General features: G+C 40.4%; 3 long non-coding RNA genes and 3 other non-coding genes across 11 annotated transcripts; 5 read left to right on the forward strand and 1 right to left on the reverse strand.

The window, feature by feature from the left end:
* Positions 1 to 12,712: 12,712 nt before the first annotated feature.
* Positions 12,713 to 12,785, forward strand: trnav-aac (transfer RNA valine (anticodon AAC)). The gene has a single exon. It is a non-coding gene; the product is annotated as a tRNA-Val (tRNA).
* A 656-nt stretch (positions 12,786 to 13,441) lies between these two features.
* On the forward strand, positions 13,442 to 13,514 carry trnav-uac (transfer RNA valine (anticodon UAC)). Its single transcript has one exon. It is a non-coding gene; the product is annotated as a tRNA-Val (tRNA).
* Positions 13,515 to 14,098: 584 nt separating this feature from the next.
* Positions 14,099 to 14,171, forward strand: trnav-aac (transfer RNA valine (anticodon AAC)). Its single transcript has one exon. It is a non-coding gene; the product is annotated as a tRNA-Val (tRNA).
* Positions 14,172 to 28,748: 14,577 nt separating this feature from the next.
* LOC135758133 (uncharacterized) lies at positions 28,749 to 32,826 on the reverse strand. 3 transcript variants are annotated; one of them, XR_010536437.2, is made up of 7 exons: positions 32,687 to 32,814; positions 32,112 to 32,162; positions 31,868 to 31,922; positions 31,570 to 31,638; positions 29,411 to 29,640; positions 29,207 to 29,260; positions 28,749 to 28,888 (listed from the first exon to the last, which is right to left on the reverse strand). It is a non-coding gene; the product is annotated as an uncharacterized lncRNA (long non-coding RNA). The 3 variants fall into 3 exon arrangements; XR_012334995.1 differs by lacking the exon at positions 32,112 to 32,162 and having other exon boundaries at positions 29,411 to 29,464; positions 32,687 to 32,826; XR_010536438.2 differs by lacking the exon at positions 32,112 to 32,162 and having other exon boundaries at positions 32,687 to 32,826.
* Positions 29,192 to 32,835, forward strand: LOC135758132 (uncharacterized). 2 transcript variants are annotated; one of them, XR_010536430.1, is made up of 7 exons: positions 29,192 to 29,318; positions 29,402 to 29,484; positions 29,584 to 29,658; positions 31,582 to 31,655; positions 31,859 to 31,958; positions 32,519 to 32,581; positions 32,700 to 32,835. It is a non-coding gene; the product is annotated as an uncharacterized lncRNA (long non-coding RNA). The 2 variants fall into 2 exon arrangements; XR_010536429.1 differs by having other exon boundaries at positions 29,402 to 29,658.
* Positions 32,836 to 42,243: 9,408 nt separating this feature from the next.
* Positions 42,244 to 52,249, forward strand: LOC135758135 (uncharacterized). 3 transcript variants are annotated; one of them, XR_010536440.2, is made up of 5 exons: positions 42,244 to 42,278; positions 42,459 to 42,597; positions 43,568 to 43,627; positions 50,553 to 50,696; positions 51,468 to 52,249. It is a non-coding gene; the product is annotated as an uncharacterized lncRNA (long non-coding RNA). The 3 variants fall into 3 exon arrangements; XR_012334996.1 differs by lacking the exon at positions 42,244 to 42,278 and having other exon boundaries at positions 42,285 to 42,597; XR_012334997.1 differs by lacking the exon at positions 42,244 to 42,278 and having other exon boundaries at positions 42,285 to 42,597; positions 51,490 to 52,249.
* Positions 52,250 to 60,948: the final 8,699 nt, after the last annotated feature.

Consider the following 60,948-nt stretch of genomic DNA (forward strand, 5'->3'; position numbering starts at 1 on the left):
ACCCTTCCAAGACTGAACTTCAGGATAGGCTTTTGGAAGCTTTACGAGAACTTGGAGTATTTTTGAAAGTGTCTTCGGATGCAGCTGCATTACCTGATGGTAAGCGTTTTCCTACTGAACCTCCACCTTCCCCTAGCAAAGCAACGCTAGAATTGAAACGTTTACAGTTAAGAGAGAAGGAAATTGAATGGGAACGCGAAAAGACTAGATTAGAGGCTGATAGACAGACAGTACGAGAACGGGAGAAGAGGGAACATGAATTTAGATTGAAAGATCTTGAGTTTGCGCAAGCATTACGCATCAAAGAGCTCGAGCTGAAGGCTCGGGAGGCTGGTGTTTCAGTTAGGCAAGATCAATTTGACATAACTCGTAACATTCGCCTTGTTCCACCTTTTAATGAGAGCGAAGTTGATAAGTTTTTTGCACATTTTGAGCGCGTAGCAACAACCTTTAAGTGGCCCAAAGAAATTTGGACAATGACGTTACAGTGTGTTTTTACTGGGAAAGCGCAGGAAGCCTATTCCTCGTTAACTCTGGAAGATGCAGCAGATTACGAGAAAGTTAAACATGCTGTTTTACGCATTTATGCTCTTGTGCCGGAGGCGTATCGACAGAAATTTCGCAATTATCATAAACCTGAAGCTCTTACACATGTCGAGTATGTTAGAGAAAAAGAAATGCTATTTGATCGCTGGCTTAGTTCGCAAGAAGTGACAACCTTTCAGTCTCTTCGTGATTTGATTATTCTTGAAGATTTTAAAAACGGTCTTCCTCAAATAGTCGCTACCCATGTGAGTGAGCATCAGAATCTGACTCGGCCCGTGCGGCTGTGCTTGCGGATGAGTATGTACTCACACATAAGCGTGTTCCTTCTAATTCAAAAAGTTCACAAAACGTCTCTAGTCATCCAAATGTGCCCAAAGTTTTTAGGGAAACTGTGCCGGTTTCTGGCCGCCCTTCGGACTGGCGTCCGCCGGGGTCTAATGTTATAGCTCCGACCTGCGCATACTGTAAGAAACGTGGTCATGTTCTGGCAGAGTGTTATTCTCTAAAACGTAAAAATAAGGTAGCGAGTCCACCAGCTTCTGGTAGACCAGAGGTGGGGTTGTGCATTTCGAACCTGCCTGTGAGTAGGGACGATACTACTAATGATCACAACAGTTTTGCGCCTTTTATAATGGATGGCTTTGTTTCTTTGCCCGGTGAACGCTCAAAAATTCCTGTAAAAATTCTGCGTGATACTGGCGCTTCACAGAGCTTTATCGTACAAGATGTGTTGCCTTTTTGTGAGGAGACTTTTACTGGGGATAGTATTCTTGTACGTGGATTTGAAATGGGTTATGTTACTGTCCCTCTGCATGAGATTTCTCTTGAGTCTGATTTAGTCACTGGCAAAGTTACTGTGGGAGTACGCCCTTCCCTGCCTGTTGAAAATGTAGCGGTGCTGCTTGGTAACGATGTGTGTGGTGGAAAAGTTTTACCTTGCCCACTAGTGTCTCATGCATTTCCAAAATTATGTATTGATGACCTGTCAATCAAATTCCCTGAGGTTTTTTCGTGTAATGTGGTTACTCGTGCCATAGCGAAAAACGAAAAAAAAGACGAAATTGAGGATCAACTTGATCTTAGTGATACCTTTATTGCTCGACCTTCACTCGCTAGCGATAGTGATTTATCTTTCAATTCTGCTTCACCGTCGTTTTCTTCTGTTCCTAATTTATCTATGAGTCGAGAGCAGCTTATTCAGGAACAGAAAATCGACCCGTCTCTGTCTTCTCTTTTGTCAGAAGCTATGTCTGAAGAAGACATTGAGTATTCGCCGCACGGCTATTTTTTACGAGATGGTGTCTTAATGCGCAAGTGGAGACCTCTTATGGCCTCAGCGCAAGATGAGTGGAGAGTTCTTTTTCAAATTGTTGTCCCAATTTCTTTTCGGGATAAAGTTTTGAGTATAGCTCATGACCATCACTTTGCAGGTCATCTCGGCGTAAATAAGACTACTGACAGAGTTTTACGCCATTTTTTTTGGCCAGGTATTAAAAGGGATGTTGTGAAATACTGCCGAACATGTCATCTATGTCAGGTAACTGGTAAACCGAACCAGGTGATTCCGCCGGCGCCTTTTCAGCCGATTCCGGTTACATCTGAGCCGTTTGAACATGTTATACTAGACTGTGTTGGCCCATTGCCCCGAACAAAGTCTGGGAATCAGTGGTTACTCACCATAATGTGTAGCTTGACTCGATTTCCAGAGGCAATACCGCTCCGTAAAATCACAACTCCTGCCATCATTAAAGCCCTGATGGGTTTTTTTTCTGTTTTTGGCCTTCCGAAAACCATTCAGACTGACCGCGGTACTAATTTTACGTCCCGTGCGTTTGCGCAAGCTATGTGTCAGCTCGCTGTCCATCATGTTACTTCCAGCCCGTACCACCCACAGTCACAAGGTGCCCTTGAAAGGTTCCATCAAACTTTGAAAAGTATACTCAAGTGTTTTTGTCTCGAGTTCCAGCGTGATTGGGATGATGGTGTACCGCTTGCTCTTTTTGCTGTACGCGAGGTGGTGCAGGAGAGTTTGGGGTTTAGCCCCGCAGAGCTGGTTTTCGGGCATACGGTTCGCGGACCTTTAAAGCTGTTGAAAGAGTCGTGGCTCGCCGAGCCTAAAGAATTTTCCAGTTTGACTGATTACGTGTCCAAAATGCGTAACAGGCTCAGCCGTGCATGTCAGTTGGCTAGGGACAATTTGGGTCTTTGTCAGAAGAGAATGAAACAGAGGTTTGATCAGAAGGCTGTTTCCCGAAGTTTCAGTCCTGGTGATAAAGTTCTTGTGCTGATTCCGGGGATGGGTTCCGCTTTACATGCTCGTTATAGTGGACCTTATCGCGTTGCTCGCAAAATGAATGATTTGAATTATGTCATCTTTACTCCGGACCGAAGGAGAAAAACCACACTGTGTCACATTAACCGTTTAAAACTGTACTGTGATCGAGGAGAAGATTTAATCTCGGAACTCACCCCGCCTGGTACTTCCACTGTCCGTGAAGATGCTCGCGCAACTAAACTGGCGCTGTCCAAGTCATGTGGTGCTGAAGTTGTTTCTTCACTGGCGGTTGTGGGGCAAGGGGAAAATGCGTCTCCGTTAGTACAACACAGTACTGTGGCGAGTTCTTTTCTTGAAGATGAGGGTCGTACTCCATCGATGGAGGTTATTGAAGGGAGAATGAAGAATTCTGAAGTTCTTAATGATTTAGATTTATTTTTGTCTAATTTATCAACATCAGAACGCAGTGATTTAATCTCCTTAATTAAACAAAATGAGAGTTTGTTTCCTGATGTGCCTCGTCGAACAACGGCAATTGAACATGACATTGATGTGGGGGTTACATGTCCAATTAAACAGCATCCTTACCGTACAAATCCACACAAAAGGTTGTTGTTGCAAAGTGAGGTAAAATTCATGCTGAAAAATGGCATTGCAGAAGCTAGTCATAGCCCATGGAGTTCGCCTTGTTTGCTTGTTCCAAAGAGTGATGGTTCCATGCGTTTTTGTACGGATTTTAGGAGGGTGAATGCCGTTACAAAACCTGATAATTATCCATTACCGCGTATTGACGACTGCGTTGATCGTTTGGGCTCAGCGGTATTTGTCAGTAAAATCGATTTATTGAAGGGTTACTGGCAAGTTCCGCTGACACTCCGTGCTAAAGAGATCTCGGCTTTTGTGACACCCGATCACTTCCTGCAGTACACCGTCATGGCCTTCGGGCTTCGAAACGCTCCCGCCACCTTTCAAAGGCTTATCAATGGCGTTCTTGAGGGTGTGCCTAATTGCGAGGCCTATTTAGATGACTTAGTCATTTATAGTGCTACTTGGCCTTCGCATATGGCCCATCTTTCTACTGTGTTTCGTAAGCTATCAGAAGCTAATTTAACCATCAATTTAGCTAAATGTGAGTTTGGCCAAGCCACCGTGGTGTATTTGGGTAAAGTGGTTGGCCGTGGGCAGGTGCGTCCTGTCCAGTCAAAAGTTGAGGCGATTTTGAATTATCCTCCTCCAACCACTCGTCGCGAACTTCGCCGTTTTTTGGGCATGGTAGGTTACTACCGGTCATTCTGTAAAAATTTCTCTGCTTTTGCCTCACCCCTCACTGATTTGCTTAGTTCAAAAGTGACCTACGATTGGACTTCACGGAGTCAAGCGGCTTTCGAGTCTGTTAAAGCATTGCTGACTACTGCGCCTGTGCTGGCTGCTCCTGATTTTTCTCTGCCCTTTTCTCTCGCCGTTGATGCGAGCGATCTGGGAGCGGGGGCTGTTCTCTTGCAGAATGACAAGGAGGGTTTGGAACATCCTGTTTGTTTTTTTTCGCGCAAATTTAACCTACATCAGCGTGCTTATTCAACTATAGAAAAAGAAGCCCTTGCTCTTGTGCTTGCTGTTCAGCACTTTGAGGTATATGTCGGAGGTGCCGCATGTCCGGTTGTGGTATATACTGACCACAACCCATTGGTTTTTCTCGATCGCATGCGTAATTCCAATCAGCGCTTAATGCGGTGGAGTTTGATTTTGCAAGGGTACAACTTGCAAATTAGGCACATCCGAGGACGCGACAATGTAGTTGCAGATGCATTGTCCCGTGCTTGATGGAAATATGGTACATAAATTGTGCTTAAGTAAAACGAAAACTATTGGTTGCACTTAAATTTTTTTTAGTCCAGCAGGGTTTTTTTTCCCCCTGTTGAACATAAATGGTTTGTATATTTTATATTGTGATTTAAACCCCAATTTATGTTCTTTAAGGGTGGGGGTGTTACGTTGCTAAATGGTCATGGTTAACTTGGTTAACTGCTGCTGAGTGCGGTTGTTTCCACCTGTTCTTTATTTCCTGTACAGATCACATGGAGCCCCGTCGGCTGTGATTGTGGGCGGAGCAACTGCTTTAAAGACGCCAGTTTGGAGATCGTAGAGCTCTCTCTCACTTCCCATCCGCTCCTGGTGGCAGACGGAGCCCTCTAGCTCTGGTGCGGGCTCGACCTGCTGTTTTCCCTTTTGAATTTGTTTAGACCCTAATTTACTGTTGTTTTTCACAAGCATGTTTCCGATAAGGAATGGATGTTTGTTATTTCTAGTTCATCCTATTTATTTAGAGCTGGTGGTAACTGGTGATGGGTTTTGCATATTTAGTGTAGATTAGTGGAGAGCAGGAGAAAGAGGACCCGGAAGACTCACACAAAACTCTGTCTTTTATTTTAAACGGGAGGCAGGCAAGTTTAATCTGCTTTGAAGAATAGTGTGGCTGAGGGTTTTTCTGTTTTTTTTATGCTCATTCTTGCCACCATGCTCTGCCTAAATCAAGGCATATTATTATTTAATTAAAATTATTCACTTCAACTGCCATCGAATCTCTGTGTCTTTTATATGTTATGTTGATCCATACTTTATTTGATGGGCACGTAACACTGACTCCAAAGGAGGAGATGACGAGCGAGATGCGACAGGTGACGAGAGCGCAAAAACCGCCTTAACGGTAAATAGCACAACAGTCGCAATGTTGTCGGTGTCGGCTAATACATCCTTCCCTCGCATCTCCATAGCGGAGCGTACAAGTCCCAGATATACAGCGCACCGCTCGCGGCAGTTGGGGTGCTATGCACACCCCTGAGACTGCAAGCCCGTCATACGTGGCTGCTCATCCCGTGCTGGGGGCATCGCATGTGCTACAGAATGCCAGGAGACCCAACTCAGAGGCATATCTTGCTATCAGAAATGCTGGGTCTGACCACGGGGTAAAATAGAAATGACACGCAGGTGTAATGGTTACACGGTGTATGCCATTGCGCCACGCTCTCCTCGAGACTTGATCGTAAAACCAATGCTGAGGCGGTCTCATATGAAGCAGCTCGAGCAGTGTCACAGCTGCAGCTGCTGCCATATGTCCAGGAGCTTCTGAAATTGTTTCAGAGGGACCGCGTACTTCCCTCGAATTAAACCGTTTAAACTGGTTGCGCGCTCTTGTAAAACACGCCAATTAGTTGATCGAGTCTATTTCCATACTGAGAAAAGGATCCTCTGCACGGGGCAAAGTTGCTCTTTTCCCAGTTGACCTGATGACTTAACGAGCGAGAGGCTGAAACATTAAATCTCTGTGTTCGCGCACGTCTGCCAAGAACGAGCTATTATAAGTTGACGCAAATATAAGCAGAATGCGAATAACGCTCTCTGTCTCGGAGATTTTAATGCCGTGACTAGCACTTTCATGGAGACACGGGGAGAGAGAGACAGCTTGAATGGTGTACTTAGTATTAATATGTCCACTCCATGAACGCAGAGCGAAAAACGGTCTAAGGCGAGGGGAGATGGACACATGAAGTACACGTCTACAGGTCTATGCTGCAAACCGATCTGAATATTGAAATACGAGCCTCGGCGTATCATCCTAGAGGATCACATTTGTAGAGCCGGTGCGTAAATAAATCGGTCGTAACCCACCGCGTATTTTGGGTACTATGAGATAAAGGCTGGAAAAACCCTATCATCATTCTCGGTAAGAGGGACCGGCTCGAAACGTCCTTCGCCAGCAGGACATCGACTTTTGCACGCAGTACATGTGCATCGGACACTTTCACTATAGTGAAACGAATGTCCGAGAATTTGGGAGAGTGCCGGTAATTGTATTTCGTAACCGAGGCGGATAGTGCGTAAAACCCAACGAGACGGGCTGGGAACTGAAGCGAAGCATCCAGGGCCCGTACGAGGAGAATTAACGACACTACCGAAGTACCCGCGGTGGGGCAGCGAAGCGAGACAGGTAGGACTGCCGGTGCGTCTGCTGTGACAGCATAAACATCTACAGTATGTGTGCGTGTGTGACACTGACCTGAGCCCGCTGAGGATGATGGTCGTCTGGTCTCCTCTGCGGAGAGCGCAGACTCCAATGAGGGTGCTGGTGGTCCGGTCTCCTCAGTGGAGAGCTCGGACTCCTCAGGACACCCGCTGGCGATAGAGGAGAGGTAGGGTGAGCAGGTGTACGCTCACGGCTCTCTCGATCCTCCGGAAACCTGGAGAGGAAAGAGGAATGCACTTTTATGTGTGGTTAAGTGGGTACCGGCTGGACAGCCAGTGGAACATATGCAAACCAAGGATTTTCCACCCGACCCTCTACCGGGGGAAGGAGCGAATCACTGTCTCCTGAAGAGTGATCCTCTGCCACTCCGGGTCGCCCGTCTCTGGCCACTTAAACTCCCGATTTTCACGGGAAGCGGCTAAGCGGGCGGGGCGAGCTGCTGACGACCGGTTCCCCTGGGCTGCCGAGATGGGGTCCGAGGAGGGGAACGGAGGTGGCCGCCGCAGGACGCCGACGGCGAGAGGCAGACTGAGGAGCCGGCGTTGGTGGACCAGGGCAGCTCTCTTCCGCCGGGGCACGACCTAGGAGATCGCCTCAGTCTGTGCAGCGGAGCTGTACGACTCCCCAGGCTCGCCGAAGAGGCCGGTCTGTGAGACAGGAGCATTCGGGAAGTTGTTCTCATCTGCGTCCGTCATGTAAGCCAGACACAGCCAAAAGTGGCGATCTTGAACCACTGTGGTGGACATCGCACGATTGAAGGTCGCGGCCTCCCTTGTAAATCTCTAAAGTCACTGCAGCAACGTTATTGCGTGCAGGGCTGAAGCCGCGTCTCCGCATGCCTGATAGGCAGCGCCCGTAACCGGACTACTGTCTATACAAACACGAGAGGGAAGGGTTGGGTGGTCCCTCCAGGAACGCAGCTGCAACGCAACCCCCCGCTTTACTGAAGGGATCCCCGTCCTTATAGCGGCTCCGTTGGTGAGGGAGGTGAGGGGTGAAAGCTGAACGGCCGAGACGGCCGCAAATCACGTCAGCTCTTCGTGCCGTCGGAAAAGGCAGGCACAGGAGGTGAGGACCGTAGAGGCCCGGGCAGCTCTGAAGTACCAATCATGTGGGCGGGACGGTTTCGGGCGAAGAGGGGTTAACCCCTCCAACTCTACCGTTTCCGCCGCTCGAGCGGGCACGGCCGCCATCTCCGGGACGACTCCCCCTCGGAGGGAAAAAATGGGCACCCCTCTGATGCTGCAGAAGTGACGGGATCAGAAGGAGGTCCAATGGATTCGGCAGAAATCGTAGAACACGACTCTGCAGTCTCCACCGGAGCCTCAACCGGCTGAGGATGAGAAGGCCGGTAGGTGAAGGACGCATCCTCCGTCCTACTCAGCGTAGTTATGCGAGCGTCCTGCGCGGCGCTTGACAGCCGCACCATGGCGGCGTTCAGCACTGCAAAGGCGCGGACGTCGTACCCATAGAAACGACAGTCGTCTCCGCAATCCAAGAGGGTTATGCTCTCACAGAGAGGGCAAAAGTTCTCCACGAACGCAGCCTCGGAGTGCTCGATGCCCAAGCACGAAGACATCGCTCGTGACCGTCACTGGAATCCTTGTACTTCTCGCATCCAAGATCGCACGGAGGAAAAGCTATCCTGAAAAGGACGCTGATCTCCGAATATACGAGAGAGTGGCTGTCTTTAAAAGTATCACTCTTTAGGGAAATCACTCTTAGGTGCTCAGCTGATGATGCGCACAGGGAGAGGCAACGCACACACTAAACTCAAAACAAAAAATATGCAGAGCAGTGGAATACTGCGAGCGTCCGCTGTGTTAGTACTGCTTGTCAATCAACTTCAGCAACCGTTCCCAGAAGAGCAGAGAGTAGCTTCTCAGTAGCAGATAATGCCGGCTTTCGAAGTGAAAAAGCTAATTTCCATATTTGCACCTGTGGCTTATATACGCACCTGGCGGGGCGGCGCCAGCATTATGCAAATATCTCAATGCCAAGTTCATTGGCGTTTTAGTAGAGTATGAAGCAGATTGGTCTCTCTAAGCGAGTTCCCAATTCGTCGGTCACGATGTGACGTCGTAGTGACTGACTGAAAGGGAACCTAAACAATGTCTGTTCTAACACATTGGATGCCGTTGCTCCCATTCGAAAAAAGAGATTCAAAGAAAAACCGCCAGCTCCATGATGTGACCATCACACCGCAGCCCTTAAAAAGGCAGCTAGAAAAATGGAAAGAAATTATAGAAGCACAAAGTTAGAAGTATGGCGTGCAGCATGGAAACAGAGTGTTAAACACTACAGACAGGCTATTAAAACCGCCAGATCTACATATCTTAGCAAGCTTATAAATGAGAATCATAATAACCCTCGCTTCCTCTTTAGCACAGTTGCGAAACTGACTAGAAACAAAGAACAAACAGAAACCAATAGTAAACTTCAACACAATAGTAACGACTTCATGAACTTCTTTTCTAACAAAATTTCGGCTATTAGGGAAAACATTGTAGCTACCCAGGCAGCCACCACTCTACCCATTAGTTCACTTAACACTAGACTACTATACGAACATCTTGATTCATTTAAACCTACTACAATAGATGAGCTCTCTAAACTAGTCACATCATCCAAATCATCGTCCTGTATATTAGACCCCGTTCCCACAAAACTACTTAAAGAGGTATTCCCTGTAGTGTCAACCCCGGTTCTAAATATCTTTAACTCATCGCTAGAAATAGGATACGTTCCAACAGCTTTCAAACTAGCAGTTATTAAACCGCTGAATAAAAAACCACAGCTTGACCAAGGAGAACTTAATAACTTTAGACCAATCTCAAATCTCCCTTTTGTTTCGAAAATATTAGAAAAGGTAGTGGCAAGCCAGTTAGGCACATTCTTGACAAATAATAGTACATATGAAAAGTTCCAATCAGGATTCAGGCCCCACCATAGCACAGAGACAGCGTTGCTTAGAGTTACAAATGACCTCCTATTAACATCCGATCGTGGTGAAATCTCAATTCTTATATTACTAGACCTTAGTGCAGCCTTTGACACAATAGATGACACAATCTTACTCAATAGACTAGAAAACTATGTTGGTATCAGTGGTCAGGCGCTAGCCTGATTTAGGTCATATCTAACCAATCGCTATCACTTTGTTTATGTAAATGAGGAAGAGTCATATCACTCCCTGGTTAAATACGGTGTACCGCAGGGATCAGTTTTAGGTCCTATCCTGTTCTCGTTATACATGTTACCCCTAGGAGACATTATCAGGAAACATAATATAAGTTTTCACTGCTATGCGGATGATACCCAGCTTTACATCTCCTCGCATCCCAGCGAAACACACACGTTTTCTAAGCTAAAAGACTGCATTAGCAATGTTAGTGACTGGATGGCACATAACTTTCTTAAGCTCAACTCCAATAAGACAGAGGTACTTATTATTAAACCAAATCGCTACAAACAAAATATGTCAGACTACAAATTGCACATAGATGGCTGTACTGTGGTGCCATCTTCCACGGTTAGGAACTTAGGTGTGATGTTCGACAGTAACTTATCCTTTGATAGTCATATCGCCAACGTCTGCCGCACAGCATTCTTCCATCTTAGAAATATCTCAAAATACGCCATATACTGTCTACATCTGACGGAGAGAAGCTTATTCATGCTTTTATGACCTCTAGAATAGACTATTGTAACTCGCTACTCGGGGGATGCCATTCAAATCAGGTCAACAAGCTTCAGCTAGTTCAAAACGCTTCTACAAGGGTACTTACTCGATCTAAGAAGTATGACCACATAAGCCCAATTCTGGCATCTTTACACTGGCTACCAGTTAAATATCGCATCCAATTTAAAATATCACTAATCACCTACAAAGCTTTAAATGGCTTAGCACCCTCATATCTTAGAGAATTACTATCAGAATACAATCCATCACGCACACTACGGTCGCAAAATTCTGGCCTATTGATTATCCCTAGACTATCAAAAGTGTCTAAAAGTGGAAGATCCTTTTCCTACTTGGCCCCTAAGCTCTGGAATGATTTACCAACCGATGTCCGAGAATCAGAAACAGTCCATCATTTTAAATCTAGACTTAAAACTTTTCTCTTCAACAAAGCATTCACATAATTTGTCTAGTAAAGGTTCTTAACTCGCAATAGTTATTTTCACGGAACAAAGCACTCACGGTCATAACACAGACCAACCAAATAAATAAATAAAAACCTTTTCTGCATGAACACTTAAAATGAATTGCATTAAATAGTTTGCCAACGTTTGCCACTGAACCTGCATTAACGACGACAGTGGGGCCTCCAGCCTTAGTCAAACGGATTGGCACGTATGGTCGGGTTGCGATTTTGGCGCTATCGTAAGTCTTGTGAATAGTATGCCATACAGACCCGTTTGCCACTGAACCTGCATTAACGACGACAGTGGGGCCTCCAGCCTTAGTCAAACGGGTTGGTATGTATGGTCGGGTTGCGTTTTTCGCGCTTTCGTGTGTCTTGTGAATAGTATGCCATACCGACCCGTTTGCCACTGAACCTGCATTAACGACGACAGTGGGGCCTCCAGCCTTAGTCAAACGGGTTGGTATGTATGGTCGGGTTGCGTTTTTCGCGCTTTCGTGTGTCTTGTGAATAGTATGCCATACATACCCGTTTGCCACTGAACCTGCATTAACGACGACAGTGGGGCCTCCAGCCTTAGTCAAACGGGTTGGCACGTATGGTCGGGTTGCGATTTTGGCGCTATCGTAAGTCTTATGAATAGTATGCCATACAGACCCGTTTGACACTTAACCTGCATTAACGACGACAGTGGGGCCTCCAGCCTTAGTCAAACGGGTTGGTATGTATGGTCGGGTTGCGTTTTTCGCGCTTTCGTGTGTCTTGTGAATAGTATGCCATACAGACCCGTTTGCCACTGAACCTGCATTAACGACGACAGTGGGGCTTCCGGCCTTAGTCAAACGGGTTAGCACGTATGGTCGGGTTGCGATGTTTTTGGCGTTTTCTCCTGGTCCTGTAAATGGTATACAATATAGACCCGTTTGCCACTGAACCTGCATTAACGACGACAGTGGGGCTTTAGGCCTTAATCAAACGGGTCGTCAGGTTTCATTTTCTCTTAAAGATCGGAAGGTGACCCTTATTTACCATATATACCCTCGCATTGGGCCCTCAATTTGCTAAATCCTCAACTGTGGATAATATAATTATGCCGCAATAGTTAGTCTGTCTGGAATTAAGCTGAGTTAAACCACATCACTGTGGGACACTTCAATACATATGAACGGCCGCTACGCTAATACGATTTTGTTTTTCTCTCCCTGTCTCGTCCTCGACCCGAGGACAACGAGACAAACAGACCCAGTCCCGGTAGATGTGAAAGTCGGCACACCTCTGATCTACTGGCTGTCCATCAACGTTATGCCCAGCTGATGCCTGACCAACGATCACCGGCAGAACCGCTTAATCTCCTCTAAATCTCCTTATCCATTCTCCCAAGGGTTTTTCCCTCCTAGGACTTATTTTTCCTCTGATAAAAGCCCGGGGTTTTTTTTCTCCTAGGGGGTTTTTCACCCCGGGGAGGCAGCCTTTTTGGGCTTTACCTAGCTTCCTCTTCTATACGTTGCTTTAGTAATACGTGCACTTATAATATTGAGTCATAGCCGCAGCAAATTTAACTGCTCATGCTATCATGTATTTTGTTGTGCTATCTGTCGTTTTTCTGTGCTTTTCACTGCTTCTATTTATGTAAAGCTGCTTTGAAACAATTGACTTTTTTGAAAAGCGCTATATAAATAAAATTGAATTGAATTAAAAACAGCCAAATTTCGTGAAAGGCATGTTGCTGTAGTGTAGTGGTTATCACGTTCGCCAAACAAGCGAAAGGTCCTCGGTTCGAAACCGAGCAGAAACAATCCAAAGTTTTTACAAAAATGCGAGTCAAATGTCATTCATGGAATGTGCTTGTGTCTTGAAGTGCTTTCAGAGATACACGCAGGTGTAGATTTTAGGCCTTCACATTCACCTTGCACGTGAAAAACGATCGGTTAGAAAGAACATTGGCCATTAGGGAGGTTTTGCAAAGAGAGAAAATGCGCAGAACATCTATGAAACAACCATGCGAAAACGCGAAATCGCCTCACACGCGAAAGGTCCTCGGTTCGAAACCGAGCAGAAACAAAGCTTTTCTTTTAGCCTTAAACGAGTTGAGATCTGTTTAGGTAAAAGGTTACATAATTTCCTTCCAAGATAATTAAAAGAAAGTGTAATCCTCAACTTCAGCCTTGCTTGGCTCCCCTGCTCTAATTTTTGTAGGTATTATCACATTCGCCGGAATAGTGCACACAATTCAAAGCAAGCCAAATGCCACTCATTCGATAAGTCGTGGCTTGAGTCGTACTGCAGTTTCAAAACTACATCCAATAGAAGGATTCATCCTGTCCAATTCACCTCACAAGTGATATATGGGCAGTTTTGACGTGGCCAAAAGGGGTTATCTCTTAAAAGTGTGGCTTAGAGAAAATATATATGGGATGATGTGTCAAAACAGCCGTACTACGTCAATGGCAAGTTTCTGTAGAGTAGTGGTAATCACGTTCGCTTTACACGCGAAAGGTCCTCGGTTCGAAACCGAGCAGAAACAATAGCCTGTTTTTGAAGCAAAGCAAGTCGAATGCCGTTCATTTGAAACGTAGCTGTATTTCAAATATCAGTGTTTATAGAGTAATGGTCAAGTTCCACCAGTAAAAGCTGAGCTTGCATCTTTTCCTGTAGTGTTAATGACATTCAGTGATTTAACCATACATGTGAAAGTTTGAAATTGGGCAGTAGCAGGTTGCCCCTTTAGAAATTAAGTGACATTGAAATGTAAAACATGATAAAATCTGTATGAAATAAGATGACAAAGGTGGATATGTTTCCTTAAATCAGCAACTATTACGTTCAACTAAAAAGCGAGAGGTCCTACTGTTGGAAGCCCATCAGGAACGATGTGTGGTTTCTTACACAAAAGCAAGCCAAATGCCACTCATCTGAAAAGTCGTGGCTTGAGTCGTACAGCACTTTCAAAGTTACATTCGATGGTAGGTTTCAGCCGGTCCCATTCACCTCACAAGTGAAATATGGGCAGTTTTGAAGTGGCCAAAAAGAGTTTTTCCCGCAAAGTGTGGCTCATAGAGAAAATATGTGGCAAAATCTGTCAAAACAGCCGAATTTTGTGAACGGCAGGTTTCTGTAGTGTAGTGGTTATCACGTTCGCCTAACACGCGAAAGGTCCTCGGTTCGAAACCAAGCAGAAACAACCCAAAGTTTTTACAAAAATGCGCGTCAAATGTCATTCATGGGATGTGTTTGTGCTTGTGTCTTGAAGCGCTTTCAGAGATACACGCAGGTGTAGATTTTAGGCCTTCACATTCACCTCATACGTGAAAAACTATCGGTTCGAAAGTGGGTGAAAAAAATTGGCCATTAGGAAGTTTTTGCAAAGAGAGAAAATGCTCAAAACATCTATGAAACAACCATGCGAAGACAATGTGAAGGTTTCTGTAGAGTAGTGGTTATCACGTTCGCCTCACATGCGAAGGCCGCCCATGGATACCTGTAGAACGGTGACTAGCCAATCAGAAGCGAGGAAAAATTTGAGGGCGTGTCTTTGGGTGGCCGCACTTAAACATCGGTTCGAATCCCAGTAAAGGTGAAAATGAAGACGTTATTTATACCTTTTGACACATTTACTCATTCATATATTTAATAATTATAAATCAGTTATCACTTTACTTTGTTTTTTTTGTATGAAACTTGTTTCTGAATACTTTTTACTGATGCAGTGTGTTATAGAACTTTATAGTGTTTATAGTGTATAAATAACTAGTTTTCAGGACATTTTTAGATAAAAATTTTTTTAATAAAATTAACATTTAAAAGAATACAATTAAATGCATGCCTATTTAATTTTATAAGACAATCATTCTACCACAACAATATAAACATGTTAAGTGCACAAAAATGTGAACAAAGGCAATTATATTGAATGAACACATACTGGAAATATCTCAAGATGACCAAAATAAATAATCAATCTATGAAATTAAGTGACAGTTTTAAGAAACAGAAACAGGCTTAATAAGGCTACACAGTACTTTTTCATTTAAACACAGATGAATCCTACTGCCCATGTGCATGTATACAGTACAGTTATAAATAGGATTGTGCCAAAAGTATTAAACTACCACAGTGGTTTCTGCATGTAACAGATATCCATTACAATGAAAATACAGAGTTATATTTTTATGATACAATAATTACAATGCATACATTCAGAAACAGGAGACATGAGGGCAGTCACTTTGAGTTAAGGGGTACCCAGAAGAAGCTGCAGGGAGTCCTGAGAAAGACTGGACAGCAGCTGCAGGGAGGAGTAGAGTCTGTAGACTGTGCAGAGGTCACTGGGAGGAGGGATGCAGGATGACATTAGTCATAGATGAACATTACATTTGTTAAATCTGCTTTGAAATTGATTAAGAAAAATGATGTTAAATTAAGTCCTTACACTGACAGAAAACGGTTTCATTCACTGGTGTCAAAGGCGATGTGGTCTTGCTTGTAGATAATTTAACAACTCTGGAGGTACTGGCAAAGGAACCCTCACTGGATTAAAGGGAATTGGTGAAAAACAATAACACTGATCAGGAACAGGCATATCTTTACAGTTGAGTCGGCACGTGTACATGTCCATATACCAACCTCCCGTGGAGATGAAGTAGCACTGTGTTCATCAGGCCTGTCTGGTTTTGAGAGAGTTGCTGGTGGTTTATGCCTACCTAACACAGAAAAATGTAAATGTGTTAATTAATAGTAATGTAAATGCATGCAAACCCATAGAACACATGTTAAGAATCTTTATAATATTAGGGGTGTGGTATGATGTGGTATGATCTACATTACATAAGTACTCTACAGCTTCATGCATCTGTAAATCATGTGCATATCAAACTTTCAAAGAATAACATGCAAAAAAAAAAACATGCAAATCATGAACTCTGTACTTACCCTCAATGATGATATATAAATATTTTCAATGTTAGAACAATGGACACAAGAATTAGAATAGACCTGAACATGAGCTAACCAACAAACAGCAACAAATCAATGTAGAAAAGATAATCCTGATTCATGTCAGAATCATTCCTAGTGTGCAGAAGGAATAAGACCTTTGACCACTGGGACTCCAACAACTTCTGAACCTGAAAGCATAGTAAAGATAATTTAACTTCCAAGCATTTATAACATAAACAGAGAGAATGACATATAAAAGTCTTTACCGTTACATAGAGGACTGAAGTGTATGTGTGTTTGAGTATGTATGTGGTTCTCACTCATGTGGCCTTTTAGTGGGTAGCATCATCCTCTCCAATTCTTTACCCTCCTCCACTTCTATGAAAAAAGAACAAACCAAAGATTGGTATAAAAAGGATGGAATTCTTCCACTGTTGTTTGTTCAGGGAAAACTGACTGAGCATTAAGGTCTTTTTCAGCAATACCCTTTATATGGGTACACTTTCAGAAAAAATGCATATAGCAACCACAATAAATATTTGTGTGTGTGTGTGTGTGTGTGTGTGTGTGTGTGTGTGTGTGTGTGTGTGTGTGTGTGTGTGTGTGTGTGTGTGTGTACCTGGTAATTATCACGTCGTGGGGACCAATTGTCCCCATGAGGAAACAAGCTTATAAATCAAACAAAATTATGTTTCTTGATAATGTGAAGTAGTAGAATGGTTTCTGCGATGGTTGGGGTTAGGGAATAATACAGTTTGTACAGTATAAAATGCATTATGTCTATGGAATGTCCCCACAAAACATGGAAACCAGAATGTGTGTGTGTGTGTGTGTGTGTGTGTGTGTGTGTGTGCGTGTGTGTGTGTACCTGGTAATTATCACGTTGTGGGGACCAATTGTCCCCACAAAGATAGGAATACCAGTGTTTTTGTGACCTTGTGGGGACATTTTGATGTCCCCATGAGGAAACAAGCTTATAAATCAAACAAGATGATGTTTATTGAAAATCTAAGGTACAAGAAAGGTTTTTGTGATGGTTGGGGTTAGGGAATGGGGCAGGTAAGGGGAATAGAATATACACTTTGTATGGTATAAAACGCATTACGTCTATGGAATGTCCCCACAAAACATGGAAACCAGAATGTGTGTGTGTGTGTGTGTGTGTGTGTGTGTGTGTGTGTGTGTGTGTGTGTGTGTGTGTGTGTGTGTGTGTGTGTGTGTGTGTGTGTGTGTACACATGCACGTATGCCTGTGTAAGGTTGTTGGCCTTAGATTTTGGATGGGGATATAAAAGGCATAATTCTGCATTGTGTCAGTTTGTCTCTGTGATATTAAGTTTGTCTCTGTGTGCATCTATGTGTCAATTTGTTTGTGTGCATCAGTTTGTCCCTGTGTGCTTGTATGTGTCAGTTTGTGTGTATCAGTTTGTCTGTGTGTGTGTATGTGTCAGTTTGTTTGTATGCGTCAGTTTGTCTCTGTATGCGTGTATGTGTCAGTTTGTCTCTGTGTGCGTGTATGTGTCAGTTTGTCTCTGTGTGCGTGTATGTGTCAGTTTGTCTCTGTGTGCGTGTATGTGTCAGTTTGTCTCTGTGTGCGTGTATGTGTCAGTTTGTCTCTGTGTGCGTGTATGTGTCAGTTTGTCTCTGTGTGCGTGTATGTGTCAGTTTGTCTCTGTGTGCGTGTATGTGTCAGTTTGTCTCTGTGTGCGTGTATGTGTCAGTTTGTCTCTGTGTGCGTGTATGTGTCAGTTTGTCTCTGTGTGTCAGTTTGTCTCTGTGTGCGTGTATGTGTCAGTTTGTCTCTGTGTGCGTGTATGTGTCAGTTTGTCTCTGTGTGCGTGTATGTGTCAGTTCGTCTCTGTGTGCGTGTATGTGTCAGTTTGTCTCTGTGTGCGTGTATGTGTCAGTTTGTCTCTGTGTGCTTGTATGTGTCAGTTTGTGTGTATCAGTTTGTCTCTGTGTGCGTGTATGTGTCAGTTTGTTTGTATGCGTCAGTTTGTCTCTGTATGCGTGTATGTGTCAGTTTGTCTCTGTGTGCGTGTATGTGTCAGTTTGTCTCTGTGTGCGTGTATGTGTCAGTTTGTCGCTGTGTGCGTGTATGTGTCAGTTTGTCTCTGTGTGTCAGTTTGTCTCTGTGTGCGTGTATGTGTCAGTTTGTCTCTGTGTGAGTGAATGTGTCAGTTTGTCTCTGTGTGTCAGTTTGTCTCTGTGTGCGTGTATGTGTCAGTTTGTCTCTGTGTGTCAGTTTGTCTCTGTGTGCGTGTATGTGTCAGTTTGTCTCTGTGTGCGTGTATGTGTCAGTTTGTCTCTGTGTGTCAGTTTGTCTCTGTGTGCGTGTATGTGTCAGTTTGTCTCTGTGTGCGTGTATGTGTCAGTTTGTCTCTGTGTGTCAGTTTGTCTCTGTGTGCGTGTATGTGTCAGTTTGTCTCTGTATGCGTGTATGTGTCAGTTTGTCTCTGTGTGCGTGTATGTGTCAGTTTGTCTCTGTGTGCGTGTATGTGTCAGTTTGTCTCTGTGTGCGTGTATGTGTCAGTTTGTCTGTGTGTGTGTGTGCAGGGCCGGATTAACATAAGGGCTAGGTGGGGCTGAAGCCCCAGGGCCCGCGGGATTAGGGGGCCCGTGATTGGCTGGAGGAAATGAGATTGTCAATTCATAGGTGGTTGATTTGTGTATAATAAAATAACAAGAAGTTATTGGAAAATGTGAGTGAATGATATAATTCACTGCCCAATCAAATTAACTCTACAATTTGCGCCTTGACGTTGGGAAACGCATTTTTTCGTTATGCTTTCATGTAGAACATTGTAGGTCTATACAACGCTCGCTGGAGCAATAGTTAAGCCCCTCTCTTGCAGTCCGCAGACAGACCCATCTCCGCTGGAGTTCAAAAATGATGAAAAAAAGTGATAGTGGTTCACAAAAAAAGGAAAAACAAGCTTAAGCCCCTGCGTCTTCCCCGATCCGCGTGTTTTATACGTCGAAGCAGCTGAAGTTAATGAGTTAAGCACTATTTGGATGATAATTGCAGTGTTTCCCATACATTATTTGTGGCGCGCCCCCACAGAATCAACACTGGCCGCCACGAATAGATTTTTCATGATTACCATTTACATTTGAATTTTAATATTTTAAACGGCTTCATTCACTGTTGCTAGGGCTAAGCGGCGCCTCTCTCATGCGCGCACGCTCTCTGCTGTGTGCGGCACCTCGACAGTGCATCTTTCACATGACACTGAGTGAAAGAATTAAAAGTTGGCGGTGTTTTCCATGTGCGTTCCTTCATGTACTTGTATTTTCACGTAAACAGATGTTACTAACAGAGAAGACGGTTGAGTTTATCATTACTTAACGAAAGGTTAGCAGTGTTTTCCCACACACACATCGGCTCTCTGTTTGCAAGCTCTCTCCCTCCCTATGGTGCGGTGCGTTGCGTTTAGGAAGCGCGCGTTCTGTTTTTCTGTGTAACAGTGTCTTCTTTCATATTTTTGAATTTGCGCTAAATTGTCTGCGCTATACGCGATCTACAATCCAACTATCACTTGCATTTAAAATTAAAAGCGCTCATAAACACAACAAGATGAGAAGAGCATCAGTAAAGCACTGCCACTGCATGAGACACACAGGTAATGTAGCCAAAATCACCTCGTATATCAGCTCTTAATAAACTCAATAAACTCTTCTAAAATAACAATTATAGCATTATGTAATTGTAAAATGCAGTGTAAATGAGGGTGATGTTATTGAACTATCACTAAATTATTCATAGTTAAAGGAATAGTCCATTTTCTTAAAAGAAAAATCCAGATAATTTACTCACCATGTCATCCAAAATGTTGATATCTTTCTCTTTTCAGTCGAGAAGAAATTGTGTTTTTTGAGGAAAACATTGCAGGATTTTTCTCATTTTAATGGATTTAAATAGAGACCAACACTTAATACTTAACTCAACATTGGAAAGTTGTATGTCAAATGATACTAATTAATGTCTTTGTGTCAGATTATTATTTAAAAGGGTCCGCAAATGTGCTTTTTATATATGTAACACGTGACCTCCCTACGTCACTACGCATTTACTTTAGGTCGCGCTGGACCGGACCTAGACGAAAAGTTGTGGTTTAAAAGTGCATATTTTTTATTTTTCTTGTCAAAAATGACAATCGTTTCACTAGATAAGACCCTTATGCCTCGTTTGGGATCGTTTATAGTACTTTGAAACTCATTTGAAAAAAATTGTTAAGTGTTGAATAAGTATTAAGTGTTGGGCTCTATTAAAGTCCATTAAAATGAGAAAAATCCTGCATGTTTTCCTCAAAAAACATAATTTCTTCTCGACTGAACAAAGAAAGACATCAACATTTTGGATGACATGGTGATGAGTAAATTATCTGGATTTTTCTTTTAAGAAAATGGACTAATTCTTTAAGTACTTATTGAGGAAGTATGACTGAAGTATGAGTAATGTTTTTGCTGATTTTGGCAACCTTTATGTTTTTGAGTTCATATCTGGAGTAAATGTATGGGGTACAAATTTTTTACCAATAAAATGTTCCCAAAATCTGTGCAGAGGGTTACTGTATTAAATAGCCTGGAATATTTAGTGTGCAAAAATAATAATAATAACTAATGATAAAGAAAACATTAATTAAATTCATTGATTAATAACAATAAAAAATATGTATTGCGGTAGAAGACTGGCTTGGCAATCAGATGAAAGGGGGCCATTGGTGTTGCTATAGCCCCAGGGCCCAAAGTCCTCTTAAGGTCTTTACACACCGGGACGTTTTTCGTGCGCGTTTATCGTCGACGTTTAACGCCTCGTGACTCAAGAACGAGCGCCAATGTGAGTGCGCACACCCACGCGAAAAGCGCGAGGCGCAAATGCGTCATTTTCAGAAAAACGCGTGGGACACGTTTTTTTGGTTTGATGCGGCGCGTTAAAAGTTGGCCGACCAATGAGATTGGCGCTTTTGTTCACGTGCCTGGCGCTGCTGAAGTTCCAGTAAAACACGACTTGGTGGCGCTCAAGCACAAAATGGTCTTGCGGAGCACGTGGAAAAGGTAAACACACAAGGAAGCATCGAGGCTGTGGAGGTTTATGAAGGTGTCGGAGTTCCTCACAACATCGACTGAATTTCGAAGGTAACGTGATATATATAAGAACATAACAATACATAGCTGTGTGGGCTATATGATTAGATTAGATTCAACTTTATTGTCATTACACAAGTACAAGGCAACAAAATGCAGTTTAACGTTAGGTCTAACCAGAAGTGCAAAAGCAGTATAAAAAGTGCAGGATATCAGTATTTGCATAGGTGCAGGATTATGTAATACGATGGAACAATTTACTGTGGTTGGTACTATGAACATAATATACAGAAATTTACAAATGGATATGTACATAATAAATTAAACTATACAGAACAGGAGTGAAATTAATATTTAGGTAGTGCATGAATGAATTTGGATTGTAACTAGTCAGTTAAGAGTGCAATGGCATAAGTTATTGTGCAGTGAATAGTTTTTCTATTATTCATTACATAGTACAGGGGTGTAAACGATGCATTTCAAGTAGTCCAGCAGTGCAAATGAACAGGGAGTATGAAATAGACAGTCCAGTAGTGTATTGAACAGACCAGTAGTGCAAATTTACATTATAACTGTGCAAGTAATAAAAATGAATATTGGTGCATTACATTATGATATGTAATGCACTGACATTGAACAGTGATTAACTTCATACCATGCATGTTCCCTGTACACCGTGTGATATCACGTTTTGTTGTTTGCACCATAATACTTTGTGTGTAACTGGAACCTGTTGTACACAAACGTGGACAATTACACTGCTTCATGTTCAAAGAAAAATATTTGGTTATTATATTCATTGCTTCTTCCTAACCCCAAAATAACTGTAAGAAATCTAAAATGCAAGCCAAACCAAAGGTCGGGTTTTAAGAGGTTAATTTGTGTTCTGTGTATAGGTAACCCAGTTTGTTTAGTCAGATGAAATACCATGAATCTAAATTACATTTGTAATCAAATATTGACCTCATGGATATCGTGGCATGCCCCTCAGTGTGAAAGATTGATTCTGATGAAAACTACATTTATCTTTACAGTGTTCACAGCAATATTTCTGCTAAAAATGATGTGAGGAAAAGTGAGGAGGCCCCAGCAAGCACGTCTTCAGGATCATCCAGCACCAGCCGTGACAAGGTCCAATCTAAACAAAAGAAAACAGTCCGAGACAAACCTCTGGAGAAGTACCTCTTATTAAAAGATGCTAAAGGGAAAAAATTAAAAGCAGTGCACAGAAGAAAGAGGAGCACAGGAGGAGCGCTCTGCCAGTTTTTGGTCACACCTATAGATGTTTATTATATATCATTTTATTTAGTTTTTTTTTATGTTTATACATTCAAGAAATACAGTTGAACATGTACATTTCATACATATGTTTATTTGCACTACAGTTCACTTAGACTTGTGACTTTTTTGCTCTACAGCTCTGCCAGTTCTTGTTCACACAAATTAAAGTTTATTATATACCAATTTACTTATGTATTTTAAGTGATTATACATTTAAGAAATTCATTTGAAAATGTCTAATTTCTAAATGTTGATTTGCACTACCGTTCAGTTGCACTAAAGTCATTGTGACTTTTCTGGACCAACATTTCTGACTCCTGTTTTATTTGATTTTACTGTCATGTCTCTGATTGTTATTGCAAACTGCAGTTCATTCACAAAAATAAATGTTTGATTAAAAAACGAATTGAAAATAACGTGCCATTTTGACACTATGCATATATTTGTACATCAGTATTGTTGACCTCTTATTGTTATAACTACATACCTACTTCTTTAGCCAAATCACAAAATACAATACATTTGGGAGGAAATGTGAGAAAATTGTTAACAAGAGAAAGTGCTTGTAAAAGAGTAGTCAAAAATACACACATCGGATCACCCATTACCTTATATTTTGTGAAAGAGCTTTAATTTTGATATAACGTGTTCTATCAAAATAGTTAATTTTATGTGGAGAGTGCTGATAATAGAATCGAATTATTTGATCAAATAGATTTGATTTAACAAATGTATTTAAGTTCACGGAGATATTTAAACACACCGTTTTCAAAATGGCAATTATAATGACTATAACACGAATGCACAGTTTGCTTTTATCTGAGAAGATCATGTTTCACATGATCATACGGTCAAGTAGCTGGTGGTGAGTCCTGATGGTGAATCCTGATGGTGAGTTGAAGTAGTCTTTGTATAGTTGCTGCTGTTAGAAATCGAGCTGCTACTAGTAATATCCATGTTTTGTTAAAAGCAAGCATATGACTTAGCGTGTGGCTTTCTTCTTCTGTGTGACAAGTGAGTGTCAGAACAGAAGCATAAAGTTTCGCTGCGCCCCCTTGTGTACCGGCATAAATCTGTTTTGTATTAAGCGCCATCTAACGTCCAGGGGTGAATTTGCACCTCACTCGGCTCAGCGCCAGTAAAAATCGTCTGGGTGTGAAAGCAAAAAAACGTCACGTTAAACGCCGACGATAAACGCGCACGAAAATCGTCCCGGTGTGTCAAGACCTTTAATCCGGGCCTGTGTGTGTGTGTGTGTGTGTGTGTGTGTATCAGTTTCTCTCTCGGTGTGTGTGTGTGTGTGTGTGTGTGTGTGTGTGTACCTGGTAATTATCACGTTGTGGGGACCAATTGTCCCCACAAAGATAGGAATACCAGTGTTTTGTGACCTTGTGGGGACATTTTGATGTCCCCATGAGGAAACAAGCTTATAAATCAAACAGAATGATGTTTCTTGAAAATGTGAAGTAGCAGAAGGGTTTTTGTGATGGTTGGGGTTAGGGAATGGGGTAGGTAAGGGGAATAGAATATACAGTTTGTATGGTATAAAATGCATTACGTCTATGGAATGTCCCCACAAAACATGGAAACCAGAATGTGTGTGTGTGTGTGTGTGTGTGCACTTACTTGGGGACATTCACCAGAGTACACACCAGTAAACTGAGGACCACCTTGACAATTTAGGACTTTTTTGATGTCCTCATTTGTTTGACTATATAATGGCATTCAGCATGTCCTAAAATGGTGTCCTAACTTAAAATCTCACTTGTCCCAAAAATGCACTTTTACATGATTTGTGTACTCAAAGTGTGTATGCCCCCCCACTAATTTGTGTATAATGCAGCGCCCTCTAGGAGAACTGCACTTCCTGAATGATACACACTCGGGAGATTCTGACCAATCACAGGTCAGGAAGATTAGGACCCCATATCGCCCCAATCGGCCATTAAATGAACTGCACATTTTAAATATAATGATAATCTGACCAATCAGAGGCCAAATACGCGATCAGTAGAGATTGCGGAAGATATTATATGAAAGAATGGACACATTATTTACAGTTGTTTAAAATAAACCCTATCAATTCAAAACAGACTAACCTGTATTAAGAATCAGGATGTGTTTCTCAACTTTGCATCGTATACTCGGTTTCTCTGTCGCGTCTGTGTAAAGATGACCCGTGCAGCCTCTCCCTCGACTCACTCATCCAGTGACTGACAGGACCCGCGGTACAGTAATGCAGGCAGCACGTGTGTTTGTGCTGCGCAGATCGATCGGTTTGTGACATCACAGTTTTGCGAAAGCAATTCAAAAGCACACTCAACCGTCTGTGCTCGGGGTAGTTTGATTTCATAGCCGGACCAATATGCGCAGCGCTGTATAAAATCGATAACAGTTATTTATTAATGGTGCAGGAACAGTTTAATACAGGGGAGACGGACATTAGGCTTTAAAGGAAACATTTCTTTCTAAAAGTAAAGTGGTATGTTTACATTTAATGCAGTAGGTGTCATTACAATGTTTTTTGTTTATTTAATCAAATATATATGACACAACCCTTACGAAAATTAACCATGGTTTTACTACAGTTAAACAAAAACAAATAGTAAACCATGGTAACTACAAAATATCCATGGTTGTTGATAACTAAAAACTATAATTGGTTAGTGTAGTAAAACCATGCTTTTGCTGATAGTAATCATTACCCCAAAAAACATGGTTTATACACTTTTACCACAATAAAACCATGGTTCATTTTCGTAAGGGAAATATGTTAAAACACGAGGAATTGCGTGCTTTTTGTTGCAGTTTGATTGGTTTGAATGTTTTTTCCTTCTTTATGTTTAGTTTGAATAAAATCGATCTCTGACCATTCTGTTTAAGTTCAGATGGCTAAGCGGACTGTAGCCCAACCCCCACTCCACACAGTAAGCACAGCAAACATCACCTCATGGCATCAGATAGTGATTTATAATATAATCATAGAAACAATCATAATCCTCATGCCATATTTCATCATTAATTATTTTATTCAGTTTCTAGAATCTAAGAATATTAAATGTGTATTTTCAGTTTATTAACTAAAAGCTCTAAAAACAATCACAAATCAAGATGAAGTTTATATGATTTTTATAATTATATAGCTGGAATTCAAAGAAGTAAAGTTAGCAGTTCAGTCAGTGATTTCATGCTTTCCACCACATGTCTAAGCACCCTTCCCCCGACATCACAGTAGCACATCAGACTTTACAGCACATATAAAATTCTCATTCAGAAATAAAGTCATATAAGCTGTTTGTTTAGAGAACTTTATCATTTAATTTAAAAGGTGCAGTCCACTGAAGTAAAGTTAGCAGTTTGTCAGTCAGTGATTTCAGGCCTCACATGTCTAAGCACCCTTCCCCCGACATTACATCAGACTTTACAACAGAGGCGATTCTAGGGTTAGAGCTTTAGGGGTGCTGAGCACCCAATGAGCTCCGCTGCCACCACCCGCTCTTTTTTCCTACAGAAACCAATAATATGTCTATTGTAAAATAGCTATCATTTTAACATTGGTTCAACTAACTCCAAAATAAAGATTTTTTTGGAGACCTTCCAGGCATGAAAATGGGTCAGGGGTGAAAAAGATGAGAAGAGAGCATGCTCCCCCTTAGATTTTTTTTAAAAATAACATATTTTAAAGCATCAATCTGATGAGTTTTCAGATGCATTTTTTTTGCCAACCTTTTAATTTCTAATTAATGGTGAGCTAGCACTTTTTTGCCATTACCGCCATATTAAAGTCTCAGGACAAAAGGTGGGCTACAGCAGCAGTGTGGGTATGGTTTTATGTGAATATACAGTGTATCGTTTTAAGCCTTTGTCAAAATGACAAATCTCCTAATTTATAACTTTTATGCCTAAAACATATGGTAGGTTTATTAATAGTTTGTTAATTTGCAGCTTTTCTTTTAACAGTCCTTTAATTGAACCATTACCTTTACTATTATGTCTAAAACAAAACACTTGTGACCTCTGCACTAAGGGTTAAAAACGTTATCCCCTTCATATTAATATACATGTGACAATCAAAAAAAATATTTATTGTCTAGTTTGATAGTCAGACAGTTAGTGATTTCACACATAACTTACCGGTAGCCTACTGGTGGTATACAGTGATATGTAGTTTGTTTTCACTCTGTTCCAAACGCCATGTTTTCATGACGACTGACCAGAAAAGACGCACGTGATGTCATGTTTACATGACTCCCGATTGTTAAAATAAGTCTCAAATTAACGATAAATCATACAATAAACTTTAACAACGGAGACACATGCATGCAACTACCCACTGAGACGCACAAAACTGCATTCGTCTTGCGGAAGAACATTGTAACCGGCGCTACTTCTCTCCGTTTATGTCTATGGGCGAGTCACCCAGATACTGTACTACTCTGCAGCGCGCGGGTACCCGCCGGACTAAAATAATCCGAAAATAAACACTTATTATACGTGTACCATGGTGATTCATTATAAGACAAAAACACGGCTTGAAAGATTGATTCGTGATGTACTCGCTCATTATAAACATAACGTAAACATTTTGTAAGATTTGAACAAAAAAGTTGCATCACAACACTTTTAACTGATTCTCTCTCTGCGTGTGTTTCGCGCTCGGGCTAAGCGATGCAGGTACAGAGAAGTAGAAGAAGAGGATGACACCATTTGCTAAGCGGGGAGGTTTTCATTTTCTACCTTATTATTCATTTTAAACCACAAACTACGGAGTATGTTTTGGACATTATTTAACCTGGTCAAAGATGAACGAAAATTGTAGAATAATTAAATTTCTTGCCCCAAGTTTTAGGGGTGCTGAGCTCCTTTTTAGGGGTGCTGAAGCACCCCTAAAAAGGGGCTAGCCTCGCCCATGCTTTACAACACATATACAATTCTCATTCAGAAATAAAGTCATACCCAGATAGCACACCTACGTCGCGGAGATGTCTGCGCGATGTCTTCTTTTTCGTCTGGAAGACGTATTATATAGGGCGTTTGCTCATCTGGAAGGCGTCGCCGAGACGTCCGACCCAGCTGTTTGCAAGACACCCAGCAGATCTTTACAAGATGTATGTTATTTAGAACGATGGCGAGCCGCCGTTTCCCAGATCTTTACAAGATGTTAGAACAGCAAGCCGCTCTTTCACAGATCTTTAGAAGAGCTTTAAAAGATGCCGAGCCGCTCTTTTCCAGATGTTTAGAAGAGCTTTAAAAGATGCAGAGCCGCTCTTTCCCAGATCTTTAGAAGAGCTTAAAAAGACGGTAAGCCGCTCTTTCCCAGATGTTTGTAAGATTAAAAGATCCCTCATTAACAAATTGGATTGCCCTAAACTACAGCAAATTATTTCTACACACATCTACACATGCATGCTGTGTCGTCGATATTAAGTAATTAAAACACAATTTTCAATTGATCTTAAAACAGGCAGTTGTTGATTTTATAAAACACATTTATTCAAATTAAACAATGAAAACTTTCATTCATTTATCTTTAAAGATGCATTTTACACGACAGTATGCGAAAACAACAACATATAAACATAACATATTTAAAATAATAAAAACCTTTCCGCGTCTGCTTTATTAATCTCCATTCTGAAATAAAACATTACAAAAAATTACCAGGAAATAATCGTGAAAGGCTGTTCTTTCTTCATAGCGTTAATTAGGATCTAGAAGATAAAATTACCCGAAAGTGTTGTCATTGTTAAATAAATTACGAATGTGCGTCTTTGCGTCAAGGTCATGATTCTACATAACAACATCCGCTTGACCTCGCAATGCCAAGAAGAAGAAAGGCGTGGAACATTTGCTTAAGGTATGTAGTAATAATGCATTTAAATAATAAACTGTTTGCTGTCGGATCATTTAAATAATACCTCGAAATTGGGTTGATAACAGTTATTCATGCTTTAATATTGATCTTTCGCCCACCTGTCTGACGTTAATTTATTTTGATCGTTCATGTAACACGAGTACACGAGTTACACGAGTCTTGTGTAAGATTCTAGAAAGATATAGTGGCTTACTTTTTTAAAACGATCAGTATTATGGTTGATATTTGTATTACACTTGTTAATATTTGTTTTTGCCCCCATTTTTCATTTCATGAATATTTTCTATGTCCCCAAAAGGCCTATTTCTCTCAAATGTTATTCACAAATCTGTCTAAATCTGTGTTAGGGTTGCGTTTATAATTGTGGTTAGTGTGTGTGTAAGGCTCTGCCTGTGAAAACACATCTAAAGTCTTTTTTGTGATGTACTGTTTTCTACATAAAATCATCCTAAACAATGAAAAGAACATTTTGTAAAAATATCTTATCTTTAATATTGGCTGAGTAAGATTCTTTGTATAAACCCTCAGTCTGTTAATTTTGTCTCCAGCCTGTCAAGATCTTCAGCAGATGTTTGAGCAAAAAGTCATCATCCTCTTCGTCACTCTTCATCCGTATTTGGGGTAACAAGCACCTGCTTCCCACAAGAGACTGGACAGCTGATGTCAGGTGGTTAGTCTTTATTTGCATTCATCCTAGTACCGTCAAGACTGCTATTGCAGCTGCAAAAAGGCAAAGATAAATGAATTACGAGTGTAGCTTTTAAATTGCTTTTACTATTAAATGCATTATTTTGATTTATTTAAACTTAAGAATCAAATAGGTGTGTAGTTTAGGTAAAATTCTTATAACTGCATTTGTCTGTTTTACAACAGATAAACAGTAACCAAGTATAAATTTACTGTTTTTTTTTATGTTGGATGGATCATCAGACCTGCACATATTGGTAAGGTAACACTTCATGCAAGTTAATGATGATGCTTTTTTATAAGAACTTTTTATAAATAAATATTATTATTGTTTTTATTTAGGTATCTTACTCTGTATTTGTTCACGGTGGTCACCCCAGGGTCTCAGGACTCAAATTGAGTGCTCTATGGATTAAACAGAAAATGCAGTATAAACAAGTGTTATGTTGTCTTCAACATGTTGGTAAGGTAACACTTCATGCGAGTTAATGATGATGCTTTTTCATGAGAACTATTTATAAATAAATATTTTTATTGTTTTTTTAGGTAACTTACTCTGTATTTGTTCACGGTGGTCACCCCAGGGTCTCAGGACTCAAAACGAGTGCTCTATGGATTGAACATAAAATGTAGTATAAACAAGTGTTATGTTTTTAAATGCCACTAATAATGTGTTTCTGTTTTCTTTCTCATTATGCTAACAAACACTCTTTTACCCCTCATGTTAGGTAGATCAACACTCCAACCATCTGCATTAGGGACTGAATAAAGGATGCCCTCTGTAGCTGGGAATGTTAGATCAGGTAATTTGCATTTGATATATTTTTAAAGACACACACACTAATGCTGCTTTTACACCGCCAGCGACTAGCAACACAATCTCGTTCATTCCAATGAAAGCTTTGCCCCATTAAGCAACATGAGCAACTGTGACCATTGACAATAGGAAGTGAGCATGTCCAGCTATGCCACAACTTTGAGTAAAGTTCAACTTGATGAAGGACTTTTGGGAGCAACTACCAATGAGAGTGAAGCAGTGAAGTTCATGTCATCCGTCTTTTGTCATTTACTGAGAGGATTGTTACTCATTTGTTTATAGTATTTACTAGGACAACCAGAATTGGGAACGCCTTCTAATAAATGCAGCATAAGGCCTTAACTGTCTGTGGCAAATATTTTTAGCACCCAAAATAAATAGGGGTGCTGCTTTTAAAGAAAAACACCACAGTTTTTCAATATTTTACTATGTTCTTACCTCAACTTAGATCAATTAATACATCCTTATCTTTCATCAATGCATGCACTTAATATTTATACAGCACGTCGTGAATGTGTTAGCATTTAGCCTAGCCCCATTCATTCCTCGGCGCGCAGTAACATCATCACTCCTGACTACTCCCCCCCTTTTGAGTTTGAGCGAGAGGTGGAGTAATCAGGAGTGATGATGTTACTGCACGCCGAGGTCGAAGTGCTGCAAACTTAGTGCTCTTTTGCCATACAATATAGTTCTCATTTTTATCCGCTTAAAAAAATCGCCACGTTTTATTTTGTGCCACCATACTTACTCGTATAACTACTCATGTAACAGTCTTTAAATAAGGAAAACATGAAAGGGTTGGGTGGCTTCTAAATTCATCCCTGTTTGGATTCTAAGGAATGAATGGGGCTAGGCTAAATGCTAACACATTCAAGAAGCGTTGTACAAAGATTAAGTGCACGTATTGAAAAAAGATAGGGATGTATTAATTCGTCTAAGGTAAAAACATAGTAACATTTTGGAAAGCGGTGGTGTTTTCCATTTAAAGGGATAGTTCACCCAAAAATGAAAATAATGTAATTAATGACACACCCTCATGTTGTTCCAAACTTGTAAGACCTCCATTCATCTTCGGAACACAGTTTAAGATGTTTTAGATTTAGTCCGAGAGCTTTCTGACTCTCCAAAAAATGTATGTGCTGTATACTGTCTCATTTCCAGAAAGTTAATTAAAACATCATCAAAGTAGTCCATGTGACATCAGTGGGTCAGTTAGAATTAGTTGAAGCATCATTAATACATTTTGGTCCAAAAATAACGATTTATTCAGCATTGTCTTCTCTTCCGGGCCTGTTGCGAAGGCGCGTGCACAGTGGCGCTGCTGACGTACGACGCTGCTGACGTGTTATCCTTAGACATGTTTGCGAAGATTGTTTTGTTTACAGCGTCTCTCTCAGACTGTAAACGGAAAAAAAAGCTTGGGTGCACCAGATAACAAGCCAACAGCATCGTACGGAAGCAGTGTCATGCACACGGTTCACAACAGACCCAGAAGAGAAGACAATGCCGAATAAAGTCGTAATTTTTGGACCTAAATGTATTTTTGCCGCTTCAACAAATTCTAACTGACCCACTGATGTCACAAGAACTATTTTGATGATGTTTTTATTACCTTTCTGGACATGAACAGTATACCGTACATACATTTTTAATGGAGGGTCAGCAAGCTCTCGGACTACATCTAAAATATCTAAATGGTTACTAAAATTGAGGTCAGATTTTTGAAAACGTGGTCATCCAAAGTTCTCGGTACAGAAAATCTGTTTTGTATGGATCAGAGTTAGACATGGTCATGTAATATATAACAATGTAATAGCAAGTGTTATGTTGTTTTTGAAAATGCTCTGAAAATGAAAAAAGCTTTGTTTATCCACTATGCTATCAAATGCTCTTTTACCTTGCATGTTAGGCGGATCAACATTCCATCCATCTGCATTAGGATCTACCTTAGAGACACTCACTGGAGCTGTAAATGGGAAGCAGGTAAGTTGCACAACAGGTTTCTTGTAGCATTCTTAGACTAGCAATTTTTATGTGAGAACTTTAACATGATAGAAATTGTTAAACTACAAATATGGTCTATATTGTCTGAGAGAAATTCTTACTCAAGAATCTGCATATTGCTGTAGATATGCAGAGTACTTATCTCGAAACAGTCGTAAAAGATTAATGTTTTTGTTTTGTAGGTCACTTACTTTGCATTCGTCCTTGGTGGTCACCCAAGGGTCTCTAGAGTGAAAATTACTCAATCTATGGATTAAACAGAAAATTTAGTTGTATGAAGTGGTATGTTGTCTTTAAATGCCATTAAAAATGTGTTTCTGTTTTCTGTCTCATATTAAGAAATACTCTTTAACCTGCCCACTGGAGCTGGGAATGGTTAGCTGCATTTTTTACATTTACAAATAAACAAACAGAGTTAGATAAGTCCATACATACCATTCTCATCTCCGTGTGTGCTGTAACTCTGTCTGACGCAGCCCCTGCTAGCTAAGCTTAGAACAAAAGACTGGTAGTGAATTTATACAAATCACAACACATAAATTGGAAAATGTCCACGTTACTTTGTCACTTATTGGAAGCAGTATGCTAGCTGGAGCCATTCACTTCCAGTCTTTGTGCTAAGCTAAGCTAGCGGGGGCTGCATCAGACAGAGTTACAGCACGCACAGGGATGAGAAAGGTATGTATGGACTTATCTAACTCTGGGGGATACGGTGAATAAGCTAAATTCCCAAAATGTGGGCGTGTTCCTTTAAGGATTTAGGGGTATTTTGAAGTTAAATGAAGCCGTTTTACTTTTTAAACTGTCTCTTTTATAAGGACTTACTGAATTTATTTTTGCAGCAATTTGGGACATTCTTCCAGTTGTCGGCAACTTTGTGAAAAAGGCTGGAAACTTAAATGCAGGTACTGTTTCATTCTTTTGTTTTTTTTTTACAGCTATGAAAAATAATGTGTTTTTAATTGTACTGTCTATTAATTCTTTTATACAGTTTAACTGATTCTGCTTACCTGACTCATGCAGAATTCTGGCCTGGTGTTTGGTCTGTGCTGTCTTTGGCTCTTGCATCTCCATCATCCTGACCCTCTTTAGCAGCCTGTCCATGTATTTATTTGGAGGCCACCATGAGCACCCATCTGCATAATATGACTTTGTTACTCAGATGTCCATGCGCTCCTACAAATTCTACATTTTTTGTAAAGCTGCAACAAGTTGAAACCCTATAATTATTAACGTTTGATTTTGAACTATGTAATTCAAATACATGAATAAGTAACAAAAGCAGAAATTTATTAAGATATTACCTTTTTGTTGCTTGTTTACTGATCTATCAATCCTTTTGCATTTTCATAATTGTTCATCATAACTTGGTATACAGTGGATGTGTGGCTGCAGATAACTTTCTGAAGTCAATTTAAAAAGACAAAAGTTAATAAATGCTGAATTGGTCAAATATACATTGTTGTATTTTCACCATTTTGATGTTTAGGCATTTCATAACTTGAGGGTTAATTCACGTATAGTGATGTTTCAAATCAAAGATTAATTTATTAATGACAGCTAATCATTTTATAAAGATTTTTATTACAATATTTATTTAATATCAATTTAATACATTTAATTCGTTACACCTACATTACTGAGCGCAAGGGAGTGCAGCCAACAAATACATTCAGGTGTGTTCGACTTAACACCGAGATGCGCAGACAGCACGTGGTATGACATCAAAGTACCGCGAGAGTTTGGGAAAGCCCCTCGCGGTACTTGATGTCACGATCGGTTTGCGTGTAGATCAGCATGAAGTAGAACACATCTGAAAGATGTGTGGGCTGCCTGCACTCAACGTTGCGATAATTCAGTAGAGTGTAACCTCAATCGGTTTTTGCAGCTTCTGGGTGTCGTGTCGAACGATCGCAGAACGATTTTTTGTTCTTTTCCAACTCGATTTTTAACTCCCTAGACTAGTAGGATGTTCCAACGGGTGAAGCAACAGTGCTGACGGCAGAGTTTCAGTGTCAATGTAAGTTAACCATTTTAACAGAATATATGTTGTTATGCAGGCATGTAAGTTAGTCGATCTACAGAATGATCGTCGTATATTAATGTTCTAGACGCGATTAAAAGCTTATTAACATTTATCAATGCACTGCTATTCAGGCCGCTGCAAAGTCCCGAAGCCACGTTGTAACGTTAACTTCACATGTTACGCACTGGTGGGGATAAACCAGCCATTTTAATAGAGTTATTAAATGTCTCAAACCTTTCCCGCCCTTTAACGTTACGTTAAAATGGCCCTTATACGGATAACGTTACTGTCATTCAGACCTTTTCCTAGAAACCACTCAAAACCGTTAACGTTGTTCTATTGGAGTGGTTTGATAATTGTATTTATTAATTGTTTCAGTTATATTAGTTATATCTGTTCTTTAATTCGTATTTCTAACAATTAAAACCCAGGAATGACAAGCTATACTTACCAAGATTTTGACGATCAAACTGACAGGAAAACTAACTTAAAGCCGACTATTAAACCAAAAAACATACTATTACAAAGTGAAGAGGAACGTAATGTGTACAAAATTTATTATTTACAGGTTATTAATAATGTTATTTGCGACAAAAAAGTTGAGGGTACTCGAGCAAATAACGGTCTTCTGGTAAATATTGTGGTCACGTGATGGCCTCGCGACATATAAGTCGTTTCCGGTCGTTTCTCAAACGCACAGCTGCGTCCTTTTAGAATTATTTTTAATATTTTTTTTAAATAATAAGAAATACAAAGGGGGACATTATACATATATAAAATAAAAATAAATAAGGCTCCGTCCTTATTATTATTATTTTTTTTAAATAAGGCTCCGTCCTAGAAGGCTGCATGTCTCGGCTGCCACGTCATCAAGCATCGTCGAAGGACATCTCAATCTGCTTGTTTTCTATTTTGTTGTTTTAATTTAATTACAAAATGTTTAACTGTCCATGTTGTAAAGACAGTTGATACATGACTTTTATTCACTGTACTACATTATTGGATTTTTTTGGTGATGCATTGCTAATTTTCAACTTCTCTCTTTAAAGTTTTCATGCCATGATCACTGGGGCGGAAACCATTATGACGTTGCCTTGGACATCAAACTAAACCATCTCATTCTGGCTTTTTTCTAACATCGAAATCTCAGAAGGCCAGGACTAAGATGGACGCAGCCTCCACATGCAACCTTGCATTTGAGGAACACCCATAGAACGGTCAACTTACCCCATACTCTAACCTGAATGCAGGGATCATAAAACTTTATCTTTTACCTTAATTGTTAGATGGGTGTTGATACCAAACTTTTTTGTCTCGTCTACTGTGGGATTTTTATGTTGTTTTATTAATCAGTATGTTATGTTATAATTCATATGTGCCATTAGGTTTTCTGTGCTGAGATATGTGAGTAAATGTCTGTGTGTAAAGTTGAGAGGCTGTGGTTTCGGTTGGGGGAGAGACCAGCAAACGCTGATAACAAAGCCCTGAAGAGAAAACACGCAGAACAGATGGTTTCAATAAACAAGTTGTTTGCTTTATAACTATGTTATATTTAGAGAAAGTGAAAATTAGTATGTTTAACTAATGAATGCATTTAACCAATTCATGAACAATGGAGTACTGTTGTGTTGTTGAATAATTATGTTTTACATATTTACTGCCTACATTTCATGCTGATTGCTAAAAGTGTTAAAGTTACAAAGATGTCCAAATAAGGACTGTGGAAATTGATTTTGTTCCATGTTATATTTCTTTAATTAATAATTTTATTCTATAAACATTGTGTGTTTTATATATGCACTGAGCTATTATGTAGAAATGAGGTGTTTGTGTTTGAGAGTGGAAGGTTACCAGCTTTTGTGTGTGTGCTGCAAGGAGGATTAACTAGGAATTTACATCTGGCATGGATCAAGATAAGAGAGAGGTCTGAGGGGGAAAAGTATTTAATGATGTTATTAACTAATGCTTTAATATTCACAGGATGAAATATGCAATGTATTTCTTACTTAATCAGTATTAATCATTGAATAATTGATGTAGTAAATATAAGATGTTGTCTTTGATAAATGTGTATTAACCAATGAAATGAAGGTTGCATACAGAATAACTTAATGGGGGCAGGGCAGCTCAACCTTGAAGAACAGAATCTCCTGTGTGTGTGTGTGTGTGTGTGTGTGTGTGTGTGTGTGTGTGTGTGTGTGTGTGTGTGTGTGTGTGTGTGTGTGTGTGTGTGTGTGTGTGTGTGTGTGTGTGTGTGTGTGTGTGTGTGTGTGTGTGTGTGTGTGTGTGTGTGTGTGTGTGTTTCTTTCCTAACAGATGGTTTTTAATAATGATTAAAGTGTTTGCTTAGAAGTAGTATTGCAGTAAAAGATTTAATATGTGTTTATCTATCTAAAGAAGTTAATGTGTGCCATATTCATATAACCAATTTTACAAATAATGAAATGATGTCATGATATTGAAATATGTTTTACATAATAATCACTTTCATCTTACAGCTTATGTTTTTTATAAATGAATGTTTTATTAATGATTTGTTTCTAAGAAAGCATTATAACATGCTATTCAAAGTGGAGGAGTACTGGAGAAGAACTGCAGGGCTCCCAGGGATGAGAGGAGAACAGATTGTTTTTTCTTTGTCTATGTGTGTCCATCTTTGCCTACAGGCTAAAATTGGGTGTGGTGATGGAGTCAGATGGACGAGGGGAACGGCCTTTGTGGGTGGAGATTTTCTGAAGAAAGATCGACGTCACATATTTTATAAATAAGCATGTTACTTCCTGAGCTGGTTGTTCGCTACTTGAGAGGACCCAGCGCTGTTAAACTTTTTCAATCTGATCAATAAATATTTGAACATAGATATTCGTATCTTGTGCCTTTCCTCTAAATTACACGCAATGGACGCCTTAAAGTCCAACAATTGGTGACCACCGACGTTTTGTGGAGGGAAAGGAGAGAGTGAGAGGAAGGAGGGTTTCACATTGAAGAAACCAGAGTAAGGGAGGGCTCCATTTCAACACAAAATGAGCGCTCTACTAAAATAAGGTAAGCAGAAGCCTGTTTTATCGAATTCTGCTATTTGGATATACCAAATTACTTGTGTTGATAAGGAGATCCGAACTGAATTACAAATTTACATTTATTGCAAAATTGATCAGAGTGAAAAACTTTTTGAAATTTTTGAATTTTGATATTAAATAAAAGGTTGAGGATTCCTTTAACGCATTAGGCGTTATAAAATACCGACTCGGTTGTAGCCGTAAGGAGTGAAAGGCTCTTGGATGAAAGTTCCATAAATACTGTTAATGGCGGTGTAAGTTAACAGAATTAAATATAAGGTTGAGGATTCCTTTAATACATTAGGTGTTATAAAATACCGACTCGGTTGTAGCCGTAGGGGGTGTACAGCAGCCCGTGAGGTGTAAGGCCTACGAATACTGGAAAAGAAAATTGACGTCTTACTGTTATTGTTGTGGTTTTGTCTGAGAAATTGTATTGTAATAGTATTTGTACCGTGTATTGAACGTTGATATATATTATGGCTGAATTTCAGAAAGAGTGTGATGAATATGTGTGTTCACCGGTGTATGTGCCATGGCAAAAAATAATTCAATTAATGATGGCCCAAACTGATCCTAAAGATGTTAAGAAAAGACAGAAAGAGGTTGCATTAGTTAGGGGAAGTTGACAGTGGTGCAGCTGCAAAGCCAAAGGAAGTTAAACAAGGAAACAGTCAGCCAGACTCAAGTATGACACCTACGGCTCCTCCTGCAGCTCCACCCCCAGTGAAATCGATCTACTCCTTCTTGCACACACCTACTCCTTATGAGAAAGCCAAAGCCCAAATGAAACAGCCTGTTTTTCAAATCAATAGTGGTGAATTAAATGTAGATGCAGATTTTATTTGTGTGAAAATGTAGTGTGTCTGTGATATAATGAGTCTGTTAAAACCATAAATGGGATTAAGCAAAATCTAGCAGAAAGACTGAGGCGAAGCTTTGAAAGAAAAACAACAAATTAGAGAAAAGAGTAGAGACCAAGTTTTTAAATGTGGAAATACAGATGAACAATTGAAAAAGGACAGAAAATTGTTAAAAGGTGAATGACACAGATTAATTGTATATAGGACAAAATATTTAACAAAATGAAGAGGAGTCTTCATCTGATGATGGAAGGTGGTCACAAGATAAATTTTATTTTAAATTGAAAGGCAATATTTTGCATGGGTCAAGCTGAAACCTTGTGGGCTGATTATTTCCATCCTTTGACATTCAAGAAAGTGAATAAAAGCTGGCAATGAAAAGACAGTGGCAAAAACTGTGTGTGACATCAAAGTGTTGGAGTTGCAAAGAGAGAAGTAACTCATAAACTGGACTGAGAACACATTCTATTTGAATGGGACTATACTTGAACTCAAGCGGTGAAGGGGGCACTGCATATGGTCAGAGACATTTACAAGGATGAAACACCAAAAAGACTGAGTGGAATCCAGAAAGAGACTAACAAAGACAATAATGTTCTTGGAGGCAAGAGAAACTGGACAATACTTCACTGGACACTGAACTTTTTCATCTTCATACGAGCCTTTGAGTGAAAAAGGGGAAAGAGTAAACAGCCGTTCAATGTTTAGTAAAGACCTTGTTACTATAGGGACACAGACAATCTTTATGAGAAAATCAGCTAGACAAATTTAAAGGCTGATCAAGAACTTTGTTGTTAGGTGTGACTACCTGTTCTGAAATCAAATCAGACTCCTATTAATCTGACAGGAAGAAATGCATAGTTGAATTTGGTATCTACAGAGGACGTCAGAACTCCACTGATGGTACTGAGCTAAAAAGTAAATATATATGGCATAGAACAGCTATGGCAGAAAGGATATTAAAATAGATAAAAGAAATAAATTGAAAAAGAAAAAAGAACACCATAGAACACTATAAAAGGTAAACAAGAAAAGCTGTGACAATAGAAAAATAACTGATTATTGTAACAACCTTTGTATTTAAGGAAATTGCCAGCCCAGACATCATATATGTGCATGAAGGTGTTCACATGGCAGATCTAATCACTGAGGGTGAGCCAAATGATTGGATACCATTGACTGATATACAAATTATTATTATTGTAATTAATTATAATTGTTATACCATTGACTGAAAAAGCAAATAAATTGAGAGATGGTTTGTTCGCGGTACCACTGACAACTCCCCCACCGTTAATCACACTGTTTACAGATGGTTGTTGTTTCAGAGCAGCAGATGACACATTGAAGGCAGGCTTTGCTGTGGTTGAGCAAGTTGTGGGTGATTTTGTAACACGACTGAGTGGTAGATTGAAAGGTAAACGGTCAGCACAGAGAGCTGAAATGACAGCTGTTATCAAAGCCTTGCACTACACTGGTGAAGAGAGGGTGATTGTTTATAGTGAATCTGCATATGTGATTGGTGCAGTATATATGGAACTGCCATATGGCAGATAGGTGGGTTTGAAACCAGGAAAGGCCGGCCTATAGTAAATGCTAGCAAAGCCTGACACATACTACAGGCTGTGAAGGTACCTAATGACGTGGCTGTTGTCAACTGCCTAATAAACCACTTATATCCCCAACCATGGTTTCCCAAGACAAAGTTAGATCTGACATACTGACAAACACGCAATGGAATTGACATATAGTTTCGGGGCTGCTTATCACCCCAATGTTAGAGCAAAGATGAAATAATGAACCTGACTTTGACATTAAAACTTGACTTGACAAACTATGTGCACAGACAAAAATAACATGGCTTGAGGCATTACCAATTGCATTAATGTCTATTCGTTATTCTGTTAACAGGATTTCTGGTTTCACAACCTTTGAATTGCTTACAGGTCGACAGTTTCCAGGTCCAAGGCATGACGTGGTGCAGGATCCCATCCTGCCTATAACACATGACGTTTCATCTGACAAACTAACTGCTATGATTGAACATTTTTCTTGCCAGGCTACCAAACAACGAAATTGTGAGAACGACCCAGCTGTTAAAAATGATGATTGGGTTTCTAACAGACACAGGTGTGGACCTGAGGACTCAGGTCCAAGAGAGGGAGAGTGTTAAAAGTGAAAGTGAATCAGCTGGAATACAGAGAAGACAAACAGGAAGTGGTAACACATCAGTGGTAACACTCACACAACACCAACAACAAAGTCAATAAACACACTGTAAAATTGTGCATAAAAAAGGTGAAATTTTTTCCAGCCCAGTAACAGAACCCCTAGCACACTGTGTGAGCACAGATTGTGCCTACGGAGCAGGTATAGCCGTACAATTCAAAGTGAAGTACGGTACACAAAAGGTTGTAAGACAGAACAAACACACAGGTGAATGTGCAGTTACCCACGAGGATGACGGCAGATTGATTTTTCATTTAATAACAAAACAAAATTGTACTGATTTACCAACATATGAGAATTTTACCTACAGCCTCAGATGTATGAGAGAGTGGTGTGAGAAAGAAAACATAACAAGTGTATCCACTCCCCGGCTGGGGTGTGGCCTGGATAAATTGGATTTCCACAAAGTGCTGGAAATCCTGACAGAAGTGTTTAGAGACCTGAATATCACAATTACCATATATTCATTATAACCTGGGTAACTACATACCGTATTGACCTTTGAATTTTGATCTTTGAATTTCTTAAGTTTCTTATACAATTCTACAGTATTAATTTCATATTTCATTTTTTCTTTTCCTTTTTGAATTTACGATTGTTATTTGAGTATTAGCCAATAGGCATAAGTGTATTTTTTCCACAGAGATGAAGCTATATGGAAATTGGAAGGTTCTGTGGGCCCTAGGAGGTATAACTGCAATTATAGTCACCATAATATTTGGCATAAACAATGGAGATCCCTGTGTAACAGACTGATAGTGTCTGCAATAGAGAAAAAAGAAAATCCACCCAAATACAGCATGCCGCTATTAGGCCTACAGAACCTGGAGGATGATGAGGAGAAAATGTGTGACCTCTTTCAGAGGTCAAGAGAGGGAATTGTGGGATTTTTATGTTGTTTTATTAATCAGTATGTTATGTTATAATTCATATGTGCCATTAGGTTTTCTGTGCTGAGATATGTGAGTAAATGTCTGTGTGTAAAGTTGAGAGGCTGTGGTTTCGGTTGGGGGAGAGACCAGCAAACGCTGATAACAAAGCCCTGAAGAGAAAACACGCAGAACAGATGGTTTCAATAAACAAGTTGTTTGCTTTATAACTATGTTATATTTAGAGAAAGTGAAAATTAGTATGTTTAACTAATGAATGCATTTAACCAATTCATGAACAATGGAGTACTGTTGTGTTGTTGAATAATTATGTTTTACATATTTACTGCCTACATTTCATGCTGATTGCTAAAAGTGTTAAAGTTACAAAGATGTCCAAATAAGGACTGTGGAAATTGATTTTGTTCCATGTTATATTTCTTTAATTAATAATTTTATTCTATAAACATTGTGTGTTTTATATATGCACTGAGCTATTATGTAGAAATGAGGTGTTTGTGTTTGAGAGTGGAAGGTTACCAGCTTTTGTGTGTGTGCTGCAAGGAGGATTAACTAGGAATTTACATCTGGCATGGATCAAGATAAGAGAGAGGTCTGAGGGGGAAAAGTATTTAATGATGTTATTAACTAATGCTTTAATATTCACAGGATGAAATATGCTATGTATTTCTTACTTAATCAGTATTAATCATTGAATAATTGATGTAGTAAATATAAGATGTTGTCTTTGATAAATGTGTATTAACCAATGAAATGAAGGTTGCATACAGAATAACTTAATGGGGGCAGGGCAGCTCAACCTTGAAGAACAGAATCTCCTGTGTGTGTGTGTGTGTGTGTGTGTGTGTGTGTGTGTGTGTGTGTGTGTGTGTGTGTGTGTGTGTTCTTTCCTAACAGATGGTTTTTAATAATGATTAAAGTGTTTGCTTAGAAGTAGTATTGCAGTAAAAGATTTAATATGTGTTTATCTATCTAAAGAAGTTAATGTGTGCCATATTCATATAACCAATTTTACAAATAATGAAATGATGTCATGATATTGAAATATGTTTTACATAATAATCACTTTCATCTTACAGCTTATGTTTTTTATAAATGAATGTTTTATTAATGATTTGTTTCTAAGAAAGCATTATAACATGCTATTCAAAGTGGAGGAGTACTGGAGAAGAACTGCAGGGCTCCCAGGGATGAGAGGAGAACAGATTGTTTTTTCTTTGTCTATGTGTGTCCATCTTTGCCTACAGGCTAAAATTGGGTGTGGTGATGGAGTCAGATGGACGAGGGGAACGGCCTTTGTGGGTGGAGATTTTCTGAAGAAAGATCGACGTCACATATTTTATAAATAAGCATGTTACTTCCTGAGCTGGTTGTTCGCTACTTGAGAGGACCCAGCGCTGTTAAACTTTTTCAATCTGATCAATAAATATTTGAACATAGATATTCGTATCTTGTGCCTTTCCTCTAAATTACACGCAATGGACGCCTTAAAGTCCAACACTACCCAGGAGAAAGTCATGGGTTCTGCTGCTGAGGTTGTCATAAAGCATGCTTTTTCCATTTGTTGCATTGGGCAATATTATCAAAAGATTCTGAAAGAAATAAGATAATTTTCAAAGCATTAACATGAATATGAAAGCATTAAGTCATTAATGATCATCTTTTATTATTGTTTATTTATAGTGTCTTTTATTCTGCTTACCTGACTCATGCAGAATTCTGGCTTGATGTTTGGTCCACCTGTTAGCTGGCTCTGGTGCTTGGTAGTCTTCTCAAACCTCTGAATCAAGGCCACCATGAGAGGCCTTCTGAAGACCATCATTACGCTTCAGATCCAGTTGTCTTAACTATGAGGTAAATCTTTTTTAACTGCAGCATTGAGCGTTATGTGCGCTGTTTATGCGCACTGAACGCCTTGCATTTTTGCCCTCTACTGCAACATGCATTTTTGAAGGAGCGCTAAGAGCGGAAAAGCACCCAACGGCATTTGTGTCTTTCCATTGTCCAATTGAATATGGGGAGAGGCGGGCCTTCCGTTGTAGGGACCGATGTTTACAGTTATTTGAAACAATCGTACTTCAGTCACTTACTGTCTCCTGTGTGTTTATGCACCTCTCACCTTCGATCAAAGTCAGTGCAAGCGTCCTCTTTTTAAAGTTTCTGCTTATTTGACAGTTAACAGCAAAAGAGCGCTCACGCTTCAATATTTGATTGACAGGACAGCTGCCTCTGTGGTTGCCTAGCAATATAAAAATCTGCGCTGCACTGCTTTTTATAAAGTGACCAAATCAAGGTGCACCTTGTGTTTCCACGTCTTTAAAACGCATTTGGTGTGATTGGCCCCCAACAAGGGTTTTTTCTGCTGCTTTTTATTTTTTCAGCTTTTGCCTTGATATTGTATTTTACATTGGTAAATGCCTATGGACATTGGCTACTAGCGTTCTGCATGTGTAAATCCACATCGATGCGAACAATGATGCAAACGTGTAAATGAAAAGTGGCGGATAGCCTACTGTGTAGAGGCATTGGGGTAGGTCTGACTAAATCAGCCTTAATGACAACTGCATCAGTCTTCAATGATGGTTTAACTTTTACACAGATAAACACTCACTTTGTCTATCCAGACCTCAAGGTTAGAGTTCGAACAGATTCAGATAGTTGTTTTTGTTCATTTTCTAAGTATTTTGTTGATATTTTAGTCCTAATTGATTATGACAGATTTGTTACAGCCTTATCTGTCAAAATGACAGGCAATAAGAAAGTTTAATTCAACCTCTGGTTGTAAAGCAGATTTTGAACCAGTCTTCTTCAATTGTGTCACTAGCCTACCACAATCCCTGTGCACCAGCTATGGAAAGTGCAGACCAAACTTCTACCTCCACCTGTGAGTCTCTTCCCACATTTAGTAAAGTAATGAATGCAGTTTTACAAATGAAAGGTTTTTTAGGGTACATTATTTTAATTACCAAATGATTTCTCGGATGAATTGGATAAAAAAGACAATATTTTATTTTTCATTTATGAAAACTGGTTGTTGCTGCATGAACTCAAGCACATTTATTTCAAACACATCAACGCAACGTCATTGCTATAAACAGCTATTTTGGATAAAAGATAATGCACATCAGGTCACACAAATCAAACACGAAGAGTTGTCATACACCGTGTGTACAGTCAGTCATTCAAATTGGATATACACAAAAATCAGATTTAAACCGACAGTGTAAACATAGTCTATGAGATCAATGAGGGGTCAATAGATCTAGTTCAATCAACGCCCTCACCATGCTCTCCCAGCTTTAGGTGCTTAGACCTGTTTTTCTAATCAAACAATACAAGGACAGATGTTTCGGCGTTATTGCCTTCATGGCATGAAAGATTAAAATCTGCATTTAAACCCAAAGGGGATATGATCTTTAAATAAAATTGCCTGTCATTTTATTGATTACAACCATAATACTGAACAACTTTAAAGGTCCCGTTTTTCCTGTGTTTTTGAAGCTTTGATTGTGTTTACAGTGCACAATATAACATGTGTTCATGTTTCACATGCGGTATTTTTCACACAATCTACTTATCTATATAGTGCTTTCACTGTCCTAAAAACGGCTGATGTCTTCTTTGTCCTATGAAGTCCCTCCTTCAGAAATACGTAACGAGTTCTGATTGTGTAGTTTGTTTAGTGTGTTGTGATTTGACAGCAGCTTAGCTTAGCCAGGGTGGAGTTTAGTCAAACACACTTGCTTTGACGTCATTCAACCGGGAAGTAGAGGGCTGTAGTCCAAACCGGCCGTTCGCTGTATTGAAAGGGGAATTCTGTTAAAGATAATACATCGCCTGGCTGGCAGTGAACTTTAAGCTTTAACATTTACAGGTATTATTTATGCTATTACTGTCAGGAAACGGACTCAGAGTCAAGTGCAAGTTAAATAGTTTATTGAGAAAAAATAGAAAACAGGAGAGCAAAGTCACTGGTAGATCCGCTGTGTAATCCAGATGTAGAAGGACCACCCGGAAACCACTGGTCACCGCCTAAAAACGAAGCGAACCAGCGGTTCCGAGAAACAACAGTCGTTAGAGTCAATATAATCCACAAGGTGAAAATGGGTGTACTCCACTCACGGGTGGTGATGCAAACCGGAGAGAGAGAGACAGCTGGTATACCGCCTAGAAACGAAGCGAACCAGCTGTGTCGAGAGACAAACAAAGTCAGTATAATCCAGAGCTCCACAAGCGAGCGGTCCGGGTGAAGACGTGTCTCCGAACGCCGAAACCAAACCTGGGGTAACAGAGGAGAAGACAGAGAGCGACTGACAAGACAAGGCAGGGCAGCAGGACTGTGATAAAACAATGAGCGCGCAACGAAGGACAGGACTACGTGCAATATAAAGGGAAAGGTAAACGAGACACCACCGGTGAACAATCACTGAAACAAGGGGGCGGAGTTAGTGAACACGCGAGGAACCGGCACCACAGGTAAACAACACACACACACAGATCACACAGCCATCGATCACCCAGCAGTCATGACAGTAGCCCCCCCTCCACGACCGGCACCAGACGGACCGGGAGACTCACCCTGTCGCCGACGGAGGTCCTCGATCAGCCCAGGATCCAGCAAATCCCGACCCGGAACCCAGCTCCTCTCATCAGGACCGTATCCTTCCCAATCCACTAAATACTGAAATCCTCTGCCCCTGCGGCGGGAGTCTAGTAACCTCTTAACAGTGTAGACAGGGGCACCATCCACTAGACGAGGGGCGGGGGGATTGGGGGCAGAGACAGGGGGGTTATAGCGAGCAAACATCACAGGTTTAACCTTGGATACATGAAAAACAGGGTGAACCCGACCAAGAGAAAGAGGTAACTTAAGCTTAATCGTCACCGGATTAATGACCTTAGAAATACTGTATGGCCCAATGAATCTCGGAGCCAGCTTACGAGAAGGCTCACGGAGAGACAGATCCTTGGTAGAAAGCCATACCTTTTGACCACAAACGTAACGGGGTGGAGGTCGCCGATGACGATCAGCTGCAGCTTTGGTTCGTCTGGAATTGGATAATAACAGTGTCTTAGCTCTCCTCCAGGTGCGTCTGCACCTGCGTACGAAAGCTAACGCAGACGGAACCGCTGCCTCGGGCTCCTGTGATGGAAACAGGGGAGGTTGATAACCGATGGAAAGTTCAAACGGGGACAAATTGGTAGACGTAACGGGAAGAGAATTATGAGAATACTCAACCCACGGGAGCTGATCGCACCAGGAATTCGGATATTGAGACGACAGACAGCGGAGCGTTCTACCGAGATCCTGATTAGCCCGTTCGCATTGCCCATTGGTCTGCGGGTGATAACCAGAAGACAAGCTGGCCGTGGCGCCAATTTGTCTACAAAACTCCTGCCAAAAACGAGAGATGAACTGAGGACCCCTATCTGATACTACGTCAGTCGGAATACCATGTAACCGAAAAACGTGATTAATCAAAACCTGAGCCATCTCTTTTGCAGAAGGTAGCTTGGGCAGGGGAATGAAATGAACCGCCTTCGAAAAACGATCCACCACAGTTAGAACAACAGTGTTACCATTAGATGCCGGTAAGCCGGTGACAAAATCAAGGGCTATATGAGACCAGGGGCGGGAGGGCACGGGCAAAGATTTAAGCAGACCAGCGGGTGGTAAATTAGATGCTTTATTACGAGCACAAACCGAACAGGCTAATACAAACTGTCTGACGTCAGTGGACATAGAGGGCCACCAAAAACGCTGACGGACGGCAGCCAACGTTCTCCGAATACCTGGATGGCCGACAAATTTGGACTCGTGACCCCACCGGATGACATCGGAACGTAACCGCTCAGGAACCCATAGGCGACCCGCTGGACACCCCTCCGGAACTTCCCCCTCCCGACCGGCCTCTCTCACCCGCTGTTCGATTCCCCACACGAGGGCGCCGACCACCCTCCCCTCCGGGAGAATGGTCTCCGTCCTCTCCGAATCGGACTTTTCGAACAGACGGGAGAGAGCATCAGGTTTGGTATTTTTCGAGCCAGGCCGGTACGAGAGGGTGAAGTTGAAACGATCAAAGAAGAGTGCCCAACGAGCCTGCCTAGATGTTAGTCTTCTGGCCGAACGGATATATTCAAGATTCTTATGATCCGTCCAGACCAGAAAGGGCTCCGAGGTTCCCTCCAACCAGTGACGCCATTCACCCAAAGCGAGTCTAACCGCCAACAGCTCCCGATTCCCTATGTCGTAATTACGTTCTGCTGGGTTTAACCGGTGAGAGAAAAAAGCACACGGATGTACTTTCCCATCAATAGACGATCGCTGTGATAAAACGGCGCCTACCCCGACATCAGATGCATCCACTTCCACTATAAATTGTTTAGCCGGATCGGGAATAGAGAGGACAGGCGCAGAGATGAACCGGGATTTTAACACATCAAAGGCCTCCTGAGCCTCTCTACTCCAACGGAAACATACATTAGGTGAAGTGAGAGCGGTGAGAGGCTTAGCGATCTGACCAAAATTTCTGATGAAACGCCGATAAAAATTGGCGAACCCCAGAAATCGCTGAAGCTCCTTCCGAGTGTCGGGTACTGGCCAATCGGCAACCGTCTTAACCTTAGCGGGATCGGGACGAATTTCTCCCTCGGCAATGACAAAACCCAGAAACGAAACCGACTTCTTGTGGAACTCGCACTTCTCCGCCTTAACGAATAGCTGATTCTCTAATAGCCGTTGTAAAACCATGCGAACGTGCTGAGTGAGTATCTGCATGGAGGGAGAAAAGATGAGAATGTCATCGAGATACACAAAGACAAATCTGTTAATCATGTCACCCAGCACTTCATTGACCATGGTCTGGAAGACAGCTGGAGCGTTACAAAGACCGAACGGCAGAACGGAATATTCCCAGTGTCCAGAAGGTGTATTAAAGGCTGTCTTCCACTCATCGCCCTCTCTAATACGTACCAAGTGATAAGCGTTGCGCAGATCTAACTTGGTAAATACGCGCGCTCCCTGTAATAACTCGAATGCTGATGACATTAAAGGCAAGGGGTACTTATTCTTAACAGTAATGTCATTCAGCCCTCGATAATCAATGCACGGACGAAGAGACCCGTCTTTCTTTTTTACAAAGAAAAATCCAGCACCAGCTGGAGACGAGGAGCGGCGAATGAGACCGGCTTTAAGAGCGTCATTAATGTATTTATCCATAGCCTCTCTTTCTGGTTTAGCTAGGGAAAATATACGACCCTTAGGCGGAGAAGTGTTGGGAAGGAGTTTGATCTCGCAATCATACGACCGATGAGGAGGCAGAGAAGTAGCCCGGGACTTACTGAAAACCTGATACAGATCCGAGTACTCCGCCGGGACCCCTGAGAGATCGATAGCCGGGACCTGCGAGACAGAACAAGAGACAAGAGAGGGAGCAGGACCAAGACAAGAAACATAACACGAAGACTTCCACGATAACACAACATTGTTCTGCCAATCAACGTGAGGATTATGTTTGGATAGCCAGTCATGACCTAAAATGACTGGCGATTGTGAATCCTCTAAGATGTAAAATTCAATCTCCTCACGATGATTGCCAGAAACAAACAAACTCACAGGGGGTGTGCGGTGCGTGATCACAGCCATATGCTGGCCCTTCAATGTCCAGGCAGACAAAGGAGAGGAGAGAGGGATGAATGGAATACCCCAGGACTTGGCCAACCCAGCATCCAAAAGACACGCCTCCGCACCGGAATCCAGCAACGCCTGTGACGAGAAAGAGTTAATCAAGACAGGTAGTGTGGTGCTGCTTACGGGAGATTTAAATGACGATGCGCCCACCGAGACTCCCAGGTTCATCGGCGGGCGTGATCTTTTACCGGACAGGTGGCCGCCAGATGCCCCGGCTCGCCACAATACAAACAGAGGCCATTAGATAGCCGACGACTTCTCTCTCCAGCAGAAATTCGGAACTTGCCCAGCTGCATAGGTTCCTCGGAGGGCGTCTCTGAAGGGATCTCCCCTGGTTCTGACATCAGCTGGCGAAATGAGCGACGCAGATCTCTCTGCCGATGGCGAGACTCGACCCTCAGAGCCAGATCGATGGCAGCTTCCAGGGACGTGGGTGGCTCCCTCAGTGCAATCTCGTCTTGAATACCTGGCGTGAGACCCTCGAGGAACTGTGCTCTTAATGCCGCGTCATTCCAGTTGCAGCAAATAGCGAGCGTTTTGAATCGTATGGCAAAATCTGTCACAGAGTCATTACGTTGCCGTAATCTCACCAACTCAGCCGCTGCCATGTCTCCCTTGAGTGAGCGGTCAAACAGTTTTAACATCTCCTCCTCGAGAGCCTCCAATGAAAAAGTAAAAGGAGCTTTAGCCCCCCAGGCGGCCATACCCCAGTCTCTCGCCCTTCCAGTGAGTAATGTCAGGACATAGGCCACCTTGGAAGTGGATGAAGAAAATCGACGGGGCTGGAGTGCGAAGACGAGAGAGCACTGCTGTAAAAAGGATCTGCAGGTGTTGGGATCGCCATTGTAGGTGGGGGGTGTAGCCGTGTGTGGCTCCCGTTCAAATGAAGCGGCTCCTCCGAATGAGGTTGAGGCTTCATGGCGAGGAGTCACTTGGTCCAAGCGATTGCTGAGCTCTTTCAGTTGCTCAGACAGGATGCTGAAATCTCTGGCAGCAGCAGACAATAACGACGAATGTTGGTCGATGGCCGCCCCCTGCTGGTGAAGGGCGGTCTGCACCTCCAGACTCTCTAAACTTGCTGACTCCATTTTTGGCGCGCTCATCTGTCAGGAAACGGACTCAGAGTCAAGTGCAAGTTAAATAGTTTATTGAGAAAAAATAGAAAACAGGAGAGCAAAGTCACTGGTAGATCCGCTGTGTAATCCAGATGTAGAAGGACCACCCGGAAACCACTGGTCACCGCCTAAAAACGAAGCGAACCAGCGGTTCCGAGAAACAACAGTCGTTAGAGTCAATATAATCCACAGGGTGAAAATGGGTGTACTCCACTCACGGGTGGTGATGCAAACCGGAGAGAGAGAGACAGCTGGTATACCGCCTAGAAACGAAGCGAACCAGCTGTGTCGAGAGACAAACAAAGTCAGTATAATCCAGAGCTCCACAAGCGAGCGGTCCGGGTGAAGACGTGTCTCCGAACGCCGAAACCAAACCTGGGGTAACAGAGGAGAAGACAGAGAGCGACTGACAAGACAAGGCAGGGCAGCAGGACTGTGATAAAACAATGAGCGCGCAACGAAGGACAGGACTACGTGCAATATAAAGGGAAAGGTAAACGAGACACCACCGGTGAACAATCACTGAAACAAGGGGGCGGAGTTAGTGAACACGCGAGGAACCGGCACCACAGGTAAACAACACACACACACAGATCACACAGCCATCGATCACCCAGCAGTCATGACAATTACATACAGCAACATTACACACTAACTAAAGTTTGAAATAGGGGATCAGAAAAAACGTGACCTTTAATGTTTAAGTATTGAGAAAAGAATTAATTCTTACTGTGGTGGAGATATTGAAAACTCTTACAAAGAGAGTCATTTTGGGTGTTTTATTTAAAGACCATGTCCCCTTTTAGCCTGACTACGTCAGACTTTGTACTTCCGCTCAAGCAAAGTAGCAGAGAATGGTATTACTATGCTAGTCCCCTTTGGGTTTAAATGAAGATTTTGATCTTTTATGTTTTTAATATTTTGGTTTTTCTTTGGCTGCAATTTATATAAATGAAATACTTTGTCTGATGTGATGATGTTCTCATTGTGTTCTGTTGTTACAGATAGAACTGAACTGGAGTCTGTGAACTAATGCTGTGTTCGAGACAACTGGAACAGCAAACAAAGTTGAGTATCCGACCTCTCAACTTGTGACTGATCGATCAGCACCAACCTCAACGAGATGCATCATTTGACATTGCAGACAAGTTGGTGGCTAGCCTTTCACAGCCTTACATGAACCGCAAACAAACTTTAAACTATTTTTACAGCACATAATATTTATGAACATGAATGTTAAATTATCCAGTAACCATTTTCTGCCATAATTGGCACAAGAGCACAAACTTCTCCTGGCGTCTCATTATGTGGTAAACACGCAAATGTGATATGTGATTGACTGGAATGCATTGAGGTCGGTGGTAGGATATTTAATGACATAACATCAGAAATCCGAATTGTAACACTGCGCAATATTTCACATAATTGTCATGACCTGATTATCCTCCCATGTTTTTAACACAACCATTGATTGGTCACACGGAAGCAGAGACTTTGTCCTTTGTATCTCTCAAAAAAAAGAATTCTATATTTAATGTTAAAAAACACTTACAGTAGACTGTGTTAGATAACTGTGCTTTTGGAAGTCATTTCTGATAACCGCACACCTAACTTGTCTAATGTCTTAAAAATAGGCACCAGAGCAATGTTTGTGGTAACCGTGGTATAAGAGGAATAATTGACTCCGGTCCTTTGAATTATTTGAAAATAAAGCACACCCGCGGTGTAACGGCACTCTGCTTCGCGTCGTGCCGCATTGCACCTTGGGTGTGCATTATTTTCTTATAATTCAATGGCCCGTCGTCAATTATTCCTTACATATTGAAGGTTGACAGGTTTGTTTGCATGTAATTGCAGTATTATTAATTTGGGGTTGATAGTCCAATGTTGATTTGAGAGAATTTTTTTTTTCTTTTAAGATCCTTTCTCTTTTTAATGCAGCACTTAAGGATGAACCACCCTGATCTACTAAGATGCACAGATTCAACTCTGGCCCAGCATCATCCCCACACCTCATCTGCCATCAGTTTAATTTAATGTCTGTCAATTGCAAATGCTATTTATTTCAGTTATATTACAACTTAATGTTAACTTTAATTGAGACTAGTATTGTGTAAAGCTGGGGTTTCCAAACTTTTCATTTCAAAACCTATTAGACAAGTGTAATCTATTCTAGACCCACTAAAATATTTTTACATATACATTTTTTTAATGGGGTAAAACACATTTGTTCTCTTTCAGTGGAGTCATTTTATTTTCATAATATTTCATAATGTAAAGCAGTGGTTCTTAACGTTATTCCTCGAGGCCCACTGCTCTGCACATTTTGTATGTCTCTTTTATCTGACAGACTCAGTTCAGTTCATTGAGATCTCTTCTAATGAGCTGATGATTTGAATCAGGTGTGTTAAATAAGGGAGACATACAAAATGTGCAGGGCAGTGGGCCTCGAGGAATAACATTAAGAACCACTGATGTAAAGTAAATACAAGTTTATTTGCAATACCAAATATTTTATGGTATATTCTTTCAAAACCATTGTCATTGTTAATTATTAATTTGGCCAAACTGTTGTTGCATCATTAAGGTGTGCAACACACCTTAACCTACTGTGTGACCGACAAGTGGGTCCTCCTGACCCACAGTTTAAAATCCCCTGGTGTACTGAATGTATTGTAATTAAAGTCGCATCTAAGTCTTGTGTAACAGTCTCCATTATTTAAATTGTGATTATATTCACAGTTTCACATGATACTTTCAGCACTTACTACATCACAGTGTTTTTAATGCTTTAATTTTTAGGTTTATTATAAATTCATTCATTTTTAAAGAATTCTTTCTTTATGTAGAACATGCAAAGTCTAAAATGGAAAGTGTCATGATCAGCTCTGGGTCTTGTGCAGTGATTAAAAGAGCAGGTAGTAAATGTCATAGCTTTGCAGTATATTGGTAGGCTCTGGATGTAATGAACATTCAGAACATATGTTTCATAAATTAAATTTGGTAAACAAACTTGTCAGAACAATTCATGCTGTGATGCTGGATAATACCTGGTCAAATTAATACATGTATAGTGTGTTTCGACATTGTATAAGGTTTCTTCATCTATACAGACATCTGTTAGAGAACGGTGCAGAGACTGCTGTCCATTATTGGTTACAGTATATTTGTTAAAATGTTGCCAGTAAGATTATTTCCGTGTACAAGGTACTTTCTTTGAGAACCTTTAAGTGTTTTATTCTGCACTTAAAGCATAAACGCAATTTAAATGCAGGAGTCCCCTCGTCCTTACTGCCAAATATGCAAGTGAAACTGGACTAAACGCATACAGTATACATACGGGTATGATTTCATGTTTCTATATTACACGTAATACGAGGTAGGGTATATAAAAATAATATTTTATGAATGCTACATAAATCCAAACTCTTAAAAAACTGGCAAATTATATGCAGCTGGGTTTTTTTTATCTTTTGTTTGTGTTTAATTACAATTAAACAAGAAATAAGTGTAAACGGTGAAATGAGTTGAGCATTGAGGTCAGCTGATTCGTCTGCGTTTGCTCGGATTCAAGATCTCCAGAAGATGCATGCAGCTCGTAAAAATTTCGAATGTTTCAAGACATCGCCAAGACGTCTTGCAGAGATATTGCAGACGTCTTACTTTTCAATGTTCGCAGCCGATCTACAGAAGATGAAGCGATATTTAGCAGACGTCTCCGCGACGTACGTGTGCTATCTGGGATATAAGCTGTTTGTTTAGAGAACTTTATCATTTAATTTAAAAGGTGCAGTCCACTGAAGTAAAGTTAAGAGTTTGTCAGTCAGTGATTTCAGGCCTCACATGTCTAAGCACCCTTCCCCCGACATTACATCAGACTTTACAACACATATACAATTCTCATTCAGAAATAAAGTCATATAAGCTGTTTGTTTAGAGAACTTTATCATTTAATTTAAAAGGTGCAGTCCACTGAAGTAAAGTTAGCAGTTTGTCAGTCAGTGATTTCAGGCCTCACATGTCTAAGCACCCTTCCCCCGACATCACAGTAGCACATCAGAATTTACAACACATATTCAATTCTCATTCAGAAATAAAGTCATATAAGCTGTTTGTTTAGAGAACTTTATCATTTAATTTAAAAGGTGCAGTCCACTGAAGTAAAGTTAAGAGTTTGTTAGTCAGTGATTTCAGGCCTCACATGTCTAAGCACCCTTCCCCCGACATTACATCAGACTTTACAACACATATACAATTCTTATTCAGAAATAAAGTCATATAAGCTGTTTGTTTAGAGAACTTTATCATTTAATTTAAAAGGTGCAGTCCACTGAAGTAAAGTTAGCAGTTTGTCAGTCAGTGATTTCAGGCCTCACATGTCTAAGCACCCTTCCCCCGACATCACAGTAGCACATCAGAATTTACAACACATATTCAATTTTAATTCAGAAATAAAGTCATATAAGCTGTTTGTTTAGAGAACTTTATCATTTAATTTAAAAGGTGCAGTCCACTGAAGTAAAGTTAAGAGTTTGTCAGTCAGTGATTTCAGGCCTCACATGTCTAAGCACCCTTCCCCCGACATCACAGTAGCACATCAGAATTTACAACACATATTCAATTCTCATTCAGAAATAAAGTCATATAAGCTGTTTGTTTAGAGAACTTTATCATTTAATTTAAAAGGTGCAGTCCACTGAAGTAAAGTTAGCAGTTCAGTCAGTGATTTCAGGCCTCACATGTCTAAGCACCCTTCCCCCGACATTACATCAGACTTTACAACACATATACAATTCTCATTCAGAAATAAAGTCATATAAGCTGTTTGTTTAGAGAACTTTATCATTTAATTTAAAAGGTGCAGTCCACTGAAGTAAAGTTAGCAGTTTGTCAGTCAGTGATTTCAGGCCTCACATGTCTAAACACCCTTCCCCCGACATCACAGTAGCACATCAGACTTTACAACACATATACAATTCTCATTCAGAAATAAAGTCATATAAGCTGTTTGTTTAGAGAACTTTATCATTTAATTTAAAAGGTTCAGTCCACTGAAGTAAAGTTAGCAGGGTCAGCCAGTGATTATGTTTACATGGACAGTAGCCTATAATCTAATTACTGACCTTATTCTAAATAATACAGTATTCAAATTAAGGTGTTTACATAAGTTGCTTTTAATGCCTTCATGTTCCCATTTTACATGTTATAGAATAAATCCATTAATTGCAGACATCATTAAATCCCCATGTTACTCCTGAACAACATAAAGTTCATCGTTGTTGTGATAGTATATATATATATATATATTTTTAAATATTACGAAAGCTTAAAGTGCAGTTAATTATTTGTTATATGTGTTAGATGTAGGGTTGCTAACTTTGTCACCCTCACCAAATACAGGACAAAAGGTGGTCTGCTGCAGCAGTGCAGGCATGGTTTTGTGTGTATACAGTGTATTTTGTCCAAATGATAGCTAATCTCTTAATTAAAATTGTATAATAACTCTTATGCCTTGGCAACATACAATAGGTTTATTAACAGTTTGTTGGTACAGCAGGTACGTTTAACACAGTATTTAAATTGAACCATTACCTTATAAGACAATACACTTGTGACTCCTGCACTAAGGAAGTTAAACGTTATCCCCTTCATGTTCATCTTACATGTGACAAACTAAAACTAACATAGATTCAATGATTCTGTGAGCTGTAGTTTTGCAGAGTCAACTTCAAATACTTTAATTAAAACACACAGGATGTGAATTAGAAGTGTGAGAATGTCCAAGCAAAGTTGGAAATGTTTTGTTGGGGCCTTTAAGATCGATTTATTATGCAGGTCTGGATCAGTGATCTCTTTGTAATTGAGACTGAGCATTTTAATTATGAAGATCTTTGCACAAATAATAAAAGGATAACATGAAATCATATTATATGACCCCCTTTAGCGTATACTGATTGTGTTTGAGATTATTCTCAAGTGTTCAGCACTGCTTGCTACTTGTTTGACTTCATGCGGTGCCGCATGAACAGACAGGCGAATGACCGCGAGAGCATTTCGATAGCAGTCCACTTTGTCTGAATTCTCAAATCACTCTTGTTGGATTTTGTTGTCATCTGCTTCACAGTTGTTGTGGAGCCACATGAAGTCGAGCAAGCCTGTTGTATCAGTCACTGTTTAGATCAACGTAGCAGTCAAAAACAAGACATGGGAGGTCACATACAGGACAAAATCAATGAGACCCAAAATACGGACATCCCGACTAATACGGGACAGTTGGAAACCTAGCTAGAGGGCCTTTTCTGCTTGAAGCCATCTGTTTACAGCCAAACGGTTGTGGGTGTATATGTGTCCTGTCACAAAACTCCCACATATTGTATTTGAAATGTGTGTAGGTCATGATGCACTTTGATAATGAAGCTAAAATATGAATATGAATTTGATTTGTGTTTACTTTGATTATGACTTTAGCCAAATAAGAGTAATTAAAAACCACTGTTTACATCATAGTTTCGCATTATTGTTTTATTTGAATATTGTTGTGCATGTAAACATTGAAACCCACTTGTTTTAGCCACTGGTGCTCCACATCACAGCAGCACATCAAACTGCTAACTTCACAACCAGAAGAAATGAACAGGAGATTTAGTGTCATTTGAGGTTATCAACATATAAACATGCTTTTCACACTGGAAAAGTTAACACCAGGTTATTCTAAACCCCGGGTTAACGGAATCCTGGGTTATCTGTTTCACGTGTCACACTGTTCGTGCTTAACCAGGGGTTAAGAGATAACCCTGGGTATTCATAATCTGAAGTTACACATTGTGTATTCCTTAACCCTAGGTCAGGTGTCTAAAACCCTGCTCATACACCTGTCTGTAATTATCAAGCAACCCTGAACACCTTGATTAGCTGTTTCAGCTGTGTTTAATTTGGGTCAAAAGTTATTATATTATATTTTTTACTTTATTTGTTTAAAAAAGCTTTATTGCATGTTTAATTTTTGTTAGGTAATAAAAAAGACAGTCCAATAAGATATTGTAGGTGGAGCAGTAAATGTTCTCAAGAAACAGAGCTTTCATTAAGCTGTTTTGTTGTATGTATTAAATGTTTTTAAAAGCACATTCCATCAATTAATTTCCATGTGGATTTGTCTACATTTAGAGGAATCTCTCTGTAAATAGCAGTTGTTTTGGACAGTAGCACGAGGTGCTGTGCTGATCCCCATGTCTGTGGCGTAACAGCAACAATACTAAGCTGTGTTCATACAGCGCTGCGCAGATCGAACAAGATATGACATCACAGTACCGCGAGATCAAACTTTCTCAATACGTGCTCGAATCGCTCACGCGATACTTCAACGTGACATGCTTTCGGCCTTCCTATCAACGACACTTTTACTACGCAAGTCAGCAGCAGTGGATTCGTTTCCCCGGAAATGCAGACACGTGATAATGACATCACCGCTGTTAGCCCCAATTTCCCGCGAAACAGACTACACGCGCCCATTAAAGGAGGAAAGGTGAGTTCAGTCCTATGTATAATAACATATTTGTGCAAAATATGAAAGATAAGCTGGATTAACATACGATTTGTGAAATATTTTATCTTATTTGACGGTTTGTGGTCAAAAATATTATCTTCCCGAGTAGCCCATAACGATATTGGCATTGGTCAGTAAACAAACATTCGGTTTCAGAGTAACTTAACTCACTTTACTGATCTATTAATGTTGTCCATAAACGACTAAGTGCTTAGTAAAATTATGTGAAATAGCAGTAATAGATTGGGTAATTAGTAATTAATTCTTATTGTTTAATCTGAGTTTCAAACATGCGATTTTCTTATCATGCAAACAGTGGCACGAATAGCCACAGATATCTTTTAAAGATTTTAAATTGTGTATGTATAAGTTATCTACAGTTGTGTATGTGTGTGTATATCTAAGCTATATGTATATTTACAAAAGTATACATGCATGCATATACATAAGTTAGATACATATGTTATACCATTTGTTGGCTATTTGGGTAAACAATTTTAGCAACCTTAATATTATGCTTGATTAATCAATTGATTCATTTAATTATTTTCAGTCATTGCATGTCACTGCAGTCGCTATGATGCTGGGTATACCAAGGCAGAAAAAACAAAAAAGACCTCAACAGGATGCTGAGCATCACATTACTTGTAAAACAGACAAGCCTGAGCTTTATGAGCAAGTTATCAGCAAATATAAAGGTAAGATAAATTCTGTAGTATAGACCGTTTTCTTTCATGTACGCAAATGTAAGTTGCAAAGCATAGTTTATTTGTATGTGCATACAAACTTTTGATGCATGCGCATTGCGACAAAATGCAACACATCGCCTGGGCTACCTACTTCAAAATCCGTCTGTCCATGCATGATGGAAATTGTGTCACGTGCACTCTACGTGGACTTTTGTGATAGATCCTGCTGACTTAAAGGGGCAATGAATCTGTCGATTTTATTGTTTTATACTGTTGTCTGATTCAAGTGGTTTTTCCATTCAAAAACATCAAAGGCAATAAATAATAGGTTATTTTGTAACATGGATTAGTTGCTCTCTGGATAATGGTTCGTTTGAAGGGGCGGCCCGCAGTGAAGACCTGGACGTAAACGCCCACTGCTATGATCCCCGTCATTACATGTGGGGAAATGTTTTAAAAACATTGATGTGTAAAAATAGCAGCCGAACACAAATATGTTTGAGCTACAAAAGATTCTGGATTCTAGATGATACCCATAAATGACAATACGTATAGTAAAGTATAAAAGAACTTTAAACTCAACGTGACTAAATTACCGTAAACAACACAAGTAAGCACGCATCAGAATCTAAACCGCGGCTGATAAGTCCTTATCACTAACTTTGTATATTTCTATTGTGCTTGTGAGGTTGCTCTTACATACACGTAACGTTACATACCACAGTTATATGATAAAAAAAGCTTTGTTGAGTGTTGGACCTTACAAACGCGACTTGCCAAAATTACCGTATACAACACAGTAAGCAGGCATCAGAATCTAAATTAGGGCTGGTAAGTTCTTCCTTATCACTAACTTTGTATATTTCTATCGTTATATTACAGTCATATTGTTAAGTGTTGCACCTTTATTAATGGTTTAATGTTTTTAGTAAATTAAAACAGTCAAATATACGTGTTTAGACACTGATGTTACAACAGGACATGTCAAGCGATCTTTTACTAAACAGTAGTGACGCGTAGTAACTTAAATAAAGTAAAATGTTTTACTCACTGTGTATACTGTTGTGTCATTCCTGCCAGATGCAATATTAGTGGTGCTTTTAATCACAGTTTCTCTGCAAATCCAGCACCGACTCATGGCTTCTTTACAAATGAATCCGTGGTACACAAAGTAAACAAATACTCCCCACCCGAGCTGGAACTTCTTCAAAAACAAACTTTAACCACGCATTCCTAATGTTATGTTCCAAGCCTCCGTTAAACAGCGTCTGTGTTCTTCCCATAGACGGTTCTTCCACAACCGAACACTCTGTTGGGCACTTATAACATATCACCGCGTCAAAATAAAAGTCTCTTAGGAAACATGTTTTCAAAAGTCATTTTGGTTACATTTGGCAATCTTTAAAGACATGTTTACTAGGGGTGGCACGGTTCACAAAACCCTCGGTTCGGTTCGTATCACGGTTTAATGGCCACAGTTCTCGGTTCTGTATGGTTCTTGTTGTTATTTTTACTTTTAATTTTTAACACTCCAGAAATGTATTATCTTATTAATGTAGTAATTATCCATAATTTAGGATACTTTATTAAAAAAGTTATATCATGTAATCATGCACAAACTGAATTTGACTTTAAGCACATTATTGGGACCCTCTCTGAGGAAAGCCAGGTGAGATTTTGATACAGCAAGAGGTAAGACATTGATGATTTCAACATGCTTTTCATTTATTTGGCAAAAAAAGGAGAATGTGTATATCCATCTTATGTGCCTTTTTATCACACAAAGATAACTTGCATTTATCAAACTGCCAACTTCAGTGTAGCTCTTAGATTTATCACTGAGAGGCTGCTTAAATACTGCAGAGAGTATATGTGGAGGAGAGAGAAACATAACGTTTACACCTGTAATATTTAAATCCGTCTCTCTTGTCCACTTTTGACCACTTCTGTCCTGATTACTTTGAGAGGCAATTTATGAAATAAGATCGCGCAACTTTCTCACGCTAGCAAAATGAAACTACACGGAAATCAGACGCTTTAGTTTTATCAATAAAAGGCTAAAAATAGCGCACGTTCACTGTGTTTTCGTGGCAGAAGTCAGAAAAGACGTTCAGTACCTTAGCTTTGATAAATGGACGGAGAGAAGGCAGTCTCCTGTGGCTGTTCGAACACATTCAACCCATAGACTGCAGTTCTATCTATTGTTTTTTTCCACTGTCATCGTAGGTAACATGAAATAAAAAGTTTCCACACACCAAACTGGTGCGTCATCCAACTCCGGGCAGACTTCCTTTTCTCTCCAACTTGCCATTTCTACATGTAACATAACCTGCAGCACTCACTCTCCACACCAGTCAACTTTTCTTTCGCGAAAGGGAAACACGCCATCTGAGGCAAGGTCACATACAGGGCACGAGGCTATTGCGCATGCCATGAACCGTGCAACGCACACGCTCCGAACTGAACGGTTCGGATTTTTTTCAAGAACCGTGCCACCCCTAATGATTGTTGAGACACTGCATGGTTTGCTTTACCCCTGACCCACACACGTCACGCAAAGCTGTGGACGGGGCTACAAAAGTGGTCATTGTATATGGGTTTGGGGAGGTGTTTCAATTCTACTCTGACATCATATTTCAGCACATTCCTGAATAGACCATTTTCCTGGCTTGGTGCAAAAAACTGTTATATTTCAATAGCACAGACGGTTTCAGTTTTGAAACTTGCAGGATGTTCATTTAAGTATGATGACCTCTTATATAATAAATTATCAAGGTAAAATTTATTGTTTGATTCACCGCTCCTTTTAATCCAGCCGACAACAACAAAATGAAAGATCCAACTAGGGCTATGTCCAAAATTGTTGGATACCACAGATAAAACTTCAGATCTAGCTATTTTTATTATTGTTTTTGGATAAGAGCTCATGAAAATAATAATTCACTTTAAAGGAACAGCAGAACTTACTCATATTTTTTTCTTTTTAGGACGTGGAGTAGGGCTGTCAAATTTTAATTCGAATTTCGAATATTCGTCGAATGTAAAAAAAATATGCATATTCGAACGTAAAACTTTGCATTCGAATTTTACCTGTGTCAGGAAGCTCACGCAACGTGATGATGACGTAACTGACGCGGATTGTTATACAGAGCGTTAGCGGCTCAGCCA

Source organism: Paramisgurnus dabryanus, chromosome 14 (genome assembly GCF_030506205.2).
Source record: "Paramisgurnus dabryanus chromosome 14, PD_genome_1.1, whole genome shotgun sequence".
NCBI classification, from domain to species: Eukaryota; Metazoa; Chordata; class Actinopteri; order Cypriniformes; family Cobitidae; genus Paramisgurnus; species Paramisgurnus dabryanus.